The sequence below is a fragment of the Chenopodium album genome, chromosome 16 (genome assembly GCF_948465745.1).
Source record: "Chenopodium album chromosome 16, dcCheAlbu1.1, whole genome shotgun sequence".
Classification (NCBI taxonomy): Eukaryota; Viridiplantae; Streptophyta; class Magnoliopsida; order Caryophyllales; family Amaranthaceae; genus Chenopodium; species Chenopodium album.
In genome coordinates, this window is record NC_137849.1 from 1,850,369 (window position 1) to 1,922,457 (window position 72,089).

The following is a 72,089-nucleotide window of genomic DNA, read 5'->3' on the forward strand; positions in this document are numbered from 1 at the left end:
TGAGTGACATTCATTGGATTGTCAGATAGACCATTTGCAACCTTTCCTTAGATTCTAAAGCAAAGGTCCTTGTACACTTAGGCACTGGATCTCTACTTTATTGGATGAATGTAGGTTTATCAGAGCATCTTATTAGGTGGGTCAAACAATAATCGTGTGAAGGTGTCCAAAATCATGACCTTATTCATCCTAAGCTTTGAGTCGCATTCAACCTGCCACATCTTTAACAACTAATGTGGCTCAACTGTTTGGAATGTGTACATAAATGGCCAATATTACAGCTCCATTTTTTTGCTTCAATTATTCTTTTTTTAGATATGTTTCCGTGTTCTAATATACTTGTGTAGTGTGGCTTCAGTAACATGAACAGATGCACAAATTAATGGAGTTTGTTTTTATTAACATTAACTACTGCTATGATTACTTGATTATAATTGCAGTTTATTTCTAGAGCATGATCAACTGCCTCAATTATTCTAGTGTCATGAATCACCACAATTGTTACTAGACTTTGTTTATAGTAACATGATTACTTGAACAAAAAAAAAAAAGTTACATTTTAACTAGTCTGAAAGTTATGTCTTATTGCTATAAAACCTATGATTCCATATTGCTTCTCAAAACAATACAAATTTGGATCACTTTTGAGTTTTGACCTCAATGTCTTAGTAATATAACATTCAATTTTGTGTTTGACAGTTGTCATTGAAGCTCTTATTTTAATGTCTGAACTTGTTGATTATGGCTCATTCCATCTTCATGTTTTTTGCATTTATTTTATAAATTGCAATGCATTAAGGCTCATTGTTTTCACCTTATCATCCTAGAGTTTTAGATCAGGTTTGTGGTTGAGCCACACATAGTTCTTCTTTTCTCAATCATCAGTTTATGTTAACTTTCTCAATTTTGTTATCAAGATAGTGAATTATACTGGCTTCTATTTCAAATGTTACTTGGCTTGAGTTTGAGCTGTGCTCATATTTCTGATATGATTAATGAATGTTTTCGCAGTGTCTCAGCTCTGCAGTACAAGAAACTGCAGAACGTAACTATTTGACGGGTAAAGTATATACCGTTTGGGATAAAAAAAAGTTACTTACGATTGCAACTATTTAAGGTATTGTATGCAAGTCTATCTGCAACACCCTGAACTTTTTTTGTTCTGTCCTGCTTTTAATTAATTTTTCACTTAATAAATAACCTCCTTTAGGATGATTTTTTAAATGCTAAAGGTAGTTTTGTTGAACCAGCTTTTATTTTGAGTTGCTTCATCCTGTAAGTTTCCAAGGGAATGATGCGAAAGAACAATTACCTAAAAAGAACTTTATAAAGCTAGGTCCAAGGAACTGTGGAGGTTCCATGAATTAAAGCATAAAAGGAGTCTTCTAACATTTTTCATACAACGAGTCATCTTATCAGACTCCCATCAAGTATAACTTGACTCATACTTGATTATCCGATCAATACTTAAATTCTACCCAAAATTGGTTATTGGGTATTGACAATTGACAGTTGAAATAGTTAGAGTTCAGCAGTTATATGTATCTGTGTTCAACACGAGGACCTGAGCCCAAGTAACATAGCTTGCTGATAGTCTATGTACGGATTTAATGATAAAATATATGTTCCATAACTTCAATATGTACATTTATTCAAAGTATCAACAATGTATACAAGTAGTAATACAACCTTGCATGAAGTCAAACAAATAGCTTGGTTTAATCGTTAGTATGCATCATACTAAATAGGTTTCTAATTCCTAAGCCCCTTTTGATGTATATTATGGCTAAATACATTAACATATCCTTGAAAGCAATGTTTAAGCTTTAAGCCACTAATCAACTGTACTGTCACTCTCATAATTACAGTTTTCTGAGGTGACAAAGCAATAATACTCTATTATAATGCTTTTTAGTTTTTAATTAGTAAGCATGTTTTCTTTCTACGACATCTCTATTCATTCTTCCAAATCTTGCTTTTATAAAGATTTTAGCGATATTGTAGCTTTATTGATATGTGTCATGAGAAGGGTATAGACTTTTGAAAAATTCTGTGTCCTGGTGCAAGAATGGCCAAAGGATCATAAGTAGATTTTCTTTGTATGAAGATTTCCCATCTTGGACCAAAGTGTTCTTTCCACTCCTCTTGTGTGCTGTAGTGGGGCAGATACTGCTTGACACCTAGTCGCCCTGATTCGCAGAAATCTAGAATCCTTTTGTTCTGACTCAAGATATGGTCTAAGCCGTCACTTCCTGTCGAAGAAGGTACTGCTGAGGATAGAAATGCCACCAAGTAAAAGATATCCTCTTCTGGAATAACAACTGAAGTTCTGTTGTCCCACCTAGTAAAAAATAAAAATCGCAATCTTAATCATGTACTTATTTTGAGTCATGTAGTTTTTATTTGTTAATCACTTGGATGTTGAAGAAATTATTTAGTATGTAGTAGTGTAGTACCTGGATTTGTTTACTGGATATATAAGAATGGGACCATTGCTTGTGTCCTTAAGAATGTTTCCGAACACTTGGCCTGCGAATCTGTGGATGCTGCTCTTGGGGATTAAGAGGTTGAGCCATGGGTGTGGCACTTCCCATAACCCCTTTGACCGCAGTTTAATCTCAGACACATGAACTCGATCTAAGAAGTCGATGTATGAGACTTCTGCTATGAAAAGAGTAGATGAGATGTAGCTTAGTTGTGAAAGCAAGAGCTTGATTTCCTGCACCAAGAAAAAATGTAATTAGAAATGGGAAGAATTAGTTTACGTCATGTAATATATACTGATAATACTACTGTTAATCTGTTATACTACCAATCGAATAGCTGGTTGTACCTGGTCTGCAAGATCAGCTTCCTCATGATTAAAATATTTTGCCATTTCTAAGCAGTAAAGTGTTTTCCCATCTGAACTGAATTGACTAGCTTGAACTGGATCCTGTGGATTGAATGATGTTCTCCAGTTATTTAAAAGACCTGTTCTGTTTATCATGACGAAACCTTCAATGTAATCAAATGTTTCCTTTGCTGCTATGAGCTGTTCTTGCTCTCTGACAAATGTGTCGAAGTCTGAATACAGAACTCTGATCCATTTCACCTACATAAGCAGATCTTCTGTTAGTTAGCTAGCTAGATATATGAAGGGGATCGAGAAAGATTTTGTTCTTCGTACATTAAAAACTTCTTCCTCCTAGGCCATATTCGAATTTTAGGCCATCCTAGAAATTACTGTTCCACTTTCCAAATTTAGTAAGTTAAACTTTAAACTTTCCCATGTTACCCTTAAATCACAATGTTAGATAGAAGATGAAGTATATACCTTATTAGGGGCAGGTTCGAGAGAAATTCTAGCTCGAGTGATGATGCCAAATTGTCCAAGTCCTCCAAGAACACTATGAAAGAGTTCTGCATTTTGATTCTTGGAACAGTTCACCACTTCTCCTTTACCTGCATTAAGTCATCTTCCAATAAGTTCTAGTATGAGTATAATTATTACTAATAATAGTGGGGGCTAATCGCATATTTCTATTTCAGGATAAGAAGGATCAAGCTGCAACAAGAGGCCAGGTGTGATTAATAACTTTTTTAAGTCTAATTTCAGATAACAGCATAATTATGTAGGACAAAGTTCAAACAAATTATCTAATGTGTTTGCCAATGTTTATCTTACAAGTGTAGTCTACTAGTCCTTACTTTTACTAAAGAGAAAGAAAAATGAAAGAAAATGAATAAAAATTATAATCATGTTGATTTTGATGGATTTTGGGATTCAAACACACCTGTAACAACCTGAAGTTGGTGGACATTGCTAATTTGTGGACCGTGTTGAAAAGCCTGTCCACTAACACCAGCATTGGACAAAGTACCTCCAACTGAAAGATGAAGATAATCTGTCCAAGACTTTGGTGTTAACCCATGTTTCAGAGTCTCATGCAAGATGTTAATCCAGAGTTCACCACCTGAAACATCAACATAAGGCTGGACACCTCCATTTCGGACTACTTGTATTGGATGATGAACTCGAATCGATCCCATATCGATCACGATACCTTGGTGGGCTTGGGATTGGCCTTGAAGCGAATGGCCACAGCCTCTTGCTGCTACTGTAAGGTCAGAACTCTGTCCCATTTTCCAAACATGTTTTATGGTTTTGGCTATATCAGGAACTGACTTTGGGTGAAGAACTGCCAAAGGGTGGAACTGATATCTGTTGCCAAAATCGCGGGCTGCATGGCTTATCTCCTCGAAGCTAATTCGACCCTCGAGTGGAAGAATTTCTAAGGGTAGAAGAGGAGTGGCCATAGTAGTGCTTATGAACAAGATCATGAAGCATTTCTTATGGTAAAAACTACTAGAATCAGTAAGGTAAGGCTTCATGTTATTGTGTTTTTCACGACTCGTATATTGAAAATTTACGAATTTTGGATGTTTAGAGATTGCAAGATGAACACGAAGATGAAAGGTATTTGTTTTATAGCAAGATTTTAGGGTAAGAGATTCCAAGAAAATGAAGGGAATTTAAAGGTGATGTTGGGTGCCTCAGTCAACTTCTCTTTCTTTCTTACCGTATGGAGACTGCCAACTACATTGGTGGAAAGAGTTTTATTTATTTTTTATTAAAATAAGTTTATAAGATTTTCTCTCTTTTTATGTTGATAGATTTTAGTGTAAGTTGCTACGGAATGTGCAATTTACAATTTTATTAAGAGGAAACAGGCCACAACAAAATAAAGATATTCACCAAATCTGTTATCAAACACTTTTTCCCAACAGTATCCAGCACAAAGGCCATCCTTTTCCTCCTCAGTGGGATCATTTATGATGTACGACGTACCCTTCTGTTCTCAAATAATCTTCCTCATGTACGCGTATATTAAAGAATTTAATAGGATGGGTGACACCGTGACAGTATGAATGAGAACATTTTCCAATTTGAACAATGAAAGTGTTTTTTGTGCACATTCTAAAAGGAATATAAGAAGATTATTTGTAGAAAGAGTGATAAACTAGTATCCTTTATCATGCAGTAGTGTGGAAATAGCATTCATATTGTTCGAACATACTATAATAAAGAATCAACCAAGATTTTACGGTTATACCTTTTCTAAGATTGGCTCATTTCATCATAGGATTCATATCAACTCCATAAGACCACAAATTCAAATCTTTTGCCCCATTTCTGTGTACTTCACTTTTTTTTTATTATTAAACTGGAAATGGTCCAAAAATAAAAGCAGTTGGGGTTAGTTGTCAACAATAGAATGAGCTAACCATGGTCAAAACTACTTTTTAAATCTATATATATAAACCCCACGTAGTGATATAGGTTATTTGAAAATTGCACCTCAAACTTGCAATTTGAATGACAATAATAATATGATCTAAACTCATTCACCTGATTAAAATAACGTAAATGTGACATGTTCTTAACCCGAAACTCGGCCAGCTCAAACCCAACATATATGTCTCCGTTCTCTTTAAATAGTAATAACATAAGATTTTTAGTATACTTTGCATGAAAGATAAAGGATATTTCTCAAATGAGTCATAACTTGATTTCCACTCTCAAAGACAAAGGATATTCCTCAAATGAGTCCCAACTTGATTTCCAGGCTCCCAGCTCACAATGTGAGATAGGAGTTGAATGATATGGTCAATACCGCTATTTCACCACCTCAATCTCGTATAGTTTGTATATATAGTGCCAAAACTACCAATGTTGTTAATTATTTTGCATGGAATAAAATCATATAAATGGCATTGAATTGTTGTAGGTGTTGGACATTGAGTGGACAAATCTAATCAAAAGATATGATGAGAAGGAAAATAGAGATAGTGAATAGATGTTGGGTTTGATGAGAAAGAGCAATCGAGGAGGTACAATGATGGGTCCATGGGACATGTGAAGATCAAATGGGCTAGTTTTAATAGGGTGCTAGGATGGGGTGAAAACGTACCCATTTGTGGCCCTTTTTTCTTGTGTAAGATAGGACACTTTAAAGAAAAATATTGCCAAATTTTAATTATTAATTAATTTGATTTGAAGCTTTTAGTCCCAACAACTAGACAATATCAAATGATTCTTTAATTTTGCATTATGCAATAACTCTGCTCATGTTCAATGCAACACTTCTATTCCAATTTTTGGCATTACTTGTTGCTTCTGCATAAATCGGATTTTGTTTAACTTATTTTAAGTTGAATAAATTCATATAAGAGTTAATAAGTTGTTGTTGTGGTATTTTTTCTAGTGGATTTTTAGAGAATGATTTAAACATTATTTTAAAATAAATAAATTCATATAAGAGTTAATATGATGATTATTCAAAAATTAATATTGAATCTCCTTTATAGTCTAGTGTCTTATAAAGGCATCTCCTATGTATTATTTGTCAAACATTTCAACAAGTTGATTTGTGAAAGTTGCAATGAGAATCATCATTCAAGACAACTTGGACAATGTCATCAAAGTTCATTCCCTCTATGTTGCTAACATGTTTTTATTATTGGTTGTGTAAGCAACAACTTTTCACAAAGGTGTCATTCTAGCCATTAAAACACCACATAATGGAAAAAAAATATATATTGAGGACGATAATATCATCATTATCAAGTTTGTCCAAGTTCTTTGGAATCTAAATTTCGCATGGAAGATTGAACACTAATATCATAACCAAGCAACAAATTAATTAACTTGCAGATGTTGGACACTTGCTCATTGATTATTTAGATATTTTACTTCGCAATTAAGAACTTTATTACTTTAAAGCCGATACATTAAGTGTTTTGCTCAAAGTAAAGGAGAATCTGTTGAAAAAGACTTTGAAAACTATCATTATCTTCAACGTGCTAATGTTATTTTTTCCATATCATCATAGGAAAAAAAAAATAAAAATCTTTACCATATGGGAAGTGTAAATTGTTCAAACACTTCAATTCGTGAAAAATAATAAGATTGAAACGGGCAACAAAGCCAAATCATACATGGATTAATATAAAATAAGACTTTAATTTGAAATCGCTATGATAAGGATGCAGTATCTGCCTCCGTTTCTTATTAGTTGCAACAAAAGGGTATTATGGGTCTGTTCTCTTCAGCTTAATTTCAGTTCAGTTCAGTTCAATTCAGCCCAAATCAGTTCAGTTCAGTTCAGTTCAGTTCAATTCCTAATTTTCTTCTCTCATAAAATATTCATTTCAGCTCAATTCAGTTCACTTCAGTTCTTCTCAGTTCAGAAAATTAGAACAGGCCCTATATATTGACTTTGATATTAGCTATGAGATTACTGCCTCCATATAAGAGTCCTTAATTACCAAAAATTAATTCAGATGCAATGTTGTTTTCATTCTATTCCATCAATATATACTAATCATAATTAATTATGCATAATTATTAACTATTCAAATAATGAATCATGCATAATAATTTTGGAATGCCACTTGGTAGGCATAGATTAGACATAATGCAAAGACATGTAAAAGAATCAAATTGGTCTAGTTATTTTCTATTGGAAGACGAGAATAAATGGCTTAAGTAAAAGACAAATTAGAGGAGTTAAAAGGTGACAAGAGCTGATCTTAGGATGCTTAATTAAAAAAAAAAATTTGGTTCATTTAACGATCAAATCAATTAGTACTGTATTTAATCTTGTTAATTAGCAAATTCAAACGCCCAAGAACAAAGATCGCTCTTATCTTGTTCCCCATCGCACTTCCAAGGTATTCTTGTCACTGCTTTTTTGCCTCATGCTTCCAAGCAAACCCAATTTTATTGGTTAGATTAATAAAAAAATTGCAAATTAATTGACATTTTAATAAATAAGTCAACAATTTATTATGAAGAAAATGTAAATAAACTGTTAAATGGGGCTAAATCGTCCAATCATAAGAGTCTACTTTTGTAAGTCTTAGGAGGTTTCATTTCAAAACCATATGACAATGAGATAAAGTAGTCCCTTGCCTTAACTTTATAACAAAACTTTCTTGTTTTTTTTTAATGTGGGATACACATTCTAAGAAGGTATGATAACAGTGCGAATTTGGACAGGCTTTTTATATCCCAGATCCAAATTCATTTTTCTAATTAGTTAAATCCAGATTCGATCCAGATCCGTTAGTTGGGTATAGGAACTGGGATTTCAAATCTAAATCCAATGGGTCCTACAGATCCAAGTCCTATTGATTTCTAAATTTCCCAATATTAATCGAAATTTTGATAACCTAAAAAACACATGCTTGTATTAAATTTAGACAGATAGATCTGTATCTTAGAATAATCGACAAAATTTGGCTTTTTTGCACTTTTCATGTGCTAACTTTGACGATAAGTTTATACTAATATATATTATCACATAAAATATTGTTAATTATATATTAACATAAACTTTCATAATATTAAATTTTCAATAATTTTTATGAATATAATGTATAGTTTACGTTAAAGTTATTATGGAATGTATAAAATAATGCTTATAACGCACATTGAAAACTATATGAAGTCTAAATAAGTATAACTTTCAAATTCGACAGAAGTTCCCTCTAGGTTTTCTCCTTGGAAGGGTTTGTTTTGTTCCCTCTAGGTTTTCTCCCTTGATAGGGTTTCTTTACCTAGCCTCCATTGTTAGGTTTTTTCAATTTTTTTGAAGGTTGTCCTTCTCCCTTTTCTCTCCATCACTACCATCTCTTTTCCTCTTGGTCTCAGTTGTGAATCTTTGTAAAGGCTTCCACTGGTGTCCTTATTGTTACTGGTGTTAAGCCCCAAAAACCTTTATTTGCTTTCAATAAATAGATTTCACCCTTGAGATGATGATTTTTCTGTTGAATTTATTTTCTTTTATGTTTGTATAGCGAGAATTGAAGAACTAGGGTTTCATAATCTCTACAAAAATCCAGAGGACCACATGAGTATTTTCACTCAAACGACTACGCATCACTGGATTTCAAGACAAATCAGTGCAAACTCACAGGTTGTATTGTTTCAGATGAAGTTTTTTATTAAGGCGATTGTTATCAAATCTACGATATATTCAGTTTTAAGGTGTTCTGTATATGTGTTGGAATTCTCGATTTCTTAGGAATTATATGTAAATGCCGTTTGACTATATTTTATAATGAAATCTCTATATTCTTCATATTTTTTTCCCCTTTTGAGGACACAATCTTTTTTAATTTTCATATCAATTATTTTCTTTTAAACCATATTTAATGTCTGCCACGTGTACATTCTAGTTTTGTAAAATATGACCCAATTAAAGCATTTATAAAGGGCTTGTTTGCCAAGTATCAATGTAACACCCACTCACCCAGACACGGAGACACCTACTTTACAAAATCAACTCTTTCCCTAAAAGCCCTAATTCATCACTCCATGACATTGTACATTGCATATAATCTAATACAAACTGTAGAAATATTACGTCATTTTTTTAATTTCCAACGTGGAAACAACGTGTAAACCAAATTATAGAGATAGTTTCATTACAGTATAAAGAATATATAAAGCATGTTGAATTAGGTATCTAGATGGAGTTTGGTTGTTTGTGTTGACGCACAAAGGGTCGGGATGTGTGGATCAGGTAATGATGGGTCAACTAATTCTAACATACCAAATCAAGTCGAGTTAAGCTTAATTATATTCGGGTCAAAGTTGGGTTTGAGTATGATTGGGTACATATCGAATTTGGGTCCGTCAATTTTAGGTCAAGCCATATCGAGTTCCAGTGAGCTCAAATTTGGATTTAGTTAGATTTATTGGATCAAAATGAATTTAATATACTTTAGATCAGATCATTTCGGATTAATTGGTTAGATCTCATTTCAAATCAATTTAGTTTCGGTTAAAATTTGATGCTAGTTATTTTGATTATTAGCTAAATCATAGTTCAAATCATTTTGTTTAAAATTTGAGATTATCAGTGAAGTTATACCCTCTATTTTGCAGTGATTGTCACATTTTATTTTATGATCTTATAAGATAATTGATCACAATGCTGTATATTTCATTTACCATAATAGTTCCCAGTTTAATCAAGTCGTGGGTAGTTTTGAGTCAGATAAATGAAGGTTGGATAAAATGAGGTATTTTTCGAGTATCATTGGTTTCGGGTAGATTTCGTTTCAGGTTAGATCAAATTCAGATTTTAAATTATCGGGTTTTACAGGTTTTGGATAAACAATCTATAAGTTGAAACCAAGTTGGGTTTGAATTGTAAATTACCGGGAAAAGTCGATTTCAAGTTAACTTCGAGTTGATTTCATATTGATTCGGATAAAAGATCCTCGGGTTCAATTAATTCGAAAACAGTTCGATTTCAGTAAATCTTTTGGATCAGAAAAGTTTTTGACACCCCTAATTAAAGCTTGTCAACTTAGGGCCTGTTCACATTTACTTAATTTCAGTTCAGTTCAGTTCAGTTCAGCTCCAATCAGTTCAGTTCAGTTCCAATCAGTTCAGTTCAGTTCAGCTCTTAATTTCCCTCTCACATAAAATATTCATTTCAGCTCTATTGAGTTCAGTTCAGTTCCAATCAGTTCAGTTCAGCTCCAATCAGTTCAGTTCAGTTCAGTTCAGCTCAATTCAGTAAATATGAACAGGCCCTTAGTTGTTTCGTCAAATCTGCTGAAGATTGACCCCTTTATTTATTTTTTAAATTGCTTAGTGCAGGAGCATCGCTTTTGAAGTCAATTCCACCACAAAATGTACATGACTTATATTGTACACTTGCTAGACAAAATTTTATTCCGCTCCCTTCTTAATCATTTGACACAAATTAAAAATCTCAATTTTATAGATTTATATCAGTAAATTTACTTGAATTTGCTATTGGTGTTTCATAGATTAAAATTCTTACATGCACTTGAGTTAACTAAAGTTAAGTAATACACCTTGTAATGTGTAGTGGTTTGAGACTTTGAGTATTTTTATAGGATCCCAAGCAAGTGCCACGTGGAGGTAGGTCCTCGAGTTGAGTCATATTAATATAGCCAGTTGTTACCTACCTATGTTCATTATATTTTTGGCGGTATAAACACTCATACAGAAAAACATGTGAATTTAGATTTTCAAATTATACATGCAAAATCAACAAAATAATTATAAAATTCGGACAAATTAACCATCTTTATAGCTATCCTTTTTTTTTTTTTTTAGTAATGCATTAAAAGTAATGCACTAATACATATAACTACAATATATATAGTCATATTTTAGCTCAAAATCATAGATAATTTTAAATAGTTGAGACAAAGTTTCTAGAATATATATATATATATTAGGGGTGAGCAAACCGGGTACCCGGTCAAAATTTTAGGACCCGGACTTGGAATTGGTTGAAACCGGGTCCTAAAATTCGGAACCGGAATTGGAATTGGTTTAACCGGGTCCTAAATTTTAGGAATTAAAATTGGAACCACCGGGTACCGGTACCGGTTCCGGGTACCCACTTATGTATGTAATTGTTAAAATATAATACAAATTATAATTCTTATTTTAGTTAGTATCATTATTAGTGTTTAATACTTATATTTATATATGCATTAAGCTATTTGTATTCATGTTAGGCATTAATTTTTTTTTTATTGCACAAATTACATACATTTAACATATTTTTATTGTTTAAAATTTATTTAGCTTAGGATATATTGGGTAACCGGGTACCCAACCGGTTCCGGGTCCAAAAATTTGAGAATTGGAATTGGAATTGGTTATAACCGGGTCCTTAATTTATTACCCAGAATTGGAACCACCGGGTCTAATCTCGGTTTCGGACCCGCCGGTTCCTAACCAGTTCCGGTTCCAATTCCGGGTACCCAGAATTTTTGCTCACCCCTAATATATATATATATATATATATATATATATATATATATATATATATATATATATATATATATATATATATATATATATATATATATATATATATATATATATTGGTTGACTTAAAAAGATGCTTGTAAAGCTTATATGAATCCATTAGCATGAGAAAGCTAAGGTTGGTTAATGGTTAGGTTAATATCCAATGACAACGTATCAAGGTCCAGAGCACCATCATAGCTTCAAAGAATAAAAGATGTATGTATATGTAGACAATATAGTGGTGGACAAAAATTGTTTTAGTGTCCAAAGTTGCTTCTTCTACTAGTCTTTGAGTGGTGACCACCATCTTTTCTTGTTTCTTTGACCTTAATTGCTTGACTCACTTTTATACAAGAGCTTTTGAATTGTAATGTGGAGTAATAAATGGAAATATAAATGTAATTAGTTTTAGAATAACGGTTCATAACCTTGCTGTCACGTTGGTTTTAAAAAGCATTATTCAAAAGGTTAAATTAATGGTAAAAACTATGTCTAATTTTTATACTGATCTATTAATAGCAATTACTAAATTTTATAATCGTTAGTTTAACTACGCACAATAATTTATTTCTAATGAAGACTCCTATTTTGGTCCTTAACACATGCTTAAGTGTATATTCCAAATGCATTACTTGGCTAGACTTTGCCTATACATATACGAAAAATATGAAGAAGAAATAATTTTTTTAGAATAACTTATATCTTGTCACCCTAGCTAATAAATCCTTTGTTCCTTAGCAATTTTTAATGCTCATATTTTGAGCTTCAATCAATTTTTTCTATCATGCATGATAAAAAAAATCATACAAAATTGACACTTTGAAACTATACATGTAAAATGATTATGACTATTAAAAATGTTATACATTTTAAAATGATTATGACCATTTCTAAGGATTCATGAATGTAAACTATTTTACATATTCATAATCATCTGTTTTTTTTTTTTTTTAACATTTCACGATTCATGTCACATCTAATTAACAGAACTTTCTTACCAAGTATTTTATTTACAAATTAAAACTATGGGATATTGGGATGAGTGTTTTGGTAGAAATTTTTAAACCACCAATCAACATGTCTACTATAAAAAAAAAAAAAAAAATGTCTACTACTCTATTTTTTGTTTTGATATAAAGTTATACATTGTATATAGGTATATCTAGAGGTGTTAAATCGGGTACCCAGATGAAGTTTGGTTGACCCACGACGGGTCGGAATGTTTGGGTTGGGTAATGATGGGTCATTTTAATCTTACAAACCAAATCAAATCGGGTTGAGCTTCATCAGATTCGGGTTAAAGTTGAGTTCAAGTATGGTCGGATACAAATCGAATTGGGTCGAGTCAAATTCAAGTCAAGTAATATTGAGTTAAGATGAACTCGGATCCGGATTTTATTGGGTTTATATGGGTGATATGTCTATTTTATATAGTGTTTTACCCCCATCCCTTGGTCGTAATTGGTAGTGTTTTTGGCTCTTTTGGGCCACTTTTATTAATAGTTGTTATTTTCTAGTGTCTTCGTAGTTTTGGTTGAGTTTTGTAGGGAATTGAACATTTGGAGCATTTTCCTGGGATTTTATGGAGCGACTACGAGCATTGGAGGAGCACGACCGCTTTTCATAGCCCAAGGCCGGTTAGAGTCATCGAACCGGTGATTAAGGGCTCGATATATGAGATACCGAGCATTGGACACCGAGTATTCAAGCCCCAAAGTGGAAATCCGGAGTGGGCTAAGAAGTGAAGCCCAATCGAAGTCCAAGCAAAGCCGAGCCCTATCAGGCAACCTTTGGCTCGATCGGGCGGCTGCCCAGAATCAGAGGGCGAGGAAAAAGGCTGGCCCGATCGGGCGCGTGTTTCTGGCGGGAGATTAGGCGTCGTTTTACTTTATTTTAACTTAGGATTTTCTAGCTTAGTATAAGTACGCTTTTGTTAAGCGAGTTTAGGACGACTACTTACTCTCTTTCTCTCTCTAACTTTTTTCTCTCTCTCCCCTTAATTAAACTCTTAGCATTATTTTCTCTCTTGTTTTCTCTCTCTACAACTCTTGGTTTAATTCAATCCTTTAATTCCGTCGACTTTGGTAACGATTTCTTCTCTATTAATTTCAGTGATTTTATTTCTTTATTTCATCATGACTTGTTTGATTGCTTTGATTAGTTTAGATTTAATTATGCGTGAGTAGTTTTCTTTCTAGGGTTGGTGGGGATCCATAAATAATATGAAGGGGTAATTTTTTATTGTTGATTGTCAATGCTTGATTAATTTTCTATTGATTGATTTAATGCCGTGCAATTAGATTAGGCCTGGTTTAATTTGTATGAGTTTAGCAATATTAATTCAAGATTCGAGAGATAAGAATTGATGTTTAGGATTAGTTTCAATAGGCGGGTTAATTTATAAATGGTTAAGTTGAAATTCGAGAGATGAGATTTAATACCGGTAGATTAATTCTGTGATTGTAATACGTAGAGAAAGCCCTTTATGATCTGATTAATTGATGCATTGATGATTGATTATTATGTTTTACCCTGGAGTATTATTTATTGGTGAACCTATGCCCTAGGTCTTTTATTCATTGATTTTTCTCTACCTTCAATCTTAGTAGTTTAGTTCCCATTCGATTTTAATAATTAGTTACTTAATAATTTAGATTGCTTTAATAAATTAGGAATAGAAAGATCAGTTTCTCTGTGGATTTGATCCTACTTCCCTATCAACATTAGTTAGAGGATTTAGAAATTACTTTTGATTGGGTGATACGACTTTAGCCTGTCAATGGATCAAAGTGAATTTATTTGACTTTAGATCGGGTCATTTCGAATTCGATTAAGGTGAAAGTCCTCATAGATCTCTCCTTCTAATTTGGTCAACTAATTAAGGTGAAAGTCCTCATAGGCTATTGAATTTGGTGCTCAATTTTCAACAGAGCTCATATGGGCTTTGTAATCAACAAAGGCCCAACTCTAATATTTTTGGAACATAATTGAACTTGGTGTGGTTTGCCATTTCCAATTACTCCAACCCAACCTAATTGATCATATCTTTATAGGAGAGTGTTCAGACATGTAAACCTTTTTTTTTTTCTTTTTTTTTTTTTTTTTTTTTTTGCATTTTTGCAAATGAGCCACCAGGGGTAAATACCAATTAAAATTTAAACTTACTTTCGATAACACCCTCGTTAATCAAAATTGAAACAAATTTGTTGTTACAATGAATTGAAAATGAGTTGTGATTCAACCTGCCTTAAAATCTACTTCGTATAACTATACTAAAACAGAGGGCGCTCAAAACAATTGCTCCACATGTCACCTTGTCATTAAATTTTTTTTTCCGCCCTTTGTCGATATCATCCTAAATAAAGCAATTAATCCACTCAATATTTTTAAGACTTTTTATTTCCAATAAATATATAGTTCCTATACACTATACTATTAATTAATCTTATGTTGTATTTTTGTCCTTAATGAAGTAAATCTTTCCATGCAAATTATTAAACAATATAATCTTTACTAAATATTAATCAATTTCTCTTCAAAAAAAATATTAATCAATTTGATTCGTTTAATATTAAACTTAAAGTACTCTGAAAGTTAAAAGATCTTTGTAGTAAAATATCAATTTTCTTCTCATCTTAATTTTTTTTTTTATTTTTATTTTTTTTTTTTTCATTTGGACTATGTTATCATTGTTAAAAAAAGACGGTGACAACTTTGCTTGGGCAAATACAAACCTGAATGGCTGAATATGCTACTTTTGCAAACAAAACAGCAGTCCAGTCAAGTTTTGTTTATATGTTACATGATTTCTTATTGTTCAAATTTTACATTATTCACACACATTGTTAATTTCGTTATGTGTGATTTTGTAAATTTCGTCTTGATATATACGGTGTAGACAACAATGACCACTTCTTTATAGGACACCTCAAAATATGTATAAAAATTTAAACCATCTACACAGACAACTTCTTCATAGGAAGTGATATCTTAAATTCTATCCTTCAATTCTACAAATACAATTGCTATGTCAAAATGCTACAAATACAATTCACCTCTTTAAATTAATTTAGTTGTTATTACAAAGATTATTAACCACAATCTATCTATCTTCTATAACTATATATACTAGATCAAAGGGCACTTCAAAAAATAGCTCCACGTATCACCTTAACATTGAAAATATTCCCGCTCTTTCTTGCTATTCTAAATAAAGCTATTAGTTCACCAAATTTTTAAAGACTTTTTATTTTCTATAAATCTTACGCATAAAATTCGTATATTATAATTACGAAGTACTAAAATAATAGTTTTCATAAATATTTAATTTGATCTTATATAATATTTTTTACAACAAAATATATATTATGGATCTTATATGATACAAGTTTTGTCTAGAAAGATGAAAAGAATTTTAAAAAATTTTCTTGGGTATTCTCTTTACATGCCTCAAACTAGATGTGATGAATAGGATATAATTAGGTAACTAATGATATACTTTGACTATAAAATATACACTAAATTAAACATATACACTATATTTCACAAAAGATGGTAACTTTTAGATAAAATTGTTACCATGCATAGTGGAATTAGAGTAAGAAGAAACATATCCTGTTGATCTTATATAATACTACGTATAATAATTTTGCCAAAAAAAAAAATATATAAATTTTTTATTGATATGAATTATGTGATATAGTTTATGTCTAAAAAATTTAACTGCATATATATGTACATAATAGTTTATTATTTTTCTTAAATAAAAAAATCATCATATCAAGTAAAATTATCAAAAATAAATATCATTACACATGTAATAATATACATAAATAAGAATATAAAAGATGAAAGGATTTGGGAATATTTTCATGAGTATTCACTTTACCAAAAAGTCACCATATATACATGACACAAGCCTCAAACTAGGTGTGACGAATAGAATACAATAAGGTAATTAATGATATGCTTCTATTAAAAAAAAAAAAAAAAACCTAATGATATGCTTCGATTAGAAGATATACACTATATTTAACAAAAGATAATAACTTTTAGATAAAATTATTACCGCGCATAATATATGAATTGCGTGATTTTAGGAGCAAGTATTACACTATTACCAAAATATATGCAATGGGGCAAAAAAAATTAGAGACAAAGGAAATAATTGGACTTGTTTTTCTAAGGCAAAAAAAAAAAAAAAAAAAAAAAAAAAAAAAACTCAAGGACCTACAAAATATGGAATTAAGATTATTTTTTTTTTATTTTTTTTTATTTTTTTATTTTTTAACTTAAAATTTTATAATGTTAATATAAATTATACGGTTTCCATTAGATAAGAAACATAAGCTCTCTAGTAAACAGGTAATTTTAATTTATAGCAGGATAACTTTAGTTTGGCAAACTTTATATGTGGCCGGTCACACCGTGTGATCGGGCCGAGTTTAATTACTCGAGTTACTCAGTCAGGATTACTCGAGTTAATCAATCAAGGGTTACTTGAGGGGTTTGATCAAGGGGTTACTTGAGGGATTATTTAAGAAATTACTCAATCAGGGGTTATTTGAGGGGTTTAGTAAGGGGTTACTCGGTCAGGAGTAACTCGAGTAACCCTTGATGAAGTAACTCGAGTAACCCTAGCCATTCGAGTTATTCGGTCAGGGGTTTCTTGAGAGGTTCGATCAGGGGTTAATCGAGTTCATTCTTAGATCAGGGGTTACTTAAAGGGTTACTCGAGGGATTACTTGAGGGGTTACTCGAGTTACTCGGTCATGGGTTACTTAATGGGTTCGGTCAGGGGTTACTCGGTCAGGAGTAACTCGAGTAACCCTTGACAGAGTAACTCGAGTAACCCTGGCCACAGTGTGGCTAGCCACACAGAGAAATCCCCCCTTTAGTTTACCTTGGGGGTAACTTAAGTACCTGATTTAAAATTTTATGAGCACATTAAGAGACAGAGAGAGTAGTTTTTATGTTGATTAAACCAAATGTACACATAAGGGTAGTATTGAAAGGAATGGTGTCCTTCGAACAAGTGTATTATTCTGATAGAGGGTTCAGAATAATTAGAAAGCTAATTATTCAGTGAGGTCAAGTGATCGGAATGCCTGGGTGGAGGCCGCTTCCGATCTGTAATATTAATGTATAATTAATATTACATCTTAATCTTGACTGAACCCTTCGGGTCACACCCAAGCAACTAACGAACCGATGCGACGAATCAATTCGGAAGGAATTAATGAGTCGACCGAGTAATTAATATTTAGACGTCAGAAATTCGAGCTTGGAGTGTCGAAACCGAGCGTCGGAAGTCGAGTAAAAAATAATAGAAGACGAGACGAGAAAATTACTAATAAATCAACAAAATTACTAAAATACCCCTAGCATCGGAATGCCTGAGTGCTTGGGGCATATAGCCTAGCAAGCGCACCAAGCCGAGCCTAGGCTAGCTGGTGCCTGCTAGCGCACCATGGCTAGCTAGGCTGGCAGCAACACACTAGCACCAAGCGCGCATGTGCGTGCTTGCTAGCAGCCATGCTGCAGCAGCTAGCAGCAAGGGCCAGCACGCATGGCTCGCCAGCCCGCTGTAGCATGGCGTGCTGTGTTGTGCCTTGCTAGCAAGCTGCGGTTAGCAGCCCGCACCTAATGCGTGGCGTGCTAGCATGCTGCAGCTAGCAGCAGCCTTTGGCCAAGAGCAGCCCGCACGCATGGTGCTAGGCCTGCTGGGCCGAAAGGGGAGTAGCAGCAATGGCAGCCCACCTTGGGTGCCTTGGTGCCCAAGTATGGGGATGCCACATGGCGTGAACTAATTGGGTGTTTGGTGTTGTGTTGGCCGGCTATGGGAGAAGGAATGGGGAGCAAGTTTGGTCCCCCCTTTCTCCAAACGGTCCTCACCTAACCTCTCTTGTAAGGATGTCACTTGTTGATTTATGAGTAGCTTGATTATTAATTTTATTTTTGATTTAAAATAAAATGGAGAAATCAAATCTCCCACATTGATGGGTGAGCTTTTCTCACTCTTGCATTTCCCTATAAATACCCAAGTTGGGGTATTGGGAAAATCGCTTGAGTAAGTGTTGAAAAAGGCATCACCATTACTCGGGTTTTAGGTCGGGCTTAACTAACTCCTAAGCAATAAACCATTTTTGGTGCTCGGGTTGCGGGTGGACTTCGTTGGAGGTCCTCGTGTGAGCGGGGCTAAGAGCTTTCGAAGTAAGAGCTCAATCAAGTGAGCGAAGCACGCGACAAAGGTATTAATCTCTTTCTTAATCTTGTGTTTAAGTTAATTTTGCTTTATGGTTATAATTATTATCAGTGTGATCTTGGCTCGGGTTTCCTTCTGCGGTGGGTCGGACTCACCGAAACCTAACAGCGGTATCGGAGCCTTGCTCATTTATTTTTATAATCATATTTTTCAAGGTGTTTTTATGGCTTAATTTTTTTGGTTTTAAGTTGCTAATAAGATTAGTATCTCGGTTTTATTATTTTTAAGCCCGTATTATAGCTGATTTCAGCCCCGAACCCAGATTTTTGCCCAAAAATTGTTAATTTTGGGTGGAAAAGGCATTCTGGAAATGGTTTTACCCTTGTAGGACTGTGTTTTTAGCCAAAAAAGGACCAGAAATGCCTTTTTTGACGGATTTTTCGTTGTGACGAAAAATTTTAAGTCTTTCTAACCTTGAATCTTAATGGCATATTTATGGTGGTTATGTATTTGGTTCTTTCCTTAATTTATATGCAATTTTAAACATCTTTAAGCATGGTTACTTGGTAGTAATTGGTGCTTGAAAGTTTGGTTTTTATTTTCACATAATTGCAAATCCATTGCATTAAAGTGTGAAAATTTGTTATTTGTTGCTTCCAAGTACTAAAGATTCAATCTTTAACTGTTTTAAGTGATTGAAACTTTGAGTTACTAAATTCCATGAATTTTTTATTTAATCATGTATTAAGTTGATTGGAATCATAAAGTTTGAATCTTGTGATAGAAATTTCATTTATCTTCATATTGGAAGATATAATTTTTCAAGGATTCACAAGTTAAAGTTGGAACCTTTATTTGAATATTTGTGTTCATAATTCCAACTTCCCTTTATTTTTGTCAAAATCTCATGACTAATTTAAATTAATTAAATTAATAGTGAGTATTGCCCTCATTCATTTTATTGCATCAAGTTGAACCAATTTTATTAAAGAATAGTTCTTGGAAATAATTTTGGTTTTGTGCACTTGAATGAATTTATTTAAGTTGGACTTGTTATAATTTTCATTTTTCTCAATAAATTGATTCTAAAATTAATTTAGAATTAGTTAAAAATATCACACGAAAATCGGGAATTTTTCCCGAGGCACGAGCACATAAATTGAGGTTTAAGAGCCTCAAGCAAGCTCTCGGCTAGCTGGGCTGCTAGCGCAACCCACATGAGGCTGCCGAAGCTGCTAGGCGTCTCGAGTGTTGTGTGCATGCGAGTTGTGCGCATGGGGGCAGTAGCTTGGTGTGGTAGCCTGTGCGTGCGGTGTGTGCAAGTGAGTATGGTGCGCTGCTTGATGTGTGTAGGCGGGGTGCGCAAGGGTTGTGCGGGCTATGGCTGCTAGGCAGCATGAGCCCATCACTACAGCAAGGTTAGTGCGTGCAAGCAGCAGCCTCGCACCCCTGCCGAGGCTTGGTGCCTAGCAAACCAAGCCTTGTTGCTTGGTGCTCGGCACACGAAATTGATGGGCTATGTATTTTGCGTTTTTGCCGATTTTAATTAATTTAATTTTTTTTATTTATTTTAATTAAAAATTTTGAGACTAGGCCTTGGTTTTTGAGCGGCATTTGCAAAATTTAATTTTGGCAAATATTTGGGTTTACAGACTTAATTAATTGGATTAATTAAGATGGATGCAGAGTTTAGTGGGAGCTTCAATTATCAATTACGCTAAATTACATAATCAATTAAACAACTTTGACTAGTTTTAATTAGGCATGTTAATTGGATTAACGACCTAAATTAGTTACTAGTTTACGCGCGTTTTATGCATTGTTACTTGTTTTATCGTTATAAAATGCATGGGCCATTCACAAATAGTGAATGGGTGAATGAAATGTGTATTCTCTCACATGTTTTATAAAATGGCAACTAGTGGGGCCCGATTAGTATAAAAAATACAGAGTGCGATCTGTGATGTATTTTTGTAAATCTAAATACGGTCTGCGAACCGTTGAGTATTTTGTACCTTAATATTTAGATTAGTCCTAATCGTAGATACTAGTATTTGCATAATTATGGTTATGTCTTGAAGACGGAGGTTCTTAGTAGACGAAGCCATGAAGTTACAAAAGTTGTCCCTTGAAGACTCAAGGGGTCATGCTAGTTGCCAAATGCATCTTTATTTATGTTTTCGATATATATCTATTTATGAATATTTATATATGAATTATATGTTAGATGCATGTTTAGGATTTCGAATGTTGTGATGATTAATTAAGTTCACTTAAATCAACCAACATAGAAATCCTAGGTCCCTAAAATATTGAGTGAAATTGCCATTCCAAAACAACACTTATTGACTTATTGAGAGCAGTGATGGGCTACGCCAAAGCGAGGTATCACTATTACTCCCTAGGATACGTAAGGCATACCGGGTATGCAAGTTGGTTTTGGTTATACTCAACGATATGAGTGATGAAGTCCTAACATGTCGTGGCAAAGTGGATAAGTTGTTGAGAGAGCATTAGATGCGACGATTTATCCAACCAAGAGTGGCTTGGATCCATTAGCAAAGCGTTGCTTACCTTAGGAGATTGAGTGTTAAGATAAGCCAAAGCATGCTTAACTACTCTTTATTTCTTTGGATCTTGGAATCGACTTATTCTCACTAAAACAGGGACAATTTTAATGTGTGAATAAGACGTTTAAATAAGTTTGATTAAAATGCATGATTTCAATCTTATTTAAGTATTATGAATGGTTTTTCATTTCAAATTCTTTCAATTGTGGAATCATGTCTTCAAATAACTCAAACAACCAATTCTCGTTGCACTCAATTCTCGAAAAGGAGAAGTTGAGTGGGCCAAACTTTCTTGATTGGCAAAGGAACTTGCGTATAGTTCTCATGCAAGAACAAAAGGAATATGTCCTTGATGAGGAAATGCCCAAGACTCCAAATGAGGAGGTGACTCAGGCTGTCCTAAACCGATGGCAAAGTGCCCAATCGGGATGTCAAATGCATCATGTTGGCCACAATGTCTCCCGAGCTTTAAAAGACTTTCTTTGAAAAGGAAACAGCTTTTGAGATCATTTCTGAGCTATAGAACATGTTCCAAGAGCAGGCCCGAACTGAAAGGTTTGAAACCCACAGGCAGATCCTTGAGAGCAACCTCAAGAAAGGACAGCCAGTCAGCCCACATCGGCCACATGTACTCAAAATGATAGGATTTTTTAAGAACATGGAAAAGCTTGATGCGGGGTATTCAACTGAGATGGAAATTGACATCATTCTCCACTCGATGCACAAAGGTTATGATCAGTTCAAGATGAACTATAACATACACAACATGGAGAAAACCTTCACCGAGCTTCATAGTATGTTGAAGCAAGCCGAGCAAACGCTCAAGGATAAGGGAAAACATGACATGCTCATGATAAAAAAGGGCAAGCCGTTCAAATTCTCAGGCAAGAAGAAGAAAGACTTTAAGGGGAAGGGTAAGAAGAAGACCTTTTCGCCTAAGTCTAAAGCTACCAAGGATAACAAGGAGAAGAAAGGAGCGTCTTCTAAATCTGATTCCGAATGCTTCTATTGTAAGAAGAAGGGACATTGGAAGAATGATTGCCTCAATTTCAAGGAAGATAAGAAGAACGGAACTGTTGCTTCTGGATCAGGTATGTTTGTTATAGACTTAAACTTCACTAGCTTAACATCATGGGTATTAGATACCGGATGTGGCTCACACCTTTGTTCCAATTCTCAGGGACTAAGGGACATTAGGAAACTAGTGAAGGGAGAGGTTGAAATCCAGGTCGGCAATGGAGCCAGAATTGCAGCTGTATCCGTAAGAACTCTCAGTTTGTCTTTGCCTTCTGGGCTTGTTTTGGAACTTGAAAACTTTTTTTATGTTCCCAACATTACCAAAAACATTATTTCAATTTCGGCGTTGGACTCCAAGGGTTTTGAATTTCGAGTAAAGAACAATGAATGTTCGTTTTATCTCGATAATGTTTTATATGGTATTGCACATTCTGAAAATGGTCTTTATGTGCTTTCTTTGGACAAACAAGTTTATAATTTGAATAATACCTCCAAAAGGGCTAAGACCATGGAGTCAAGGTACTTGTGGAATTGTCGTCTTGGCCACATTAACATCAAACGCATCAAGAAACTTCTACAAGAAGGTGTTCTTGACTCTTTCGATTTGCAGTCGTTTGAGAATTGCGAAGGATGTTTATTAGGCAAGATGATTAAGCAGCCATTCTCCAAGTTGGGAGAAAGGGCAGGAGACTTATTGGGTCTAATACACACCGATGTATGTGGACCAATGAGCTCCGCCACAAGGAACGGATATCGATATTTTATCACCTTCACAGACGACTATAGTAGATATGGTTATGTCTACCTTATGTCGCACAAATCTGAATCGTTTGAAAAGTTCAAAGAATTTAATAGTGAAGTTGAGAATCAACTTAGCAAGAAAATCAAAGCCCTTCGATCGGATCGAGGTGGTGAATACTTGAGCCAAGAATTCGATGACCATCTGAAATATAAGGGTAAACTTTCTGAATTGACACCTTCAGGAACTCCACAATGGAACGGAGTATCCGAAAGAAGAAATCAAACCTTTTTAGACATGGTATGATGTACAATGGGTCTTAGTGATCAACCTATCTCAATCTGGGGACATGCACTTCTAACTGCGGCACTAACACTGAACTGTGCTCCATAAAAAGCTGTAGAAAAGACTCCATACGAGTTATGGACGAAGAAACCTCCTAGGTTGTCTTTTCTAATGATATGGGGATGCGAAGTATATGTCAAGAAATTGATTTTTGACAAACTTCATCCCAAATCTGACAAGGTTTACTTTGTGGGCTACCCAAAAGAAACCAAAGGGTATTACTTCTACAACAAATCAGAGAACAAAGTTTTTGTTGCTCACGATGGTGTCTTTTTGGAGAAGGAGCACCTTTCCAAAATGACAAGTGGGAGGAAAATCGAACTCGATGAAGTTCGAGAGGATGAACAACAAAATCAGATTGACAGTCAAAGTGTTCAAACAACATCTGTTGATGCAGGTCAAAATGATCAAAATGTGCAAAGTCAAACCGACAATGCAAATGCTCAGTCTGTTACCCTACGTAGGTCTCAGAGGCCGAGATCTCAACCTGATAGATATCTTGGTATTGTATTAACCGAGAATCAGGACTTCCTGATTATGGATGGAGATGAACCAGCAACCTACAAGCAAGCGATGGTAAGCACCGACTCTGCTTAATGGAAAGAGGCCATGAGATCTGAAATGGATTCCATGTTTGAAAATCAAGTCTGGGACTTGGTTGACTTACCCGAAGGTTACACACCTATCGGATGTAAGTGGATTTTCAAGTTGAAAACCGACAAAGATGGAAATGTATTCATTTACAAAGCTAGATTGGTAGCAAAAGGTTACAGGCAATTTCATGGTATTCACTACGATGAAACCTTTTCTCCAATCGCAATGCTTAAATCCGTTTGGATCCTCTTAGCGATTGCTGCATATTACAACTATGAAATATGGAAAATGGACGTCAAAACTGCCTTCCTCAATGGTATTCTAGAAGAAACTGTGTATATGACATAGCCTGAAGGTTTTATCGACCAAAACAATGCTGGGAAAGTTTGTAAGCTTAAAAAGTCCATTTATGGGCTAAAGCAAGCTAGCAGGAGTTGGAATGTGCGATTCGATGAAGCCATCAGTAAGTTTGGTTTTATCAAGAATCCAGATGAATCTTGTGTTTACAAGAAGGTCAGTGAGAGTGACATCGCCTTCCTAGTCTTATATGTCGATGATATATTGCTCATTGGAAACAACATTTCGTTGTTAGAGTCTGTAAAGGCCTGGCTCGAAAAGTGTTTCTCAATGAAAGACTTGGGAGAGGCTCAGTACATACTAGGCATCAAGATCTATAAGGATAGATCGAAAAGGATGATTGAATTGAGCCAAAGTACTTATATTGATAAGGTACTGGCTCGTTTCGGCATGGAGGAGGCCAAGAGAGGTCACCTGCCCATGTCACATGGCATAACCCTGAGCAAGAAGCAGTGTCCACAGACACCTGATGAGCGGGAAAGGATGAATCAGATTCCATATGCTTCGCTAATTGGATCGATCATGCATGCCATGATATGTACTAGGCCAGATGTATTGTATGCCTTGAGTGCTACGAGCCGTTACCAATCAGACCCAGGAGATGCCCATTGGACTGCGGCCAAGAATATCCTAAAGTACCTGAAAAGGAACAAGGATAAATTCCTGGTGTATGGTGGTTCAGAGGAATTAGTTGTTAAAGGTTATACCGACACGAGCTTCCACACAGACAGAGACGATTTCAAATCGCAATCTGGATATGTGTTCTGTCTAAATGGAGGAGTGTTTAGTTGGAAGAGTGCCAAGCAGAGCACAACTGCAGATTCTACAACTAAAGCAGAATACTTGGCAGCCGCTGAAGCAGCTAAGGAGGTTGTTTGGATTCGTAAGTTCGTTGGTGAACTTGATGTTGTACCCTCAATCAAGGGTCCAATAGCTCTCTATTGTGAAAACAATGGAGCTATTGCTCGGGCCAGAGAGCCAAGGGAACATCAGAAGGTCAAACATGTCAAGCGGCAGTTTCACATGATTCGAGAATGGAAATCAGAAGGTGAAATAAGAATTTGTAAAGTTGGAACGGATGACAATGTGGCCGATCCACTTACTAAACCTTTGCCTCAAGTGAAGCACAACAAGCACGTTGAGGTAATGGGAATCAGGCACGTTGGAGACTGGCTTTGATTTCCCTGTTTAGTGTTTTAGTTAATTTTTGAACATTTAATGTAAGACACTAAGAAAAACCGTTCAAGTTTTGGAGTAATTTAAATTTCATGCAATATTTTATTACTCCATTTGCTATTTGATTGTGGTTTAGGATTAAATAATGAGTCCATTCGATTTTGAGAATATTCAAAATAGGGTATCAAGACCAGTCTTGGTAAGGAAACACCTATTAAGTGAACATTGAATATTATAATCGAGAATTATCCCTAATCAAGGTCATTTAAACAATGGACGGTTAATGACCACTTGAGATTAATGTGTAGTTTGATTTATAGCACCGTTTCTTGTACTACAAAGACATGATTTTCATAAATCATTTGCACAGGTATTGGTTTAGAACCATACCGGATCGACCTATGTGAATACTTTAAGAGATTAAAAATCGTCATAAGTATACTTCTCATTATGGCTACCGGAACCTATTTCCTCGACCATGAGTATTGTGAGCTCTCTTGTTTGAGTACTAGTCCGCTTTGATGTTGTCAAACGTCTGCCATAAAAGGGGATTATAACGACAACACTCGAGCGACTAGGTCCTCTTAGTAAGAGAAGCTACATTACAAGACTGGGAATGTCCCCCCTACTAAAATAGGGAAGATGTCTTTGTTATTTACAAGGCCTATCGAAGAGCGAGACTGTAAAAATGCATGGCTATGCTCGGATGGATTTTAGAAATCATCTTTTTATTGATAATCGGACTCGGGATCGAGAAACACCTTAGGACATAATAAGGATGACGAATAAATATTACCTTATAGTTCATGAAGAGACATTAAGTGACATAGGAAAAATGTTATACACTAAAAGCGCACTTGTTCGAAAGGACAAGTGGGAGATTGAAAGGATTGGTATCCTTCGAACAAGTGTATTATTCCGATAAAGGGTTCAGAATTATTAGAAAGCTAATTATTCAGTGAGGTCAAGTGATCGGAATGCCTGGGTGGAGGCCGCTTCCGATCAGTAATATTAATGAATAATTAATATTACAGCTTAATCTTGACTGAACCCTTCGGGTCAAACCCAAGCAACTAACGAACCGATGCGACGAATTAATTCGGAAGGAATTAATGAGTCGACTGAGTAATTAATATTTAGACGTCGGAAATTCGAGTATGGAGCGTCGAAACCGAGCGTCGGAAGTCGAGTAAAAAATAATAGAAGACGAGACGAGAAAATTACTAATAAATCAACAAAATTACTAAAATACCCCTAGCATCGGAATGCCCGAGTGCTAGGGGCATATGGCCTACTAAGCGCACCAAGCCGAGCCTAGGCTGGTTGGTGCGTGCTAGCGCACCATGGCTAACTAGGCTGGCAGCAGCACACTAGCACCAAGCGTGCATGTGCGTGCTTGCTAGCAGCCATGCAGCAGCAGCTAGCAGCAAGGGCCAGCACGCATGGCGCGCCAGCCCGCAGCAGCATGGCGTGCTGTGCTGCGCCTTGCTAGCAAGCTGCGGCTAGCAGCCCGCACCTAGTGCGTGACGTGCTAGCATGCTGCAGCTAGCAGCCCGCACATGGTGCGTGGCTTGCTAACAACAACCTTCGGCCAAGAGCAGCCCGCACGCATGGTGCTAGGCCTGCTTGGCCGAAAGGGGAGCAGCAGCAATGGCAGCCCACTTTGGATGCATTGGTGCCCAAGTGTGGGGCTGCCACGTGGCGCGAACTAATTGGGTGTTTGGTGTTATGTTGGCCGGCTATGGGAGAGGGAGTGGGGAGCAAGTTTGGTCCCCCCTTTCTCCAAATGATCCTCACCTAACCTCTCTTGTGAGCATGCCACTTGTTGATTTATGAGTAGCTTGATTATTAATTTTATTTTTGATTTAAAATAAAATGGTAAAATCAAATCTCCCACATTGATAGGTGAGCTTTTCTCACTCTTGCATTTCCCTATAAATACCCAAGTTGGGGTATTGGTAAAATCGCTTGAATAAGTGTTGAAAAAGGCATCACCATTGTGAAAACCTTTGAACACAATTAATTACTCGGGTTTTAGGTCGGGCTTAGCTAACTCCTAAGCAATAGACCATTTTCAATGCTCGGATTGCGGGTGGATTTCGTTGGAGGTCCTCATGTGAGCGGGGCTAAGAGCTTTCGAAGTAAGAGCTCAATCAAGTGAGCGAAGCACGCGACAAAGGTATTAATCTTGTGTTTAAGTTAATTATGCTTTATGGTTATAATTATTATGAGTGTGATCTTGGCTCGGGTTTCCTTTCGCGGTGGGTCGAACTCACCGAAACCCAACAAGTATATGAGATATATGAATGGGCAAGAGTCATTCTGATAAAAAAGGTAATATATGTAAAAGCCATAAACCTTTTTATATATCTAGTTTTTTTTTAAACATTGAATTTAAATTATGATACGTAATACTATGATATATACACATTATTGTGAATAAATAATTTAACTTTAATTTAAATTATGATATGTAATACCATGATATATACACATTATTATGAATGAATAATCATGTAAAAAAAAAAAAAAAAAAAAAAAAAAAAAAAAAAAAAAAAAAAACTATGTATTAAGCTAATTTTGGTTTCAATTTTGTGAGATTTACTATCTGAACTTTCAAAACCGTGCAATTGCATGGATACTATACTAGTTCTATCGAATTCAAAATCATACAACATTTACAATAAGCAAGGCTTACAAAATATTAGTTTAACAATTTTGCAAATGATAAATGTTGAAAATTAACACTTTTACATACAAAACGCGTTTCCAATATCACATTATTATAAAATCCAAATCTAAAGCTTCAATCTTGCTGTGATAATTTTAAATAGTAGATTTTCTTGAAACGAGCTTTGACAAAATCTTAGTGGCTTACTATAGCTTATGAGTGACACATGAGTTGTGATACGACATATATACTCCGGTATGTGATACCCCTTATTTACATATTAACAAGTCACATATATCTTTTAGGTAGCTCATTTACTAAGATACTCTACAATTAAGTGTGTTTGGATTAGAATAGTAAAAAAAAACTTAATTGTGTTATTTTGTTGGGGCATTTGTCAATCTTGGATGTGCATTTGATAACTATTTTGGTAGTCGGGGTGTTACAACCTATTCAGGTCAAAATTAACCACTTGATCAACTTATAAGCTTTCTTCTAAAATCAAGGTTTATAGCAAGAGTGCAAGACTAATGATCCTAAACACAAAATGAACACAAAATAATATGAACCATTTGTTCAAAAGAAAGTCACCCAAAATATTAAATAAGCCAAATTAATCCTTATTATCAACAATCCTTGTGAATCTAAACTAATTAACATATTTACTTCAAGTTCTTGTTTGATCTTACAGGACCAGAGACCCCTTTAAAGCTCGGAGATTTCTGATGAGAAGAAGAATAATTACACTTGTTACTAACCTTGCTAAAGCCACTACTAGTTGCCTCACTATTTATCGACGACATTGGTGAGAATAATTTATGCTTGTAAGGTGAATCACTGTCGGAATAAGCCTCAAAATGTAAAGGCCTTAGCCTCGGGGAGCTTGTTGATCGTGTTCTTGCCTTGGCAGATTCCGTTGCAGCCATGTAAGTAGGAAGATTAATTGGAGAACTAGAATGTATGATGTCTTCACCATAGGAATTCTGCTTCTTATGCTTAGGGAATGATTTTCGAGGGGTGGATGTAATGTCCAAGTTGTTCAGGTCATCTATGTTCCTCAACTTACCTCTGATTTTTTCTTCTCTTTTCGATATTTCATCTCCGACATACTGCTCTAGCCAGTACCTAAGCCGGCCTTGAGAATTGCCATCTAGTACAGCATCTGCAGAATGCTGCAGAAAACAACTTTCTTCAGGAAAAATACTTAAATACAGTATAAGTTAAACAAAAATAATTCAAAGTTTAATATGACTAGTACCCTATGATTAAATGAGTATGCTTTGATCTTCTTGCTTCTCAAAATGGCCTCTTTCTTTCTAAGTATGATGTCAATTTCCTCTTCTTTTGTCATAAGTTCATCATCCAACCTTCTCAGCCTACATAGTTGTATCTGCATTTATCGTCAAACCATTTATTAGTGATATTACAAGCTAGTTAAACCATGCACATATTCGAAGCCAATATCAGTAAAGAGAGATCATAGAAAAACGTCTAGATACCATCTGCTACACTCATTCATCCTACACAATCTCCTGTTTCGAAATGCTTTAATTTCATTTATAACAAGGGGGTGCTTAAGGACTATGACTGTTTGATAGCCAGCAAACAACGATTTAGAATGGCAATTTCGTGTGCCCTTAGGTTCCTTATAGTAACGTCTATCAATACCAATTGATCTCACTTATCATCCAACACTAGGAAACCAGATTAGTGAGGATAGCATTAATTTTGGGACCAATTTAAACATATTAATTCCCAATTTAGTTCTCAGTTGTAAATGACTATTTCAAATTACACTATCGCAATCAAGATAAATATGACAACTTTAAAATCAGACATTATCATGGTGACAATTCGAACTTATCTCATTTGTTTACAAGTCATTTTTGACGACTTTTGTTGTATAACAAAACAAAATCAATGAACTATTAAATTGGATAGAGATTGAATAAATACAATGCCAAAATGAAATATTATCAAATATGCAATTCATTTGGTCCCCAATATACTTGATATAATAATATTTTTATCTTCTAATATAACGTTGTTGCATAAATTTCATGACTACTACTCCTTTGGTCCCCAAATTTCTTTCGGTTTGACTTTAGCAAGATCAGAATTTCTATTTTTCTACTATTAATTTGGGCATCTTATTCTAAAACATGATTTTAAAATTAGGGTATTATTAGAATGACAAAAAAGGCACCGCCATCTATTCCTAATACTATCATGACCACCGTCAGCACCACCCACAAATGCACCACCATAGCCCATCATATAGTACCGCGAAATGCTCACTCGCACTAACCCCATCTAGGATTGATAGCGGCAGTCAAGGGTGGTTCTGACTCTTCTTAGCATGTGCAGGGTGGTCGACCGCACAAAGCCCCTAGGTGAAACTACTATAAAATGCCCAGTTTTTAATTTAGTAACATACTTTTCCTCAAAAAATTGATTTTAGATCCCAATTTAACAAAATTGCATCGGACCACTTTCAGTGTTAGCATTTAGCCCCACCTCTGACGGCGGTAGTTGCAATAGGCATTTGGTATTAGTACGATGAATTATGGCACTACAATTATTGGTTGAGTTAGTCATGCAAACTTCAATCTACCTAAACTAATATTAGATTGCCTACTAAAAGCATACGAGTAGATCATTAATTGATTGGTTATTAAGTAATTATTCTTTTAAATACTCCTTACAGGTCTTTTAACCATGGTACATAAGGGTATTTACATACCACAATCGATTGTATCTTACAAGGTACAACTAAGGCCATTTCGCCCATGTGCTCCCTAGATACGTACACGCAACTATGCTAGCAAAGAAATAACAACCTTACACTAATCACAATCATCTACAAAGTAGATTCGAAAATCAATATAACTAATAAGTTAAATCTTAGAAAACTAGAAATTTTACCTTTGGGTTCTCATGACTAAGATCCTGCAAATGCACATCTCCGTCGTCCTTAACTCGAATCAGTTGACATCTTTTAGCACAAACCTCAGATTGGATCTTTGCTATGGATTGTAAGCATTTCAATGTAGTCATAGCTTGCCGTCTCACGGCTCGCCCTCGAATTATCGCTTGAAGCCTCACAAACCCCTTCATTGCTCTCAATGCTTTCCTTGCCTATGCCAATTAGTCATACATCAAATGAGAACATAAACCAAATGGTCAAAACATACTACAAAATTTTCCAATCTCGTCTTCATATTAGAACACCGTAAACTCATAAAATTTTCCAGTCTCGTCTTCAGATTAGAACACCGTAAACTCTGGAGGATTGGGGGTTATAACTTATAACAAACACTACATTTCTAATTTCTCCTATCGAATGCTAGTAATAACATACCATAAAATTTTCAGTCTCGTCTTCAGATTAGAACACCGTAAACACCGGAGGATCCCGGTTTATAACAAACACTAGATTTCTTCTATAAAATGCTAGTAAAAAAGAGAGAGAAAAAAAAAAAAAAAAAAAAAAAAAAAAAAAAAAAAAAAAAAAAAAAGGAGAGTTTAGAGTAGTTACCAAGTAACCGCGATAAACAGTTTGAATCTTGATTGCAGCTAAATTTTGAAGATGAATTTCTTTCTCAGAATTCAACTGAGTGATTTCTTCATCATTTATGATAATCTCAGAGCCTTTTGGCTGCTCGTTTTCGCCTTCGAAACCGTCTTTGGTAACTTCATCTTCAAATTTACTCTGTTTTTCCTCTGTTTGATGCTCTGTTATTTGTATAGATTTTGATTGTGTTGGAGTTGATACAGAAGGCAATGTTTTTGTCCTTTTTAATCTTCCAAATAACCATTTTCTTCTCTTGATCTTTGTTCATTTTTTTTTTTTTTTATAAATCCAAACAATAAATAAAGATAAAAATAAAAATTCATCAATACATAAAGTCATGAAAATAACTAAAAATGGACATCAAATTTGGAGGGATTTATTTTGAAAAATAATTAATTAAATAAATAGAATAAAAGAATGCAGAATTCATTACCTTTTGTTGATGTTGTGTTTCAGGAAATAAAAGCCTTTTAATCAAACCCAACCAACTTCTCTTCTTAGACATTGTATTGTTGTATGAGAAATGAATTTGTGTGATTTAGAGTTTGATGAGGAATTTTACGTGATCTATACTAATTCAATCACTCGGATATATCAACACATGTAGTCCCACCTGTCTCTAAGACAGATACTTAAATATTGACTAAGACCATTTTTTATTATTAGCTCGATTAGTTTATAACGATATAAGTATATAATGTATCAGTATATGGATGTCATCTATTTTAGTTGGTTTAAGACTTTAAGTAACTGGAATGATACTTAAAAATTGGATTTCAAGTATAGGTAATCCTTCATTCCTCTATTTAAAATTAATTGACACGATTATATTTGTTACATTTGCTCATTAATAATTAATAGGGTATATGAATAATGCAAAAAGTCAAATTGGGGTGACTATTAGGAAGGTAAATAAAGCAGAAAATAGTGATAATACTAGCACTATTCCACTATCAGTATCAACATGCCCCATATGAACAAGAGTGTCAGAACCGATGGCAATGGTAATTATGGCACTTTCCTCTCAAGGTATAGTTATTTATCATTTTTTGGGGTTTTTTGGTTTATTAGGAAAGTGCAAATTCTCATGAAATTTCAATTTGTGGAAAATAAATCCCATTGTCAAAATTATGAGAACTCAACAAATTTATTTAGTTAAGAATGGAGGAAGTAAATTCCCATAGGAATTTCAACTTACTAAGAAGAGGTAAGATAAGTGAATTTCCATATTTTTTGGGAAGTCAAAATTCCCATGAATTTTCATTGCTTTATTTTTACTTTTTTGTGTCAATCAAACAAAAGCTTGAAAAATGAAATTCGTGGGAATTTTAACTTTCCACAAAATATTTAGCCAACCAAACAAGCCCTTTGTTTAATAATATACAGAAAAATACTTGTACAACTTCTTTCCCCAAAACATGGAGTTAAATAGATGGTTAAGTAGTTTAGGAGAGTATCAAATTTAAGGGTTGCATTTAGTTGGTGAGTAGTTTTGTTTCAACATGTAGGGTAGGATATAAAGAATAAAAAGATTGTAAGGATAAATTTTATCAAAAAGATTGAAATTGGGAAATTTTTATTAGATGGGGGAGTTAGGCTATATTTAGTTCACCGTATTTTTATTTAGTTGATTTGATTTGAATTTATTTTTCTAGTTTGACCTAACTTATTTCATCTTATCTAATCTAATTTTATTGTCTGAATTGACTAAAACTTAACCTTATTACACTAATTTATATATATTAAATGATGTCTTGCTTATTAGATTTGTATTAATGTGTATTTTTCAAATATATAATATTATAATTTTTATAATTTTTTTCATTATAAATTGTAAGTATTAATGTATTATAGTGATAGAAAATAAGTAAAGTGTAAAACCTCACTTTAGACTTTGTTTGTGGGCTGCTTTCCCTTACGTCTCCTCCATTCATTATACTTATTTTATTGTGTTTTATACCGTAGTAAGAAGTCAAATTTGAATGTTGCTTTTTATACATAAATTACACTAACACAACCTAGAACTTCGTAATTAAGGTTAAACTCATTTACTAATTAATAATTTAATAAGTTCTCTAATTATGAAATATCTTGTTGTCTTGTTTAATTGGTTGGAAATTTGGAATCATAGAGATGCAATCTTACAACATACATTACAATAATAATTATGATAATCGTCAAAGTGGGTCACATGCCAAACTCTATAATACCATCATCCAATATTGATTAACCTATTTTAAAATGTGTATTAAATATAAATAAATCTAGCCCTTCTTTTTTACAAAGTCTGCAACTATCACTTTCTAATTTTGTCGCAACACATTCATAAATTACTAATTTATTAGATCTCACGTGCTACGTTTGTACTAAACTCTCATGAATTCAATTATAACTAACGTTCTTCTCCTAGACTTTGCTGGCTAGAAGCTTGAATTTTGATGCCATATATAAGTTATTGTTAGGGTACAATTTGATAGAAAATGAAAGGTTGATATGGCCTCTTGAATTCTTGATCGATATGACCAAACATTTTTTGGTTCGCGATAAGACTATGCTTTGAAAATCCTTTATCATTAACATACAACATCCAAATATGTCAATGTGATACACAGGACATGTTTAATTTTTATTTGCAGCAGTTTGATATTTGTCATTATATTATTCACACATATTTATTTGACCAATCTTAAGTGATTAATATGTAAAGCACTCAGTGAGATCTTGTTAGATTTAATTTGTCTTAGCTTGATGTCAATTTTTATAACACAACATTAAATTTTTTATATTTCTTACTTGATAATAAAACGATAATCATTGTATTTATGCATCGACAAACATGAAAATCAAACTGTTGCAAGTAAAATGAAATGGAGGAAGTTGTCTTTATAGAGTAAAAATTTACGGAGTAGCAATTTTGCATACTATGGAAACAGAATTGAATAAATATATTAATCTATTGCATTGAATACTAATCTGTCAATTGTAGTGTCAAAGTTCAAATTGTGTTTTATGGACCATCCAGTCATATATTTTAGCTCTTTGTATACAACATTGCAACAATAACAATCAATTATACGAAGTAATATGTATGTACTCTACAAAATTTAATACTCCACTATATATATAAATAGTAAGTTACAAAAGTTCAAATGTTGCAATTAAAAGATAGTTATATCATGACTACAATTTTCAAAGAGAGAAAGGTTGTGTGCAGTATTTTGGAAATGGACACTCAATATATATATCATGTTGATGGCCCTTGAGGTAAAAAAATCCAAGAAAGGCAGCTTTATATTCTCATCAAAAAAAACCAGATGGTAGTATTATTGAGTGGGAAGTGGGGAACTATGAACATGCAAGGTGTGAGAGAATGTTGGAGATCAGAAGAAAACAAGATACTCTCTATAATTTTCTTTATGTCAAGATGGAAGACAGGTGTTCAAGGGACCCGGTTCATGACTTACCACTAGTTGTTACTCTCAAATCTCATGCAATTCCAATCAAATATTCCCTCCGTTTCATATTATTTTTCTGTTGATGAAATATATACTCTTTATATTTTATATTGTTTTTTCTCTTCAATTAGTGTGTCTCGTATTATTTTTCTTATTACTAGGGATTTTGATGCACACAATCATGTAATGTGGCTAGTCCTTTGTAATTACAATCAGTCAATCAACCCTAATGTCTACTGCTTGTATGGTATGTTATTAAAACTATCTGCATAAAGGCAATAAATGTGTTAAATATCGTGTAATTGTGCAATGTTAATAGAGTTATTTTAGATTTAGTAAGGAAGCGACAAAAAAAATCAAGTTCTAGAAATGTATATATTTGATATATTTAAAGTACACTACTAATTGACTATTAAACTAAATAAAGAATCCCACAAAAATAGAGAGAATAAAAGATACTCCCTTCATCCCTAAATTACATTCCTACTTCTCTTTATTCCACAGAATAAAGAGAAGTAGGAATGTAATTTAGGGATGGAGGGAGTATATAGACCTTTGAATATAATGGAAATGAATACATTTAAAAATAAAATTAATCAATTTAGCCTTAATTGAAGTTACAATTTATTTTAAGGTTCACTACAAGACAAAAGGAAATAATTTCTCAAACTTTTATTTAGGGGCAAATAAGTAAACTTACATTTTTAGGCATATAAATTTGTAAACTATTTAAAAGAGATTTCTCAAACTTTTTAAAATGTATGTAGGGATGGATTTTTCTTTTAAAAAAAAAAAATACTTCCTCCGTTAAATATTAATTGCAACAAAGGGTTATTATTTGTGAGATATAAAATATTCCTTTGTTGCAATTAACATTTAACGGAGGAAGTATATATAGAAATTAATAAATTTAATTAGGGCATTGCATGATTTTATATTCTTATCGCACATATGTATTTGTAATCTATACTTAGTATACAGTAACACAAACCATGAAATAGCGCACATATCACAATCACCATTTAACTTTTTTTATTTTTATTTTTTATAAAACGTTCATATTAAAATCATTTATAAAGTTAATTCATTACATGAAATAAATTTAATTATATATTTTACGTTCCCACTAAATAATACTCCCTCCGTTTTTAAATACTTACTTCATTTCTCCATGCACGGAGTTTTAGGAAAAATTGGAGAAAGTAATAAAATATGGAGATAGTGGGCTAGGTGGAAGAATAAAAAATTGTAAAAAGAAAAAGTAGTGGAGAGAATTGGAGGAGAGAGAACATGAAATTAATAAAATATGATTTATGTTGGGTCTACTAGATGAGAGAAATGAATTAAATATTATAAAAACTTTCCAAATAAAGGAATGGAGCAAATATTTAAAAACGGTCAAAAAAGGAAAGTGGAGCAAGTTTTCAAAAACGGAGGGAGTATATAAAATTTAACGGTTAAAGACCTGCAAAAACAATACTTAGGGTAATGTACCCAAAGTATTGTGTTTGATCATCAATGTATTGGCAGATTGTATGTATTCTAGAATGAAGCTTTCAAATAGATTAGATCAAGCAAGAAGAAATCAGGCAAAGCTAGTACTTGATTTCTCTAAATTTATCTAAAAAAAGCTTGTGTAATGCAAGCTTTTAGAGCAACTCTAACGGTTGTAGATAGGGACTTGCTTGCAATTATAAAAAATCTCTAGCTACTAGCTTGACCATTAGAGTTAAAAAATACAATTAGCTTGGCCAAGCAAATTAGCTTAGACAAGCTAATTTGCTTGAGAAAAAAGTTTCCAAAATTTTTGAAAATTAATATATTAAAATTATTAATTAATAAAGCTAATTGAGAAAGTGCCCTTTCCCTTCGCTACTAGGAGAGTAAGCTCCTTCTATTAGCAAAGGACCTTGAGTCGAATTGATTGTAACGTCCATCAATGATGGTTCATTAATGTCCATTGATTTAGACTCCTTCCTTCTTCCCAACTACGAAAAAGAGCGAAAGGCGAAGAGCAAACCAAGAACGGAAACGGAAGCTTATTTAAATAGCAAGCTATTAGCTAACCATTGGAGCATAAAATAGCTACAAAGTGATTTTGCTTGAAATCACATGTGGCATGACAAGCTAATTTAACAATTAGCCCCGTTCTTTAAAGCTGCTCTGCTCTGCTCAGATCAAATCTGCTCTGCTCAAAAGAAATTTGTTCTGCTCTATATTCAAATAATAATTAATAATAACAATAATTATTAATGTTCAATAATAATTAATATTGTATTGATGATAATAATTTATTATTTTAAATAATTATTAATATTAAAAATAATTATAATAATTATTAATATTAATAATAATTATTATTTTATTAATCATAATAATAATTAATATTAATAATTATCAATAATAGTCTAATATATATATATATATATATATATATATATATATATATATATATATATATATATATATATATATATATATATATATATATATATATAAAGGGGAGTTTTTTCCCGAGTTTTTAGAGAGCTATGTAGGATTTAATTTTCTTAACGCGCCACGTAGGATTATAAATTTTAATTGTAGCAAATAAAATAAAGATTATTAATTTCTTTTAAAATTAAATAATTCAAATGCCATGTAAGCAAAATTCTCGAATGAGATTTTTAAGTTTAAATTAATTAAATATAAAAAATATTATCTTTTGATATTATGAATTTTATCTAAATATATAACAAATTTTAGCACATACATAAAAAAAATATTTTTAAAAATTCAAACAAATCGTGCATCGCACGGGCTTCATCTAGTATTTAATAATTCAAACTATTAAGAATTAATATTTAATAATATTATAAATTAATAATTTCTAGTAATTATAACAATTCTTTCAAAATAAATAAATAATAATAATAATAACAATTAATAACAATTTTTTTTTCATAAACATTTGATATTAGAATCACAATGTATAGAAACATTTAATGTGGGTATTAATTGTTAGTTCATTGAGTTGAATTATTTTTCAAATCTTTCCATACAATTTAAGAATTAAAAAAAAAAAAGAGGTTGTTTTCAAGTAGTACTTTTTATATTATTATATTGAGGGTTAAAAATATATGATTAAGACATATTTATAAGTAAAATCATTATTACTCATTAAATCATTTTATTTTAAAATTTTTGTGAAATGAATATAAGTAAACTGTTGTTTTTTATCTTTCTACTATTAACATATGTTAAATATGGTACACATTTATTTATGTTTTCACTCACCTAAATCAATGGTATAAACACTTAATAATAATAATAATAATAATAATAAGGATGTTGCTAACGGGCGCCCGGGGCGTTAGATAAGAAGTAATTATATTGGTTGAAATGGTATTAAGTTAGGAATGCATGACAAAATCACGCGTCGTTCGGTGTAATTAATGTTAATTTTACTCTAATATTTGCACTTTAATTCTCTTATCTAACGCCCCGGGGGCGCTCATTAGCTTTTGCCTATAATAATAATAATAATAATAATAATAATAATAATAATAACATTAATAATAGTATTAATAATATTGTTGAAATCTGCTCTGCTCAGCTCAGCTCTGCTCTGCTATCCTGAAATCTGCTCTAGTCTGTTGAAATTTAATCTGCTCTGCCCAGAACCTCAAAAGAACAGGGCCTTAGCTTACCATTGGAGATGCTCTAAGAGGTCCAAAAAAAATTGTGTACAAACTTCATTTCCTTCTTTAATTCATGTTTCCTTCTTTAATTTATTAACGTTTATTGAACCAATGTTGTGATCATTTTGTTTAAAAAAAATACAGAAATACGGATCCACACAATTTATAGTTTTATTACAAAATTAGTTTTGTGTCCGGACGATGCCCGGATTGTTGAATAAAAATTTTAGATAAACTTTTTACGGTCATATAATCCCTTTGATAATGCAAAATATTTAGACATACGATATCGTATCCCTTATTTATATAATAGTGTAATTTTTGTACTTTTGTTTGTAAATAGAAATCGATGTTATTATTAACTTAGATTTTTTTTTATCAAACTTAAATTACTTTAAAGGAACTGAAAGTAATTTTACCAAACTAAAATTATTTTTTCTGATTAAATCTTATTTTTATTGATTTTCTATTATTTTTAATAATAAATTAAATATATTATAAATACATCTTATTTTAAAGAACTTTTTTAAGCAAATTTTATGATGGAAATAGAATCGAGTTATAGGATATTTATTAAAAGTTATGATTAATTTTGTATAGATGAAATATTAAATGTACATCAATAATAAAACTCTGTACATCAATTTGATCTTGAAAAATCTATCCAAATTTCGCATACTTAGTATCATATGTGTCACAATAATATATACTTCCTCCGTTTCTATTTAGTTGACATGTTTGATTTAGGCACATATATTAAGGAGAGGAGAGAGAGTGAGAGAGAATGATAAAGCAAGTGGGGTAGCTTAAGGCAAAAAACTTACCCTAAAAGGAAACGTGTTAACTAAAAAAAACTTCCTAAAAAGGAATACGTGTCAACTAAAAAAAAAACGGAGGTAGTAATATTTATCGCCTCGTGGCTCAACACTCGACGGAAAATCGGAACTTCTGTAATTTTCAAGCTTAGGCTATGTTATGCTCATTTTTTGTATCCACTTATTTCAGGTCTAATAGTCCAATTATTTTAGATTTCTGATTATTTTAAATATGATATAGTAAGGGTCAATTTAATAAACTCAAAAGGATTATATAGGGCTAATAAATTTAAATTTTATAAAATAAGTTTTGAAAAGTTTAGATAAGATAATAGTTAATTAGTTCCAATAAGGTTTTAAAAAACCATAAATAAAATTAGGTTAATAATTGATGGCGTAAATCCATTTGTTCGATTGATGGCAAAAATCCACTCGTTGGAACCAATTTTTGTAAATTTTTCCAAAAAAAAATAAAAAAAAATTGAACAATTGGTTCACATAAAGGCATTTCATGCGAAATATAAACATCCTTAGGTATCCATCTAATTTACCCTTTTTTTTTCTTTTTTTTTTTTAAGGGAGGGAAAACTTGAATTTTACTTATTTAATCCTATCTTATCTTATATTCTTATTATAACTTATTTTCTTGAACTATTTAGAGCTTACCAACCCTAACAAAAACTTATGTGAAATAATTTTTCCTAAAATAAGTAAACATAAGATGAAAAGAAAAAGGGCCTTAATTGATTACCGAGATTCATTAAATACTTCTCGTAATGTTTCCCTTTCATTTGGATGTATTGGATTCTATTCAAAACATGTGAATGAATGAGATCGAGTACTCTTTTTTTAATTATGTGATCTAGGACTTACCTAGTGATCATGTAGATGGTGATCAACGTGTATTTTCCTTTTCATGTGAATGAGATATTACTCATTCTTTTATTTAATGTTTGTACTTTTTTGGGATTGTGATTTTTTTTACCTTGTAATGATTGTGATTGCTACGCTTTGTTTGGATATCAAATAAGGAAAGAAAGGAAGGAGAGGGAAATAGGAGGAAGGGAAGGGGAAAGAAAGGGAGGAGGAGGTGAACTCTATTTTCCCTCCAGACCTCTCCAAATTTGGAGGGATGATGCTTATAAGAGAGAGAGGGAAAATAGATTCCTCCTTCTCCTTTTCCTTCTTTCCCTCAATCTTTAATCTAAACAAGAGAGTTTGTTCCCCTCCTTTTCTCTTCTCTTCTTTTCCTTCCATTTCCTTCTATCCAAATAAAGTGTTAAGGTAGTTAATCCCAAGTCCCATATGAAAGAAATAACAAAGAGAGGACTTCCTTTTAAGTGACTGCATACTCCAAATAGTATGAGGCTTTTTGGAAAGATACCCAAAAACAAATTCGTGCGGATTAGGCTCAAAGCGGACAATATCATACTAATGTGGAGTGGAGTGTGCATGCAACCCGTAAAAGTGGGTGACCCGGGCTCAACAGTGACTTGTGAACAATCCTTGTGTTGTGCTGACAAATGAGTCAGTAATTTGGAATTCCATATTTAATATTTTTGTTGAATGTCTCAAATTTTGCTACTGAGGTGGACTTAAGGAGGTATTGTTGTTACCTAAATATGAACATGACTTCCTTGATTATGACTTATGAGAGCTAGCTGAAAGGATTGTTTTAAATACATTGCATGTATGGTATGACTAAAGAGAAAATACGAAGTACAAATTTTTCTCCGAGTCCCAATATTGTTTATTTATTAACAAAAATGACATGCTAATTGGACAAAATTATCGATTTATTTACCATTTATAAACTAAGGCTTCCTCATGAGTCATGATTAAAACAACTTGGTACAATTCTCTTTATTTCGTCAATTTTATCATTTGGCAAGGCATTTGCTCCACAGATCTTTAATATTGAGAAAAGAGGGATTATGTGGATTAAAAATGAAATTTGTAATTAGTAAAGAAATGCTCTCCCGTTAGTTATTTCTTTAATTGAAATGGTACATGGGATATATTAAGGCCTCTCTATCACAGGTATAAACCAATAAATCTAATAATCTCCCTATCTGGTGGATATATGCTATCTCTTTATATGTTGGGCTACAAGTCATTGATTTGGTACGTCGTTTAATGTAGGAGATCCCTCCACCTCCTCATTCTTCATCAAACATCATCATGCCAATTTCTACCAACTCAATATTAATGGTTTGGTTCTCAATACGGTAGCAGCATAAATCATCATCCCAGGTAGCAATGGACTACTATTTAAGCACACACCTTCAATCTTAGCATACCAAGGTTTTCATGGCATAAGCCACAACAAATGCATTTTTCTAGCACTTGAGCACAAGATAAAGACCTTCATAATTAAGGAGATAATCTGTTAGTCATCAACTCAATTAAGTGCACCTCATTAGTTTCGTGGCAAATTAATCACATGACATTTGCACCCTTCCTAATGACAGGCTAAAGTCGTATCACCTAATCAAAAGTATTACCTAAATCCTCTAACTAAAGTAGATAGGGAAGTAGGGTCGAATCCACAGGGAAACTGGTCTTTCTACTCCTAAATAATTAATATAGTCCGGATTATTAAAGTAACCAATTTGTTGTTTAATAATGTGAAAATATTCTACGGAGATTAAGTTTAGGGAGAAAATCAGATATAAGAAGGCCTAGGGTCACAGGTTCACCAATAATTAATATTCCGGGATAAAACATAACAATCAATCAATCAACATTGCACAAATAACATGATTAACAGGCTCTCGCAATTTATTAACCAGCATAGATCTAACAGGCTCTCGCAATTTACTAGATCTAAGTTCCTATTGAAAATAGCCTTTAATATCGAATTAACATCTGCTCGATTCATCAATTCAATATTGCTAAACATTCACAATCAAATTACATCTGCTCGATTCATAATCCAATTGCAAAGAATTAGAACAAATCAATAAGAAATTATCATGCAAAGTCAATAATCAATAATAATAAATTACCCCTTCATATTAATTATGGATCCCCATAAACCCTAGAATTAAACTACTCGGACATAATCAAAACTAAACAAAGCATAATAATTAAATAAGACATAACAGAAATCGGAAAGAGTAAAATACTGAGATTAATTAAAGGAGAAATCGTACCAAAACGGCGGAACTACAAGAGTGTGAGGAACAAGGAAAGAAAATAAAATCTAGAGAGAGAAAGTTAAGTAGAGAGAAGGGAGAGGAAAACTAAACTAGAGTAATAATAATGATAAGAGATCCTAAACTTGCCTAATAGAATTACATTAATACTAAGCAAGAGTTAACGCTAAAACAAAACAAAACGGAAAGCAAATCGTCTCTGAGGAACGACACGCGCCCGGTCGGGCGCGGGCTCGCCCGACCGGGCCCGCCTTTTTCTCCCCAAAAGCTTTCTCGCGCCCGGCCGGGCGCGTGCACCGGGCGCATGTTAACTTGGCCCGCCCGACCGGGCGCGCCTCCGGGCGGAGAGAGTGGACTTGGGCGATGCTCATGGGCTTCGAAATCTCCAACTCTTGGGCCTCCGAACTTGGCCCAAGTCCTCAAATCTTCATAACCGAGCCCTTAATCACCGATTTGATCCCTCCAATCGGCCTTGGGCTATCGAAAGCGGTCGCGGTCTTCCAATACTTGTAGATGCTCCTCGAAAAACCCGGGAAATTGCTCCAAGTACGCAAATTCCTACAAAACTCAAGCAAAACTACCAAAGCACTGGAAAACACAAATTAGTAATAAAAGTGGCTCGTAGGAGCCAAAAACACTACTAATTACGACCAAGGGACGGGGATAAATATATATAAAAAATGAACACATCAAACTCCCCCAAGCCAAACCTTTGCTTGTCCCTAAGCAAAGAGCTCCTCAATGAACAAATAAAACATGCCTCACCCCAATATAAAAATCAAGCACAAACGATTCAAGGTAAATCAAGTGAACATGCTTCAAAATCAACCAATCTTATCCATCTAATCACCCTTCATCCCCAACAATTGTCAAATAGAGCAAACCACAAGAGCATATAGAATTCAAGACTAGTGCTCACACACTCAACTCTCATTCATGTGGCGAGTAAAAGATGTACTCGATCGCTCTCCATCCCAACCCCTTTAATGTGAACAATGCCCTCCCAAACTCACAACACTCGTGTGTTTAAAAAGACATACACTCAACCTATTAGTCGACTCGGAATATGTCAAGTCATAACTTGCATTGATAAACAACACTTTTCATATCTACACAACTCTATGCACAAGGTCAAAAGGTCTTTTAAAGCTTGTAATGCAAGGCTAGGGAAAAGGGTAGGATAAATTTGGGAATATGTGAGAGAAAAGCTATGCATAAAGGGAGCCATATCCTAATAAACCCACGACCAAAAATAATGGTCATAATCATCTCCAACAAAACTAACTCCAACATAAATCACCAAACATACTCCAATCATAAAAATCAATCCCAATACTTACAAAAATTCACTCATAAAAATATGATAATATAGAACAAGAGTGAATAAACAAACTTTGAACTCAAACTCAAATATTTACAATGAAACTCAATTTTTTTCTTTTGATCAACCTTCACTTAGAACATTTGAACATCAAACACTTTTTTTTCCTTTTGCTCTTTTTTCTTTTTTTTTCTTTTCTAGAAGTTCACTTTCTTTTCTTTTTTATTTTTCTTTTTTTTCTATCACACTTTTATTTTCCAAATATATACACAATAAAACTCATCAAATAAAGATATGATCAAGAACAAATAACTTCTCAAACCCACCCAATTGTGCAAATAATGTGCACACTACAAACTCCCTCACCTCACTCACTAATAGCTCCCCCAAGCCAAGCTTGGGACTAGTAACCAATGGGGCAAAATAGGCTTGTAATGTGGCTAAAAACAATAAAAAGTCAAGGCAACAACATGGGTAGCAAGAAGGGAACAAATGTATCTAAATAAATCTGAAGGCTACCTAAAAGAACAAATGCCTTCGTCCTCCACATGTGCATAATAATGAGCCATGAAACACTACTCATAGTTGCAAACCAATACTCAAATTCATTGACATACCAGGAACTATCACGCATTCCTAACCAAATCAACTAGTCAAGCACTATATTCACAAGTAGTTGGACAAAATTGACGCATGTTTAGGAATCCAAGCAATTAAACTTCAAATCATGATCAACAAATCCACAATGCTCACAATCAAATACCAAGAATCAAAACAATTTTTCTCAAGTATGGGACACAGGGAAGCATGATTTACAGTTCATTGGTTCGTATTTTTTATTTTTTTGATTTTTCAATTTTTTTGTATTTTTCATATAAGGAAAGCAATAAAACTAATCTAGAAAGCAATAAATCTAAACTAACAAAACACACCAAAAATAAACAAAAATAAAGAAAAGGAAAGAGAAAAGTATATACCAAATCCAAAAATCCTCCCCCAAGCCAAGATCGGACAATGTCCTCATTGGCTCGAAAGTAGCCCAGCTGGCTACTCATCCTCATCCTGGTCCATATGAGAGGACCCACCTGCTCCACCACTGGAACCTGCACCATCTGCACCAAAAGAGCTACCACCAAAATAGTTAGCTTGAAAAGTCCCCCCCGGCGGTCCCCCAAAAGGAATGTCCTGGCCGTACCCATGGAACGAGGAATAGTCTGTGTAAATACCATGGGCAGTGGGATCCCTATCATATCCCTGAGGTGGGGGCTGGAACCAGTCTGGGTAAACAGCATCGTCGGGAATGTTGCCCCGACGAGCATAATCATCATAAATGGGATAGAGTCCCCTACCCTGGTTCCTCTCTAGGTAGCCTAGCCTCTGGTCGACAGAACCAATCATCTGTCTGAACTCGGTCTGGGTCTGCTCTATGCGACCTATGGCCTGGCCAATACTCTGCAAGTCCCAAACTGGGTCAGAGTCACCGTGAGGGACGGAATGGGACTGTCGGGGTAGTGATGGTGGCTGTGGAATGGGTTGAACTACGAGCTGTGGTTGAGCCTGGGCCTGCTGTGGATCCTCACCCCTAGCATGGGCAACTAACAGGGCGTAAGTGTAGGACTCTTGCCCTGGTGGAAAGGCGGTCAGGTCTGGGTTGGGCAAAGGAAAAATGGGCAAGGGTTGTTCAATCCCTGTCCTAATGCACCAATGGGTGACCTGGTTCTCGTCTACCCGCAACCACCCAAGCTCCTCAAGGTACCTAGAGGTCATGTAGGTGTCGGGTCCCATGTTGGTCATCTTATGAGGTCCACTCTCTACAAAACCGGCCTTCTTGATGGCTATCCTAGTGATAAGGCCACCAAGACGGATAGGGGTAGTGTGGTGGTTGCTGGCCGTAGCGTGCCTACCTAGGTGGTGAATAATGTACCGGGCGATGTTCAGTTTTTCATACCCAAAAATGTAATGGCCAATCACAGCAAGTTCATTGGTCTGACAGTTATGGGGTTCATTTCTACCTAGGAAACATACACCGACAAATCTTTGCCACAATTTGGGGATGGGGTGGTGAATGGGCCTAGCACTAGCATGTTGAGCAGAAACATTTGAAATGCCAGTCAAAGCTAAATAAACATCTTCCATTTTAAATTCAGCATTCCATTGTCTGTTCAAATCAGGTTCCAGTTCAAATAATTTACAAAATTCCACAAAAGAAAGAGTGATATTTTTATTGTTAAGCCTAAATATTAATTTAGGACCACTTTTATGGTTTTGAATAACAAGAGAAGACAAAAATTCACAAGTTAATTCACGGTATGTCGCATAATGCATATCTACAAATTTACGCATACCAATATCGTTTAAAAATCTCCTAACAAAACCATATAAACCTAAAGCTTCTAAAGTGGGACGGTGTACCCACCGTGAGGGAATTACCTCTCTTCCGTAGAGCACCTCCAATTTCTCCCGTTGCTCCGCCGTCGCGATCTTGATCGTCGGCCACTGAGCGAGTTGAAGAGCTGGATCGTACTGTTGGGACGAGCTGGAGCTACCCCCGAGCAAATTTCGAGCCCTTTTAGCCGCCATTAGGTAGTAGTCGAAAATTTAATTTGTGGAAATGTAGAATTTTTTATGTAGGAATGTAGAGGATGAAGAGAGGAGTAAGAAAATGTAAAAAGTTTTGGATTTGGGTAAGAGAAGGAGGAGAAATCTTAGAGAGAAGTCAGAGGAAATTTAAAGTTTTTAGAGAGATAAAGCCGAAGGAAGAGAAATAAAATGAGAAAAGAGGAAGAAGACGGGAAGAAAAAGAGATGGGGAAGGCGCGCCCGGTCGGGCTAGAGGGCACCCGGTCGGGCGATCTTGATTGGCATTCAGTTCAGTTCTCGCGCCCGGTCGGGCGCCGTTTCGCCCGATCGGGCGATCACATTCGTCATGAGCTCCCTCTCTCGCGCCCGGTCGGGCGCCATTTCGCCCGATCGGGCGATCAGAGGGACCTGGGTTCCCTTCGCCTCGCGCCCGGCCGGGCGTCTCACTGCCCGGTCGGGCCAATTTCTCAAGATTTTCGATCTTCTTTTCGCGCCCGGTCGGGCGACCTTCCGCCCGGTCGGGCCAAATTTTAGTCCGTATACGTCAACTCTCGCGCCCGGTCGGGCGAAACTCCGCCCGGCCGGGCCTGAGAGCAAGTTTTGACGAACTTTTTTTTCTTCCTCAAAATTTGACTAACTCTTTCCTGTAAACTGTACCAAAAACTCATAAAACTCATTAAATTCCCTCCTCTCTCCTCTCATAAGAAAAAGAAAGAAAAACAAAAATTAAAGCAAGTAAAATACGGGTTGCCTCCCGTAAAGCGCTGGTTTATCTAGGTCCCGCACGACCTTTTTACCTCCATTGAGCTCATTTAGGAAGTGGAGTTAGGAGAGTCTCCTCCACATCCCTAATGGTAGCACCATCATGATACACTTTGAGTCTTTGACCATTGACCTTGAACTCTTCACCTTTGTTATTCACCAACTCCACCGAACCGAATTTGTTCACTTTTGTGACAGTGAAGGGACCGGACCACCTAGATTTCAACTTTCCTGGAAAAATCTTCAATCTAGAGTTAAAGAGAAGGACCTTATCACCCGGTGTAAACTCTTTTGGTAGGATCCTCTTGTCATGCCACTTCTTGGTCTTCTCCTTGTAGATGCGTGCATTGTCATAGGCCGACAATCTAAACTCATCCAACTCATTGAGTTGGAGAAGTCTCTTCTTGCCCGCGGCCCTAGAATCCATGTTAAGCTCCTTGATTGCCCAAAAAGCTTTGTACTCCAATTCTACGGGAAGATGACATGCCTTACCATAAACTAGCCTATAAGGTGAAGTACCAATTGGTGTCTTGAATGCCGTTCGGTATGCCCAAAGTGTGTCATCTAACTTCATACTCCAGTCCTTCCTAGACTTGGCTACTACCTTCTCTAAAATCGCCTTGATTTCTCTATTAGAGACCTCAACTTGACCGCTAGTTTGGGGATGGTAACCAAGCCCGGTTCTATGATATACACCATACTTCTTAAGTAAGTTGTCCAACTGTCTCTCGTGGAAGTGGGAACCTCCATCACTAATAATAGCTCGTGGGACACCAAACCTGGGAAATATGATTCTCTTGAATAGCTTGATGACTACCTTGGAGTCATTTGTTGGTGATGCTATGGCTTCGACCCATTTGGACACATAATCGACGGCCACAAGTATGTAACAATTCCCATTGGAAGATGGGAACGGCCCCATATAATCGATACCCCAAACGTCAAATATTTCAACTTCAAGTATCCCAGTTTGGGGCATCTCATGCCTCCGCGAAATGTTGCCAGTCCTCTGGCAAGAGTCACAAGCCTGCACAAAAGTGTTAGCATCTTTAAACATGGTAGGCCAAAAGAATCCTGACTCGTTAATCTTGGCCACCGTTCTAGAGGGGCCGTGATGTCCACCATAGGGTGAAGTGTGGCAACTAGTAAGGACGCCGTGAACTTCCCATTCGGGAACACACCTGCGAAATAATCCATCTGCACACTCACGAAACAAAAAAGGATCATCCCAAAAATAATGTTTAACATCAGAAAGGAATTTCTTTTTCTGTTGGTAGGACAAGTCAGGAGGTAGAGTACCACCCACCAAATAATTAGCAAAATCTGCATACCAAGGGTGATTCTCTACTACTGCATACAGGTTGTCATCGGGGAACGAATCATCTATAGGAAGAGAATCCTTACCCTCATCATACCTGATACGTGACAAGTGATCTGCCACTACGTTCTCTGCTCCCTTTTTGTCTCTTATCTCAATATTGAAATCTTGGAGCAAAAGAACCCACCGGAGTAGCCTTGGCTTGGATTCAGCCTTAGCTATTAGATATTTCAACGCTGCATGGTCAGTAAAAACAATGACTTTAGAACCAACAAGATATGATCTAAACTTTTCTAAAGCATATATAACAGCAAGAAACTCCTTTTCCGTGGTGGCATAATTGACTTGGGCCTCATCTAAAGTTTTGCTTGCATAATAGATAGCGTGCAAAACTTTATCCTTCCTTTGTCCAAGCACGGCTCCTAGAACATAGTCACTTGCATCACACATAATTTCGAATGGAAGGTTCCAATCGGGAGCACATATGATGGGTGCTGATATCAAAGCCTGCTTAATCCTGTCAAAAGCCTCAAGACACTCGTCAGTAAAAACAAAAGGGGCATCCTTAAGCAAAAGCCGAGTTAGTGGTTTAGCAATTTTAGAAAAATCCTTGATAAAACGGTGATAAAACCCCGCATGACCCAAGAAACTCCTAACTCCCTTAACATTAACTGGGGGAGGTAATTGCTCAATCACTGAAATTTTAGCTTTGTCCACCTGTATGCCCTTATCAGATACAATATGACCCAAGACTACTCCCTCTGTCACCATAAAGTGACATTTTTCCCAATTTAGAACCAAATTGCATTCTTCACATCTTTTCAGGATTTTAGCTAGGTTAATTAAACATGCATCAAATGAGGAACCATAAACACTAAAATCATCCATAAAGACTTCCATGATAGACTCTATGAAATCAGAAAAAATGCTCATCATGCAACGTTGAAAAGTAGCAGGCGCATTACACAAACCAAAAGGCATTCTACGATATGCAAAAGTGCCATAAGGGCATGTAAATGTAGTCTTTTCCTGGTCGTCAGGGTGGATCGGGATTTGGAAAAATCCCGAATACCCATCCAAATAGCAAAAGAACTTATGGTTTGCTAACCTCTCAAGCATTTGATCAATAAAGGGGAGAGGGAAGTGGTCCTTTTTAGTGGCGACATTTAGTCTACGATAGTCAATGCACATACGCCACCCTGTAACAGTTCTAGTGGGAATTAATTCATTTTTATCATTTTTAACGACAGTCATCCCACCCTTCTTAGGAACCACCTGTACAGGACTTACCCATTTAGAGTCAGAAATAGGATAGATGATACCTGCATCAAGTAACTTCATAACCTCTTTCTTGACTACCTCTTGCATATTAGGATTCAACCTCCTCTGGGGTTGAACGCAGGGCTTGTAATTGTCCTCTAAGTGTATCCTGTGCATACAAAAATCAGGGCTTATACCCTTGAGATCATCAATACTGTACCCTATTGCCCTTTTGTGGGTTCGGAGAACCTCTAAAAGTTGAGAAATTTGTGGGTCATCCAGTGCAGTACTAATGATCACAGGGTACAATTCCTGCTCATCAAGGAAAACATATTTTACATGGGAAGGGAGAGGTTTTAGTTCAGGTTTCTTCACCTCTGCAGGTTTTGATTCCTGAACCAAATTTACTACCTTCACACAATCATTAAGATTAGATTCCTCGGTGGCAAGAGCTCTTTCTATATCGTCCACCTCCTTGCTCCATACGCTCATGTCACCTGCAGACAAATTTCCACAAAGAATTTCCTCCAAGGGGTCCCTTGCAAGAACCTGTGGTAAGCTTTCCTCACAAATATCATCTATTATATCAAGCACATCAATCAAATAACAATTTTCTTCAAGCATTGGACCTTTTAAAACTTTCCCTAAATTAAACGTGATATTATCGTCGCCTACAGAAAGGGTTAGTTTACCATTTTTGACGTCGATAATGGCTCCTGCAGTATGGAGAAAAGGTCTACCTAATATAATGGGAATTTGCGTGTCCTCAGCCATGTCTAGAACAACAAAATCAACGGGGATAAAAAATTTACCAACTCTAACAGGTACATCCTCTAAAATACCTAAGGGGTATTTAACAGAACGGTCTGCCATTTGCAATGTTATATTAGTAACTTTTAAATCACCCATATTTAATTTAGCACAAACAGACGATGGCATTACACTAACAGAAGCACCTAGATCACATAATGCTTTATCAATGAAGACATTACCAATATGACAGGGGATAGAAAAACTACCGGGATCCTTTAATTTAGGAGGGGATTTATTCTGTAAAAGTGCACTACATTCCTCAGTGAATGCTACGGTTTCTACCTCATTAAAGGCCCTCTTCCTAGTCAGAATGTCTTTCATAAATTTAGCATATGCAGGAACCTGAGTAATAAGTTCTGTGAAAGGAACTGTTACCTGCAAATTTTTAACAACCTCCAAAAACTTACCAAACTGTTTATCCAACTTAATCTTCAAGTGACGGTTGGGAAAAGGTAGCTTGATAACTGGTGGTGCTTCCCTACTCTTCTCCTGGGGTGCATCCTTCCCTGGGGTTGTACCCTGCAATGAATCATCAAAAATATTAGCATCAGGAATTTTACCCTGCAGCCCTGCAGGGGAAATTGGTACAAAGGAATCAGGATTAGCAATGTCAGATAATTCAGATTCATCCTCTTTGGGCATTTGGGGCCCATCATAGTGTGAACCACTCCTTAGGGTGATTGCATTTGCATGATCCGTTGGTTGCATTCCCTGCGCTGGTAAAGCTCCCTACTGACGAGATTGAAGGGTAGAAGACAATTGGGCAATTTGGGTGTCCATGACTTTATTATGGGCTATAATAGAGTCAATCTGTTGGTCTCTACTCTCCATATGCTTTTGCATATTAGTCAGCATTGCCCTAATTTCTGATAAAGCAGGGTCAGAAGATGTAGTAGGGGGTTGTGATGGGGGTTTCTGATTGGCATGAGGATGGTAATATTTCTGCTGTGGAGGGGGTGCTTGTTGTGGTTGTTGTGGAGGTGGAGGATTTTGAACATTGGTGCTACGGTAAGATAGGTAGGGATGGTTCCGGTAGCCAGGATTGTAGGAATTGGAGTATGGGTTATTTTGCTTGTAAGTTTGAAAAGCATTAACTTGCTCCATTGAACTCCTGCAATCTTGTTCAAAATGACCTACACTTCCACAATTTTCACAGAAAGCATCATTAGCATTATTAGAAACAGCAGAAACATTAGCAACAGAATTAGGATTGTTAGTAGTAAGATTATCTAGTTTCTGACAAATAGAAGTAAGCTGGGCTTGCAATAAAGTGACTGAATCAACATGATGCTTGCCCTTGTTAGCAAAGCCTCTAGCATTCCCATATTGGGAATTATGGATTGCCATATCTTCGATAACCTGACCTGCATCATCAACATTTAAATTCATAAATCTACCGCTAGCTGCGGAATCTAAAATTGTCCTAGATGCATTTCCTAAACCATTGTAAAAAGCTTGAATCAACTGCCACTTCGCCAAATTGTGGTGGGGACACTCCCTCTGCAGATCCTTGAATCTTTCCCAAGCTTCATATAATGCTTCATCTGCCTCTTGGGCAAAATTCTGGATGGCGCTTCTCAATAAAGCTGTTTTCTCTGCAGGGTAATATTTATTATAAAAATTCAACGCAAGAGTCTCCCAGTTAGTAATACCAAGTGCAGCTCTATTCAAACCATTAAACCATAATTTAGCTTTTCCACATAAAGAAAAGGGAAAAAGAATCTCCCTGATTTGATCCTGCGTTACCCCATTCTGCCTAATAGTATTGCAGTATTGGCAGAAATCTGCAATGTGAAGATTAGGATCTTCACCCTTTGCTCCACTGAATTTCTTCCTTTCTATCATCGTAATGAATTGGGGCTTGATCTCGAACTGGACTCCCTCGAGATCGGGCGTAGGAGAAAGATGCGGAAAATCTGTCAGCGATGGTTGCGAATAATCGCTAAGCTTACGAGGTGGTGGAGGTGGTGGTGTACCCATCTCTAGTTCTGAATCAGAAGAATGCTCCGAATCACTAGAGGAAGGTAATGGATTTCCAAGAATATCACTACTCCCGGAATCTGCTAAGATCTGCCTGTAAAGATTCTTTTGTCTATGAAACGAGCGTTCGATCTCAGGATCGAATGGAATGTAACCTGATCTGGAACACCTGGGCATAAACAAAGAACTAAAAAAACAGATATTAGTACTACCTCAAAGAACTAATGTCCCTTGAGGCAAAAGAGAAAATAATCTAAACTATAAAAACAATTAGAAATAAAAATAAAACCGTTTCCCCGGCAACGGCGCCAAATTTTGACAGGCTAAAGTCGTATCACCTAATCAAAAGTATTACCTAAATCCTCTAACTAAAGTAGATAGGGAAGTAGGGTCGAATCCACAGGGAAACTGGTCTTTCTACTCCTAAATAATTAATATAGTCCGGATTATTAAAGTAACCAATTTGTTGTTTAATAATGTGAAAATATTCTACGGAGATTAAGTTTAGGGAGAAAATCAGATATAAGAAGGCCTAGGGTCACAGGTTCACCAATAATTAATATTCCGGGATAAAACATAACAATCAATCAATCAACATTGCACAAATAACATGATTAACAGGCTCTCGCAATTTATTAACCAGCATAGATCTAACAGGCTCTCGCAATTTACTAGATCTAAGTTCCTATTGAAAATAGCCTTTAATATCGAATTAACATCTGCTCGATTCATCAATTCAATATTGCTAAACATTCACAATCAAATTACATCTGCTCGATTCATAATCCAATTGCAAAGAATTAGAACAAATCAATAAGAAATTATCATGCAAAGTCAATAATCAATAATAATAAATTACCCCTTCATATTAATTATGGATCCCCATAAACCCTAGAATTAAACTACTCGGACATAATCAAAACTAAACAAAGCATAATAATTAAATAAGACATAACAGAAATCGGAAAGAGTAAAATACTGAGATTAATTAAAGGAGAAATCGTACCAAAACGGCGGAACTACAAGAGTGTGAGGAACAAGGAAAGAAAATAAAATCTAGAGAGAGAAAGTTAAGTAGAGAGAAGGGAGAGGAAAACTAAACTAGAGTAATAATAATGATAAGAGATCCTAAACTTGCCTAATAGAATTACATTAATACTAAGCAAGAGTTAACGCTAAAACAAAACAAAACGGAAAGCAAATCGTCTCTGAGGAACGACACGCGCCCGGTCGGGCGCGGGCTCGCCCGACCGGACCCGCCTTTTTCTCCCCAAAAGCTTTCTCGCGCCCGGCCGGGCGCGTGCACCGGGCGCATGTTAACTTGGCCCGCCCGACCGGGCGCGCCTCCGGGCGGAGAGAGTGGACTTGGGCGATGCTCATGGGCTTCGAAGTCTCCAACTCTTGGGCCTCCGAACTTGGCCCAAGTCCTCAAATCTTCATAACCGAGCCCTTAATCACCGATTTGATCCCTCCAATCGGCCTTGGGCTATTGAAAGCGGTCGCGGTCTTCCAATACTTGTAGATGCTCCTCGAAAAACCCGGGAAATTGCTCCAAGTACGCAAATTCCTACAAAACTCAAGCAAAACTACCAAAGCATTGGAAAACACAAATTAGTAATAAAAGTGGCTCGTAGGAGCCAAAAACACTACTAATTACGACCAAGGGACGGGGATAAATATATATAAAAAATGAACACATCACCTAATAATAAGTTCAAAACTTAGAGAGTTCATCATATCTACCGGGAGCCAAATCAAACAACCACGGACTTAATTCAAAGCGTGGTTCGTGCAGGCGGATGCACGATCCGCATGGTGCATCCGCTCCAAAACTATAAAAAGGCGGAATGTACATGCAGTATATTCTAATGTACATGGGCATATAAAAGAACATAATGTTCATTTATAATGTACCTGGACAAATATTTAAAAGAACATAGTGTTCATTTATGATGTACACAAGATTTTTGTGCAACAATTTTGTATTTTTTTTTTTTTTTGAATGAAATTTTGTATATAAGGAAATAGATAAATAGTACTGTGATTATTTTTTTTACCATACATTAATCACAAATCATTTCAGTTTTATTTTATTTTTTTTAGCAAAAGTTCACTTTCTTTCTCCAAACAAAACTTTAAACTCATTTAAATTCCTCAAACCTCAAGCAAAATTTACAGAAATTCAAAATTTTGAGTCCAAAATTGTTCAAGATGACAGATAAAAACGAAAGGTAAGACCATATTCGACATTCATACTTGTTTATTTTGAGTTTGAGTGTTTGTTTTTTATAAATTTGGTTGAAAATTGTAATTTTTGGTTTTATTGGGAATTATTTGTAATTTATGTGGTTTTGTTGTTATAATGAGAGATAAAATGAAGTTCTTGAAGAAGATCGACCAATTAATACATTTTGGAAGAAGAAAGCAAGCAAATAGACAAATTCAAAATAAGTTGTAGATCTAAATAATACAATGTACATTAAAATATAATAATATGTTCTTTTTCATATACTTGCATGATCCAAATAATATAATGTACATTAAAATATAATAATATGTTCTTTTTCATATACTTGCATGATCCAAATAATACAATGTACATTAAACTTGTAAGCAACATTATAACATATATGTCCATTAAAATATAATACAATGTACATTAAAATACAGTAAAATGTTCTTTTTTCATATACTTACATGATCATTTATACTAAATGTACATTTAGTCCCTGTTCTTTTGAGCTTCTGGGCAGAGCAGAGCAGGGGTCAGCAGAGCAGAGCAGATTAAATTTCAGCAGAGCAAAGCAGATTTCATGATAGCCGAGCCGAGCAGGGCAGATTTCAACATTATTATTAATACTATTATTAATGTTATTATTATTATTGTTATTGTTATTGTTATTGTTATTGTTATTGTTATTGTTATTGTTATTGTTATTATTAAGTGCATATACCATTGATTTAGGTGATTGAAAACATAAATAAATGTGTACCATAATTAACATATGTTAATAGTAGAAAGATAAAAGACAACAATTTACTTATATTCATTTCACAAAAAATTTAAAAATAAAATGATTTAATGAGTAATAATGACTTTACTTATAAATATGTCTTAATCATATATTTTTAACCCTCAAAATAATAATGATATACAAAGTATTACTTGAAAACAACCTCTTTTTTTTTAATTCTTAAATTGTATGGAAAGATTTGAAAAATAATTCAACTCAATGAACTAACAATCAATCCCCACATTAAATGTTTCTATACATTTTGATTCTAATATAAAATGTTTATAAAAAGAAATCGTTAGTAATTGTTATTATTATTATTTATTTTTTTGAAAGAATTGTTATAATTATTAGAAATTATTAATTAATAATATTATTAAATATTAATTCTTAATAGTTTGAATTATTAAATATTATTATTGATAATTATTATTATGATTAATAAATATTAATTATTATTAATTTTAATAATTATTATAATTATTATTAATATTAATAATTATTATAATTATTATTAATATTAATAATTATTATAATTATTTTTAATATTAATAATTATTATAATTATTTAAAATAATAAATTATTATCATTAATAAAATATTAATTATTATTATTGAATATTAATTATTATTGTTATTATTAATCATTATTTGAATAGAGCAGAGCAAATTTCTTTTGAGCAGAGTAGAGCAGAGTAGGGCTCAGCAAAGCAGAGCGGAACAGAGCAGCTCTAAAGAACGGGGCCTTACTATATGATTAATATTCTTTAATATTATCATATTCTTTACAAAACAGTTATATGTTCATTATAAAACAAGTTAATGTTTATTCCCTTTTTTTATTTAAAAAATAAAAATACATAATGCTCCGTGCATCCGCCTATAGGGAAAAAAATTTCAGACTTAATTGGTCATGTTGATCATTTAGTTAATTATAGTATCAACTCAATATAAATGGTTTGGTTCTCGATACAGTAGCAGCATAAATCATACTCTCTTCCAATGCTATCAAAATTCCACATGTTAAGGATTTTTCACTACACCATGTCTCCATGTTATGTTTAAAATGTTTCCTTTGAGTGCTAAATTAGGAAGGAGATGACGTATAATCCAAAAACTAATGTCCGCATTTCTAGGATTTCCACTATACCGCTTTAGTTGTGTTTAAGTCGTTTCCTTTGAGCAGCTTTCAAAAAAAAAAAAAAAAAAAAAAATATCGTTTCCTTTGAGTACACAATTAGGAAGAATAATGTCTAATCCTTAATGATCGATCACCCTTTTTTAATTTGCTACTAAGCATTGTTTACGAGTAAAACATTGCAACCTACATTAATTTTAAAAAAAAAAAAATTGTGCATTTTATCGAGTATGAGACAATTGGCCAAGCTTCTAAATTCGTAGCAAACCGCTTGGAGACTTCTCAATTATGCCCCAAATCCAAGGGGCTTGGAAGGTGTTAACCATCCCCTCAGATATGTCAACAATTATAATGGCAAAACCAGATCACACCGCCATTTAGCTGAGCCAACCAATTATGTACTAAGAGTATACTGCACTCCATGGTCTGAACCTGCAGCCTGATATGAAACCTGCCATAAATATGTGCAACAATAAGCTAATAATAGCATAAAAGCTGCCAAAGATATTTTACAAATAACCTAAATAAGTGCTATTATACTCCATAGGAAAAAATACCAACTCCAGAGGCAGAACAAGCATTGCAAATCGGAAGCAGCAAAGCGAAAGTAATGGTCATGGTCATTCACCAGAGAAGACTTATGTAGACAGTAGACACAATGCACCATGCTTACCAGTTACCAGCTTACCACGTCCACCTGCACGTGCGCGTATGCAATGCTTCCAACTTGACAGTGATTAGTCGGATTACATTGGCTACATACTCTGCACATTCTAAAGCAATGACTTTACACAAATCTACAATTAAAGCGCAATTGATAACAGATCCGAAATTGGTGAAGAGATGAAAAGCAATAGCCCAAAAAATTTTCAAATCTCCTGATAATTTGTACAGTTTGGTTGCAACGATGATGCCTTTCATGGCTTCATATAAAAAAATTCACAGTGATGCTAGAACACCTCATCTAAAACTACATACTCCACATTACTTCTAAACTAAAAGCCAAAATATGTGGATGGCATACAAGATCACAGAAACACCACATTTAAAAGGGGTGTCTAAGCTCAGTTAAAGCCCCATCATCGCTCCATCCATGGATAGAATGACTAATTCACCAGAACCAGATACTTCCTCCGTTCTGTTAATATTGCAACAATGGACTTTTTGCACTATTCATCACTCTTGTTTGACTATATAATTATGATTTATACGTTAAACAAAATATAGTCATGTGGGATTTTGTTGGATTTGTCTCATAAAATACTTTCACAATATTAAGTTTTTATAATTTTTACTCTTACACAATTATAGATATTTAGCATATAAAATGTGCATTGGGATGTGTAATTTCTTCCTTATTGCAATATTAATAGAACGGAGGAAGTATATACTATCGACCTACTATTAATTATATATGAGCTAGTTACAATATGAACTAAAAATGAACCCAGAATTAAGACAACCCCAATTAAGATCAGTAGCCTCCAAAACTTCCCCTCCTATTGTTACTTCCATTCCAGTGATAAGATGGTTGGCCATCTCCCTGTAACTTTGGGCCCTTGTTGTTTGCGACATAGTAATCAGGACCTTCTCTTTTACGGCAACCTGCATTTAACTGTCCTTGGCCTCGATGGATATTTATGGAATCTTTCGGCCCCCAATTATACTTGTCCCTGGGTTTCTGCCCCCACTGGTTGCTCCTACCATTTTGCATTCTATTACCCCGATAAGAGCTGTATTCTTGAGGTTTATTTCTATTTCTATCACTCCAATAGCTGGAATAGGGTACCTTTCCTGTCTCTTGATTCCAGCTCCTCGAACTTGCTACCTGATCTTGCCATCCAGAGCTTTCTTTTCTCCATGAATTACCATTGGCAACCCAATTGTTAGACATATCAGGATGTTTATTTGGTTGGAAACCCCGGGGTTTATTCCATTCACCTCCCCAAGTATTATCTTTAACAGCTTCATTCCCCCGAGTGCAATGGCTTTCCCAAGGATCATTATCAGTATTCAACTTGCTTGTCTGACTAACAGAGCTATCCCACTGATTCCAACCAGTAGGTTTATCCTTGACAGCTCCATTATCATGTATGTGACGGCTCACCGAAGGGTCATCATCTTTATACGCAGTGCTAGCGACATTACCAGAATTATCCCACTGGCCCCAGCCTGATCCCTTATTTTTCTCTGTGCACCTCTGTACATAAGCATGTTCACAATGATCATTGGCATCAACAGGCCATCCACTATGTTCTTTTGACCTAGTAGCAGAAGGTAAGTAATATTTATCATCTGGATTGAAGTATGCTTTATCTGCCTCCCTAATTAAATCTGGTTCTATATAGGGGTTCCAATCTATTTCATCAATGTACATATCTGGATTAGGGAGTTCAGTTTCACATGAAAGGCCATTCATCTCCTCCCAAAAGCGTTTTTTGGCAGTATTAAAAGCCTCCTCACCAGCAGAATCATCCCAGCTAAGCACATTACTATTACTAAGGAGATTCATAAAGTTCTTCGTACTCAATACTTTCTTCCATGGCATCCGTCCCACCATATAGCAAAACTTTTTTTCCCACATCGGCACATTATCCTGCCAAACCTCTGATAAATAGAAAGGTTAAGCAACATATACATGCAATATCCAAGATAATTTGAATAAATTTAACGAATATAATAAAAGTAATAACTTCATCCACCTTCTCACTACCCCAAACATTTGCCTTGTTCTTTAGCGTTCGTCCCATTAGACTTTTTTTCACAATTTTCAATATATATCCTTAATTATGTAAAATTAAAAGTTACAAAAGGAATATATTTTTCTTATATTTATTAGAGATATTTTTCTATTCAGATGGAAGATGCCAGATGGGACAAATATACGCTGGAATGAGCAAGTAAAATCTACACAGAAACAACAATGGAAACATGCACATACATGCATAAGGTAACCTAATGGGAAATATCTTATCTCACTGTCCTAAATCCCTCCTTAAGTCCGTAAAGTCTTTGACACAATCACTCTTGATCACTGAAAAAAAAATTACAATCAAAATCACTGTGACGGTTGTGGTGTCAAGAAAAAAAGCATCTTGCAGGTGTTATCATGCAGTTTATGGCCACCACAGCAGGAATTGAAAGATCAAAGGGTTCACATTCACATTGTAATTCAAGAGTTCCGGAATATTCTTTATAATTTTAGCCTAAATTAATTGTAATTTTTTAAACATTATCTTGATATATTGTGTAGAGATAAAGGGTGTTCGACATCTATAATGATTTAGATATGGGTTAATCTTAGTACAAGAATTAAAATGTGTCATTGCAGAGCAATTTTAAAACCGAATTATAAGTTTATAAGGAATAGTTTGGTAAAACAACAATCCATAACTCATGTCACAAATAATAAATTACACATAACTGAACAGCCAATACATAACAAAACAACCTTAACTTATTCTCATTTTAAGGCCTCAACAGACATAAGCAATGTTAATATAAGTTCAAGACCGGCACCCATATAAGCAGCAACTGAGGTTAAGGAAATGCACAATTTAGATAAAAGCAAGTCAAAATATGGAAGTATAACACCCTTGTTTTTTTTTTTTTTTTTTTTTTTTTGAGTGATTAATTTTCTAGTCCAGTACATTAGCCTTTAAAAATATTAGCAAGTCAAAGACCAGGACACAGAAAATACACTGACAGGATGATCTCATCCGATATGCTTTCAGAGAAACTAATACCTTAATTCAGATTTATGCGATATATAAACTAATTAATATGATGTTCATTTAGAGGCGTACTTAATAAATTGATTACACATTAAAAATCAAGGCCAAAATATATCCGGAAACCTGATTGCAACAGCAGTATAGAAGTATACAACTAATCAACATGATGAACAAGCACTATGATAAATGAACTAACTAAACAAAGGCAAAAATCTAAATTGAACAAGATGTACCATTTAGGTATTTATCATCTGCTAAATCGGTTAATATCTAAAGGCTGATCTGAACTTTGGCACTATCATGTGTGGGAGTATCAACTCCAAGATTTCTCTAATGTTGTTGGACCATAAAACTAATTAATCTCTTTCCCCGTTCTACCAATATAAAAAAATTCTAATATTGTATACATTGGATCCACAAATTTATAGTGTTCGAAAATCTTGTCTATACTCAACATCAGGATGAAAAAACTTCATCCCCCCGGCTTTAACTCTCATTACTCTCTTTTTCTTCTATCACAAGAACGCAACTCCTTGAATTCTTCACAAGAACGCAACTGCTCAACAACTAGAGTTTTAAATGTGAACAGAAAGTGAAAGAAAACATACCAACCGGTTATCTCTTAGGACAAGTTTAGCAAGTTAAACGAATGCCATCATTCAACCAACGAAAAAATATAGAAAACCGATGTCCAAGACAAAGTAAAATATGAGCAAACATAATCTTTCCTTTTCTACCCGTTCTCATACAGCCAATTTCGAAACCACCAATAACAAATCAACCTACTTAAACACTATAGGACGCTGATTTAAGGTTTCATCACAACACTACAAAGTACACAAATCAATCCTGCCAATTCCAAGAAAATGTTGAAGTTATAATTGCCCAATGATAATCGCCCTACATTTATATTTTTTTTTCAATCAATCTCAAATAAATTACACAATGTTGGCAAATTCCTAAAATTGACATCCAATCACAGCTCATTTGAATCAATTTAAAAAATAACAATCATCCAATCCAATAGCATTCTACTTCATACCCCTACTAATATGATGTCACATTACATCCTTTACCCGTAATCGTCACAGTCCATCCGTCTCAAATTATTTGCCCCATTTTCCTCTTTCCAAATGTCCCAAATTATTTCCTTCATTATATTTCCCCCCATAAAACCAATTATTAGCATAAAGATAGCAAATTTCAAACCAAATTCAAAAATTCGAAAAACCCAATAAACCCAGTTCAGAATTGGTCGTAAATCTCAAGAACAATTGAAGAAATTGTTATTTAAAAAAGAAAAAGAAAAATCAAAAAGAGAGAAAGATACCAGTTTCAGGGTCAGGGCAAGGTTCATCTCTGGGAGGAGACCATTGATAATCTTGATAATAACGGCGCCTTGGTCGAGCATAATAGCGTCGATCCCATTTACCCATTTCACCAAATTATTTCTTAAATCATAAAATTAAACAAAAATCCCTCTTTCGATTTAGGTTTTTAGCGTTTAATTATGAAGAGGAGAGAGAAAAGAAGAAGAAGAATTACGTGTTTGAATATACTGAAGAAGCAATTTATGGTTTTTTTTGAAGGGAAAGTACTAAAAAAGAAAAGAAAAAGATTTGGTTTGAGTTGGAAGTTGAGTAGATGCAACTTTTGCCGTTTAGTTCACTGACCAAAAAAAGGCTTTAAATTCTTTTTCATTCTTCTTCTTTCTATGCTTCCGACAATGATGGGCTCTTTGGTATAAGCTCGAATAACTAGGTTGGTTCTCTTTCGGTTTTTGTAAGTGCCTCACTTTTTAAAATCGGGTTTTTACTTTTTGACATCCTCTCTTAGAATGAGGCTAATGAAGTATGTTTGTTATGAAATGTACTCCATATTAATGAATTTTCTCTTTTCACTCAATCATCATGATTGGGTTTTAGTAGAGTTGTCAGTTTCTGACCCGAACCGTTAAACTCAACTGTTTAGAACCGATCCGAAAAGAAACTGAACTGTTTAAAACCCATTTTTTGAAAACCAAAAACTGACCCGACCCAATTTTTTCCAACCCAAAATTGAACTAAACCGAATTTGTGCGAACCGTTATTAACCCAACCCGTTATCAAGCCAAACCGTTACAACCCGAAATTGAAAGCACCCCAAACCGATTACGTCTAAACCCGATAGTAACCCGACCCATTTTAAACCGAAAACCGTTAAAACCTGATAAAAATCTGATAAACCTAAATCGTTCCAACCCATAACCCGTTGTAACCGAACCATTTATAATCCGTAACCCGTTGTGACCGAACCGTTTACGACCCATAACCCGTTGAGACCAAACCGTTTAAAACCCGTAACCCGTTATGATTGAGTCATTTACAACCTGTAACCCAATATGTTTATGATCTAATCCGTTTCAAGCCACTACTCGATAAACCCAACTTATTTATGACTTGACTTGATTATAACATGACCCGTTCCTACCCGTTATCTGACTAATTCGACTCGATAATCATCCGAATCAATTTTAACCCGATATGATTTGAACTGAAACCCACTTCAAATTGGGTAAACTCGTTTTCAAACCAACCAATTTCAATCTAAACCGAGTATAACCTGAAACGATAATGATTGGACCCGATTTCACCCGATCTGTTTTGAACCGAAATCCATTTTCGAACCGACCCAATTTAACCCAAACTAATTATGACCCGTCCTAATTAAGACCCGAACAGTTTGTAATCAAAACCCACTTTAAACGGGCTAAACCCGTTTTCAAACCGATCCGGTATAACCTAAATTGATTATAACCCGAACCGACTGGAACCCGACCCAATAAGGACCCGATCCGAATAGAAACTGCAATTAAAAAAACCAAACCGAACTGACCCGATAATTTTCAAAACCGACCCAAACCGACCTGCTAATTTTCAACCCGTTATAACCCGAAACTGATAAATCCAACCCAAACTCGAACTGTTTCCCAACCCAAACCATTTTAGGGATGAAAGTTATTTAGGTCTATTTAAAAAGTTATATCTAATCTGAATTGCATTACTATTTCGGAAGATTTTAGGGAAAATTAGTTCGCAAAGTGGCATGACTTTGTACTTAGCAATGAAATCAAGGTGTCGTGGGGTTGGGATTTGACCTGGGGAGGCATTTTGGCTCCCCCTACTTCTAAGGCGACAAACTCGAACAAGCCTCCACTAAGTATCAAGTTATAAAGCAAGTCTGGGAAGACGCCAAAAAAAACTGACAACAATGTATGACCAACTTATATTTTATGGAGTAATGAGAATGTCATATCTCCCAGCGAAACCTAAAAATAAGTGACTCTCGTAAAAAACTAACCCCCTTCAATAGTAAATAATAATTAAACCAACCAACTAGCAGGTTAATCTCGGGGATCTTATTGGTTGATATACTGGAGATTGAATACCATGGACAGCCTTACCAGCATTAAAGGTGTGCCGATTGTTGAACTTTCTAAATCTACATTTTTTTTTCTGGAAAAATCAATAGAGCTTAACACAATCATGACAACATCCAAAAGTGAAGAAAACAAGGCCTTGGCCTAACTGGTCATTATCTAGGTATGAATGGTTCATAGACAAACCGTAAGGAGTAAAACAAAAAAAAAACAAAAAAAAAATGGTTATCTAGTGACATTTTTATTAAAAAAAAATAATAATAAATAACCAACGATTTATTATTTCCAAAAATGTTATCCTTACTCGGATTTTATGTTGATTTATTTACACAAGCTAAGTGACACACGGAAATTCGTGTGTGTGAATATATCAGACTCGATTCTTTGTGTTTTCTTTTCAGATGGAAGGTTTTATTTTTCTTTTCTTTTCTTTTCAGATGGTAGTTTTTTTTAGACGGTAGTTTTTTTTTGTTTAGATAGTAGTTTTGGGTGATAAATTTCACTTTTCCAAAATACCCCTCTCAATTTTGTTTTTTTTTTAAAAAAAAAAAAAGCTACAATTCTTTAAAATAAAAAAATAAAAAAAAAAACCTTCCATCTGAAAAGAAAAATAGAGAATCGCGTCTGATACATTCACACACACGAATTTTCGTGTGTCGCTTAACTTGTAAAGGTAAAGATAGAAATAAACCTATATCGACTTGAATTAAGTCTACTATTAATAACTTAAAGGAAAATTTGTTAGAAAAACCTTTTCAAAGTGCCATTTTGAAAAAAAAATCTTTTAAAAGCTTTTTGGTTGGTTAAAGAAAACCACCACGTTCATTTTATTTTTTATTTTTTAGAGGAAACCTATTTCTTTAAACACCTTTAAATTAACTTAATTAGACTCTAACTTCTTCTAATTAACCTCTAACCCACCATATTACTAAATAATCTATATATTATACTAAAGTAATCCCCAGGAATATTCTTAGATTACACATGTCAACACCACATAAAAAAAATTTCCGCCAAAAATATTGTTGTTTTTTTTCATTAAAAAATAAGTAATTTCAAGTTAGTTATAAAGCTTGAAATTTAAAAGCAATCAATAACTAAACATTAATTTTATCAGGGTAAAAGATAAGCTAGAAATTTCAATTTTAACATACATAATCCTATGTTCATGCAATATGACCGAATATAAAAAAGAATTAAGTAAATCAACATACAAAATGTATTTACATATTATGCATAAAAATAATCCAACTATGTATTTTGAAAAATCCGAGCATGGCTCGGCCATTATGGATGCTATGTCCTTCCACCTTCTTTTTTCAAGTCTAATTTTAAATTAAAGTCCCAAAATTTTAATTTCCTTATTCATGTTTTCGGTTACACATTGCAACCATAATGATGCATTGGTATTTTATCATTCATCTCTCAATGCAATTTTCTCATTTGTGCATTGAATGGGCCAGATGCTTGTTATTACTAAAACAGGTTATGTCGATATATTCAATTCCATAAAGTGTGTTACATGTCAAGTTTTCATAGAAAACTAGTAAGTAGCCGGATTACTACTTTTATAATTGTGCAACTACTAATTTTTAAGAGCATCCAATAGTTTGTATATAATATGTATCTTCAATACTTTATAGTATAATATTAATTATTGTGCAAGGTTAAAGTATAATTGACAATTAGTCAAGATGGTTAAACAATGACCTTGTGGCGTATAGACTTTTTTAGGAACGCCTTTTTTGAAAGGACAAAAAAAAGGTCAACACCTCCATATATTATTACTTTCTCCACAGCCCACTACCTCCATATATTATTACTTTCTTCAATTTCTCATTAAACTCCGCGCATGAAGAAATGGAGCAAGTATCTAAAAACGGAGGGAGTATCATTTTTTTTTGCCCTTTTCTTTTACTTGCTAGAAAATAGATCAAGTAAGTACGAAACTAACAAAAAAATATAAAAAAATTAAAAAAATAAAAAAAAAAAAACAAAACTTGACTTTGGCATCAATATTGTTGTATATTCCGTACTTGGATATTTCCAATACAACACTGTTCATTTCATGGTCTTGTTTGGTTGAACAAAAAAAATAGGGTAATTGAAAAATCACAGGAATTTAGAAATGAGGGGTTTGTTTGGTTGACTATAACAAAATGAAATATATAAGAATTGTAGTAACTCAAAATTCCCATGATTTATAAATTCCTTCATAACAACCATACAAATTCATGAAATTCCTAGAATTTGAATGTGGGAATTTAATTCTAATAAAATGCAACTGCCTATGGAAAATATGTTCCCATATCAACCAAACAATACCTATATATTGGTAGCTAATTATATACATTACTTTATTTTCCACTTTAAACGTATAATCTAAATAGATAATGCAATATTAAATTTATTTAAGTTAGCTATCATATTAGTATATTTTCAATAACTTAGTAAATATAACGATGTAATATAAAAATAATTATCATTCAAAAATTTAATATGTATCTGTACTTTTTTTTTATATATATATATATATAACATATTTTTTTTTTTTTTAAAAAAAAAAAGCAAACTAACTCATTTTAAAAAGTTATCAAGGTATAAAGAAAATATGGAAAATTTTCTTATCACTACCGTACAAATTTAGTTTTTTTTTTTTTTTTTTTTTTTTAACAATGGACTAATCTCAATAAAACTTTGACATCCATTATTAAGATGCCAAAAATATTAAAAGGTAACCGATATAAATGAGAGTAATATCAAAATAATTTTAACAAAATCTTAATATAAATAAATGTTGTTTATGCTTTATTAATAAAATTGTGCTCTATAATAAAAGTAATCACAATATATATTTGAATCATTCAAAATATTAAATAATTTTGTGAGTATATATTAGTGGTAGGTCAAATTATTTATGCATAGAATGTAATAAATTAATGTTTTAATATTAAATTATTTAATCTGAAAAATATAATATGCAAATATAATATAACCTATTATTAATACATTATATGTATCAACTATGTGCAATATATCACGTTGTTGACCCTTATGTGTTTTGAAAATGACTCAAGCAAACTCACACGTTTTAACAAGTGTCTTTAAGTATTGCAAGTCTTAGGTTTCGAGGAGGAAACTGAAGTATGTGATGATGTACCAGAGGAGGAACGAGCATACTGGAAGACAAAGGAAACTTAAGACTAAGCGAGAAGTTAAAATCAAGAAAGCAGGACATTAGTTCCCCGAGGGAACTAAAGAATGGAAGCTTCAGAGTCGAAGATTCCTCAGAGAAAGCAAGGAGTTTAAAAGTTAATAGGTTATCTTTTTAGCTTCTTGTACGTATAAATTATATTTACATAAGTAAGAGTCAAGTGGAATAGTTATCTTATTAATTATATTTTCCTAAAATCCTATTGGATATTATTCAAGTAAATAATTATCTTTTGGAAAATATCATTTGAAGGAAATATCTTTTATAAATATCTTTTAACTGATTTGGTTTTTATTTTTGAGAAAAATATTTTTTATGGATAATATTTTTACGTGGGTTTTAATCAGTCAAATTAGTTGAGAAAATTAAGGAAGCAGTAAAAGAGTTTGAAAAAATCATAGGTTAGTTGCGTTCACTTTCAGCACAAGTATTTCACTTCTACGTGCTCCTCAAGTTGAGGAACATGGAGTTAGTGGAACAAACTAACTGATTAGTGGATGCATTTCTAACTCTATAAATAACGCTTTCTTCAGTTTGCAAATATACTTGAGCATTCTAGCATATTTATTCTTACTTACTCCACTTGAGTCTAAAAGTGTCCTTGTGATTTATATTAGAGTTTAATTCATTGAGTTGTAATTTGGGGTAAGAGTTTGAGTGAACTCTAGAGTATTTATTACTTTGAGTGAAGCAAAGAGATAGAGAGAGTTTTGAGCGTTCAACTGATTGAGGGATCGGTTGAAGGGGAACTCAAGTTTGTTGAGGAACTTGAGTTAGAGTCTTAGATTGTAATAGGTTGTTTGCCCTATTATAATTAAGAGTTGAGTTTTAAAATCCTTTGTGGTCGTGGTTTTTCTTCTTGATTAGGGCCAAGAAGTTTTCCACGTAAAATCCCTCTGTGTACTTTAAGTTTTTCACTTAGTTTCTCTATATATTCCGCAAAAATTACCCTAGTTCCCCTACAATACAATTCACCCCCTTCTTGTATTGTTCATTTTTAACACACGTAATTTGTTAATTATATATATAGATAATTTTCACGTAATTTTAGTTTAACATATTCTGTCTTGTCAAAAAAATTTTTTAACATATTCTGTAGGAATTATATCTATTCTAAGTGTAACTCTTCACATATTAATATTAATTAAGGTGGCTACAGTTGAAAATTTGTGCCTACCTTGTTTTTTTTATGTCTTATTGTCTTTATTGCAGTTTTTTATTAGTGATTAACGTCGTATTTTTCTATTATTTTTTTTATTGTTGTTTATGAGTGGTACATTATAGCAGTGTACTATTGATTGATCTAAATTGTATGGAAACAGAATTAAAAGTTTGCTAAGGAAGACATGCATATTCAAGATGGTGATTACTTTTGCTCATCTTGTTTTGACAAACTCGAACACGATGTCATTGCAAATACTAAGGTGGTATTCTACTATTTCAAGTTCAATTTTCATTACACTGAACTATTAGGTTGTCTACTGATTTTTATATTATTATGTATTTATCGTTTTTGCAGAGGAGCTGATGAAAAGACGTGAAATAGAAAAAAAAGTCAAAGAAGTACAGTATGATAAATGTATTCAAGGTTATCTACTGATTTTTATATTATTATGTATTTATCTTTTTTGCAGAGGAGATGATGAAAAAACGTGAAGTGGATAAAAAGTAACATCATCCTCCAATGATGATAATGAAAAATGCATGTGAACAAATTTGAACCTCAAACCTCTATAAATGGAAATCATATGTATTACCATCTTCACTATAATTAATTAATGCTTTATTAATCCCAATTTATATATAAATACATACATATATTAGAATGTAAAATAAATTATTGTTGTCATTGTATTCTAATTCACCCACATTAAAAAAGTTAATAAGTCTTTCAAATCATATATATAAAAATGAAATAATTCAAAATATCACTCGGGACAAAGTCCGGATCACACACTAGTTTGTTCTTATATATTGAGAGAAGTTTAGAAGATTCTCTCTAATTTTTAATAGTCAAAGATTATAAATAAGAGTAACATTATAAAACAAAAAGAGTATTTATTATACTTTTCCTTACTTTTTACCAGTGTTAAAATTAATGAATAGTGAACGTAAATAGAGCCCAAACAATGTCAAGTAAATATGAATAATTTTTAAAAAAATGTATCAATATATAAAAGCTGATGGTACTATAAACAACTATAATTTTTTTTTATGCAAAATAGACAAATATATATGACACAACAGCAAACTATCAAAATAAGCAATAGGGTCAAACTTTAAAGTTTGGATTGTTTAAAGTCATGTTGAATATTGGAGAAAAATAATTATAGCCCATGTAAACTATTCCCTCCGTTTTTTTTAGCCGACACCGTTTGACTTTTACATTATTCACACAACACTCTTTGAATCGCTTTTGTGTTTTATAGATACAATGAAACATATTCATGTGGGATCTTGTTTGAAACGTTTCAATGTATATTTTATTAATATCCGCTTTTTATAATTATAATGTTGATAAATAGAGATATTAATCGTTAAAAACATGCGTTGGCAAGCTTGATAACAGAAAGGTGTCAACTAAAAAAAACAGAGGAAATATTTTTTTTTTTAAAAAAAACCATTTACATTTTTTGGTAACGCCGTTAGTCTACTATTTGGAGTATTTTACTATTATGCCCTACCATTAATAGGTTTGACTCTCCCAAAAAACAACCACTTTGAAAAAATTGACCCCCTTTCCCTCCTTCATTGAAGCCACTCTTTGTTCTTCTCCATTACACTTCAACCCTAAAAATCTATCAAAAAGCTTCAAAATTTCGAAGATCTAAGGTAGATTGTAATTAGGAAAGTTAATTGGGGCTTACGATTGAACAAAGAAGTATCTTGGCGAGGTTTGAGAGAGAAAGGTGTACGTGATTGAATTTCGCACCAAGTTTGCACCTAGGCTATATTAAGCTTACACAAGTATAGGCATCGTTCGAAGTGCACCTACGTAAACATGTTGTGAATATGCTTGACACTCATAGGAAGTGGGAATTGACATACACGATTAGGGACAAGGAAAGTAGGGAGCATATTGCATGTTGAATATTGATCACCATATTGCATGTTTAATTGACACGATATGCATTTTTTCCTGAAAACCGTCCAGATTCATTTTATTCTTTGCTTAACAATTAAGTACGTGATATTTAGGCATCGTTTCAGCTATTCCAAAATAATTTTAGGCTTAGGGTTTTATTATTTAGTAATCGGACTTAATTAATAAATAACGAAATGGATTAAAAAGGGTTTGTGCTAAAATGATGGTTGGACTATGCTTTAACTAAACATTAGGACCGATCTGTTCACTGATATGTTGATTGTGTTTGACTGAACATGGGTTTTAAGTACTCTCGAGATTAAATACTTGACCCGACTAATAATGGCGGTGAAAGGTTGTTCATCATCGGGTTTGATTTTGGGGAGACATTTTTAGGTATCTACATTATCTCATTCTTTAATTGATCTTTTCTTGTATAACCACGCATGTATCACAACAAACACATCCCCCACATCCATCTTATGCACGTGAAAATGCTTTATAGCCTAACATTCTTTACCATATAACAAAATAAGCTTTATTTCCGTTCGGTAGAATTTTCCCTTTGCAATGGGGCAAAAAATTGGGGACAGAGGAAATACAAGGTATAAAAAATACTACATCTGTTTTTATATTATTTACAACTTTGGAGCAAAGACAAACTCCTAAGCAAAATCTATTTGTTAGTGTAAATCAAGGAAAGAAAAAAAAAGGCTATATGTGATAAGGAGAGATATTGAGAGAAATAACAACCTAAAAGGAAAGAAAACAATTGTTACAAATAATGTGAAGCATCTATTTTTTGGCAAAAATTGCAAATAATAATATGAAACGAACATAGTAAATATAGTGATGTAAGATTTTTTTTTTTGTTTGTTTCTTTAAGGCATATAATCATCATGTAAGATATTGTTAAATTTGTTTTAATATGTATTTTTATACTTGTAAAAAATAGTATAATACTCGTGCAATTGCACGGTATTAGAGTTCATTTATGTTAAATTTAATCTAATTACCAAATATAAATAAATTTAATAATGGTATTATAAAAATTTAGAAATATATAATTTACTGATTAAAGCAATTTAATAAGGGTGCTAATATTTCCAAGGCAAAAGAAAAAAAAAGATCGCAAATTACAAAATAGAAAGTGCAAAAGTCAAAGTGTTGCAATTACTATACAACGAAAAGTGGTGTATTAAAAAAAATAGATTTTACCAATAAAAAAGGGGAAATTGGTATTA

The 72,089-nt window shown here is 34.0% G+C and overlaps 3 protein-coding genes across 4 annotated transcripts; all 3 read right to left on the reverse strand.

Moving 5' to 3' along the window:
• Positions 1-1,697: 1,697 nt before the first annotated feature.
• On the reverse strand, positions 1,698-4,657 carry LOC145584621 (cytokinin dehydrogenase 6-like). Its single transcript, XM_081641436.1, has 5 exons — positions 3,777-4,657; positions 3,317-3,444; positions 2,834-3,094; positions 2,457-2,719; positions 1,698-2,341 (listed from the first exon to the last, which is right to left on the reverse strand). The coding sequence occupies exons 1-5, from the start codon at positions 4,372-4,374 to the stop codon at positions 2,020-2,022; spliced, it is 1,572 nt and encodes a 523-aa protein (XP_081497562.1). The 5' UTR covers positions 4,375-4,657; the 3' UTR covers positions 1,698-2,019.
• A 24,457-nt stretch (positions 4,658-29,114) lies between these two features.
• LOC145584622 (protein IQ-DOMAIN 11-like) lies at positions 29,115-32,708 on the reverse strand. The gene is made up of 5 exons (XM_081641437.1): positions 32,535-32,708; positions 32,066-32,359; positions 31,453-31,665; positions 29,786-29,917; positions 29,115-29,699 (listed from the first exon to the last, which is right to left on the reverse strand). The coding sequence occupies exons 1-5, from the start codon at positions 32,604-32,606 to the stop codon at positions 29,190-29,192; spliced, it is 1,221 nt and encodes a 406-aa protein (XP_081497563.1). The 5' UTR covers positions 32,607-32,708; the 3' UTR covers positions 29,115-29,189.
• Positions 32,709-58,267: 25,559 nt separating this feature from the next.
• Positions 58,268-62,785, reverse strand: LOC145584623 (uncharacterized). 2 transcript variants are annotated; one of them, XM_081641439.1, is made up of 2 exons: positions 62,459-62,785; positions 58,268-59,990 (listed from the first exon to the last, which is right to left on the reverse strand). In XM_081641439.1, exons 1-2 carry the CDS (start codon positions 62,537-62,539, stop codon positions 58,869-58,871), a joined length of 1,203 nt encoding a protein of 400 aa, XP_081497565.1. In that variant the 5' UTR covers positions 62,540-62,785; the 3' UTR covers positions 58,268-58,868. The 2 variants fall into 2 exon arrangements, with proteins under 2 accessions (XP_081497565.1, XP_081497564.1); XM_081641438.1 differs by having other exon boundaries at positions 58,268-60,001.
• Positions 62,786-72,089: the final 9,304 nt, after the last annotated feature.

Coding starts and splice junctions, on each gene's coding strand:
- LOC145584622 (XM_081641437.1), bottom strand. CDS start 32,606: ATGTCTAAGAAGAGAAGTTGGTTGGGTTTGATTAAAAGGCTTTTATTT. Junction 29,918..31,452: donor TTAGTCATGAGAACCCAAAG/GTAAAATTTCTA, acceptor CGATAAATGCAG/ATACAACTATGTAGGCTGAG. Junction 29,700..29,785: donor CATACTCATTTAATCATAGG/GTACTAGTCATA, acceptor TGTTTTCTGCAG/CATTCTGCAGATGCTGTACT.
- LOC145584623 (XM_081641438.1), bottom strand. CDS start 62,564: ATGGGTAAATGGGATCGACGCTATTATGCTCGACCAAGGCGCCGTTAT. Junction 60,002..62,458: donor TTGCCCTGACCCTGAAACTG/GTATCTTTCTCT, acceptor TCTATTTATCAG/AGGTTTGGCAGGATAATGTG.
- LOC145584621 (XM_081641436.1), bottom strand. CDS start 4,374: ATGAAGCCTTACCTTACTGATTCTAGTAGTTTTTACCATAAGAAATGC. Junction 2,720..2,833: donor AAGCTGATCTTGCAGACCAG/GTACAACCAGCT, acceptor TTCTTGGTGCAG/GAAATCAAGCTCTTGCTTTC. Junction 2,342..2,456: donor TATCCAGTAAACAAATCCAG/GTACTACACTAC, acceptor ATTTTTTACTAG/GTGGGACAACAGAACTTCAG.